Source organism: Olea europaea, chromosome 7 (assembly GCF_002742605.1).
Source record: "Olea europaea var. sylvestris chromosome 7, O_europaea_v1, whole genome shotgun sequence".
NCBI lineage: Eukaryota > Viridiplantae > Streptophyta > Magnoliopsida > Lamiales > Oleaceae > Olea > Olea europaea.
The window spans coordinates 24,567,291-24,639,379 of NC_036243.1; the positions used below are offsets into that span (position 1 = coordinate 24,567,291).

At 35.2% G+C, this 72,089-nt stretch overlaps 3 protein-coding genes, 1 non-coding gene and 1 pseudogene across 6 annotated transcripts; 3 read left to right on the plus strand and 2 right to left on the minus strand.

Annotated features, from left to right (window-relative positions):
- Window positions 1-13,176: 13,176 nt before the first annotated feature.
- Window positions 13,177-15,911, plus strand: LOC111397542 (caffeic acid 3-O-methyltransferase-like). 2 transcript variants are annotated; one of them, XM_023024529.1, is made up of 4 exons: window positions 13,177-13,689; window positions 14,347-14,606; window positions 14,975-15,039; window positions 15,444-15,911. In XM_023024529.1, exons 1-4 carry the CDS (start codon window positions 13,274-13,276, stop codon window positions 15,738-15,740), a joined length of 1,038 nt encoding a protein of 345 aa, XP_022880297.1. In that variant the 5' UTR covers window positions 13,177-13,273; the 3' UTR covers window positions 15,741-15,911. The 2 variants fall into 2 exon arrangements, with proteins under 2 accessions (XP_022880297.1, XP_022880295.1); XM_023024527.1 differs by having other exon boundaries at window positions 13,186-13,689; window positions 14,347-14,657.
- Window positions 15,912-45,754: 29,843 nt separating this feature from the next.
- LOC111397545 lies at window positions 45,755-46,764 on the plus strand (annotated as a pseudogene).
- A 294-nt stretch (window positions 46,765-47,058) lies between these two features.
- LOC111397544 (protein CURVATURE THYLAKOID 1B, chloroplastic-like) lies at window positions 47,059-48,683 on the minus strand. The gene is made up of 6 exons (XM_023024532.1): window positions 48,339-48,683; window positions 48,160-48,266; window positions 47,980-48,066; window positions 47,737-47,799; window positions 47,447-47,484; window positions 47,059-47,364 (listed from the first exon to the last, which is right to left on the minus strand). Exons 1-6 carry the CDS (start codon window positions 48,514-48,516, stop codon window positions 47,307-47,309), a joined length of 531 nt encoding a protein of 176 aa, XP_022880300.1. The 5' UTR covers window positions 48,517-48,683; the 3' UTR covers window positions 47,059-47,306.
- An 808-nt stretch (window positions 48,684-49,491) lies between these two features.
- Window positions 49,492-52,677, minus strand: LOC111397543 (pyruvate dehydrogenase E1 component subunit alpha-3, chloroplastic-like). Of its 2 annotated transcripts, none has more exons than XM_023024530.1 (3): window positions 52,249-52,677; window positions 51,154-51,931; window positions 49,492-50,071 (listed from the first exon to the last, which is right to left on the minus strand). In XM_023024530.1, exons 1-3 carry the CDS (start codon window positions 52,492-52,494, stop codon window positions 49,794-49,796), a joined length of 1,302 nt encoding a protein of 433 aa, XP_022880298.1. In that variant the 5' UTR covers window positions 52,495-52,677; the 3' UTR covers window positions 49,492-49,793. The 2 variants fall into 2 exon arrangements, with proteins under 2 accessions (XP_022880298.1, XP_022880299.1); XM_023024531.1 differs by having other exon boundaries at window positions 52,276-52,666.
- A 1,118-nt stretch (window positions 52,678-53,795) lies between these two features.
- On the plus strand, window positions 53,796-53,867 carry TRNAC-GCA. The gene has a single exon. It is a non-coding gene; the product is annotated as a tRNA-Cys (tRNA).
- The last annotated feature ends 18,222 nt before the right edge of the window (window positions 53,868-72,089 follow it).

Genomic DNA, 72,089 nt, shown 5'->3' on the forward strand with positions numbered 1-72,089 from the left:
AATCCCAAAGTAGTTTATAATGATCACACGATTTGAAATGTCTATTTACCTGTGAAGAACAACAATCTTAGATCAAAATTCCAGTAGCATCGTCATCTATTATACAAATTTACCTTAATGACAACAAATAACTTAAAGAAGCTCGTAAAATTATCACATTCTGAGGCATCAACACTACCTTGATGGCAAAATTCAGTCACTTCCCAGTACTATTTCCTAATACACCCTATGATATTGAAATGAATATTATCCATTAGCAAAACAATTGTTTGTTTCAGAAGGAAGAAGAAGGAATATTTGAAAATGACACCAAATAAATTAGTATGCATGAGAATATTATTACAAAAATCACAACTGTATTAGTATCTGAATACCGAAGGGAAGATTAAATCCAGAAGATCTTAGTTTTTTACTTCGCTCTATATTTATTGAGCTAAACATATGAATCCCATTGTAGTTCCAACATATTTTTATCTAACAACTCATTTAACAGTAGAACATGAATGGTGGAAATCCCATTGCTTCCTCAATTTATTAATTTATTTAACTTAAACAATACACAAGATATTTAAATGCATCAAAACGAAAATGTAAAATGACAATATCGAATTTATTGCAACTAAATCTCCATAAAGCTCCTGCTCGCATATATACTTCCATCCGCTAAATTATTTTTAACTGATATGATAAATAATAAACATTTTTAAAAAGTTAATTATTTAATTAAGATAATTATGATTTATATAAATAGCTACCTATGGTCGTCTGTGTACTTTCAGAATGTGTGATGACGAACAACTCGATACTCGATACCATAGTTTAAGGTTTTATAAGAAGGAAACGTTTCAAGGCTAGGGAAAGCGTTAGAGAAATGACAATTACAATAGCAGTGCAAACAGAACATTTATGAATGCATTTCATGAGAGGAGAATACATGTAAAACCAAATACGCAAAGAAATAACTCCAATCAATAGACATGAAGGATACTGTGTACGCCACGTGGAATTTAGGGTCCTTATTTGCAAAAAACCACTAACTCATGGGAAAAAGAAAAAATATGAGTCAACTTGAAGAAATTCACAACATCACAACATCGAACTACAAAGATAACCAAATTTAGGAAATAACGTGCAAATCATATATGATATACTTGTCCAAATGCCAACATCTTGATCGATTATTCGAGGCTTTGGAACTGATTGCATCTGGTGCTTTTATAGGAAGGTTTGAAGTATTTTGTAAGTGTCAAACTGTCGATCTGAATCAAAGTAGTTATTGGTAAGAAATGAATGAAAAATATACTTTGTGATGAAATCAATGCAGTTTAATTAACACTATGAAGGTAAACCTTAAATAGGACATTATCATTGCATGCGCTTCTCGAAAAATCAGACCAAGTTTGCCCTTCAAGCCATTGCCGCTGTTGGACTAAACGGTAACCTAGTTTGTTAAATTGTTAATACGAATAGCTCAAGTAATATCATTGATCATGAGATTAATATAGTACGTGAAAAAAATTTATCTTATGCTTTGTTCAGCAATAGATGTATACAAGGATTTTCTGATTCCTCTACAATATAGCAATAACTTCAACAAATTCATACTCAAAAATCCAAAACTCTCACCTGAGACATATATAGATGTAAATACACATATATACCAGGAAGCCAGAGTAAGGAAACTTTGACTGAACAACATACTACAGCGTTGATCCAGAAGGACGAGCCTATGCCAAGACTGATGCATCTTAAGACCGAATTTTGTCAACTAAATCTTCCATGCTTGCAAACTTCTCATGGCGGTGCTTTCTGTAAGTATTATGCCCTAAGTCCAATCAACTTTGGACATAAATACTTTTATATATAATTAATGCAATTAAATGACAGATCTATTATTTAATTAATAGACAATTAAATAAATAATAGAGTCCGTAGATTCAAATATTTGTAATTTGTTAATCACAAGGAATTGTGATTGTGAGATACAAATTATATCTGATTGAATCTTAAATCATCCGTGGTCGTAAGTAATAACGAGATACGGATATCGTTATTACGGATAGACCATCACGTGTGGCATTTCTTACTTGTGAAGTAAGTAGCTGATCTCACGAGTTAAAGTGTGGTGACACTTAAATGAATACGTGGATGTTTTGTTATAGAACAAAACATTGGAGACCCGCTAAGAGATTTCACATGGATAACTATCTGAGTGTTAGTGGTTAATCTTTAATGTTCGGTAATGAAATTGGTCCTACAACTTAAGGTCATCATAGTGCCTTGTATGAGGACAGTCATACTTTGACGATATTGAATGCTGCTCTGCTAAGGGTCGCTAATACAACAACGCTCGGGTGTGTCAAGAACCATATGAAGGTTGTGAATGATCAATAGAGAATTTATCACTCTTAGATAGTAAGAGATTGTGATATGCATTTCGTTCAATTAAGTCAATAACGAAATTTTTGGCCAAGGTATATATATAAGTCGAAAAGGAGTTTTCGACTTATATTGACTTAATAGTAGAATGAAAGATATGATCGATAATCGAGATTGACAGACTTCCATATCTCATAGTTGATCGAATCATATTGACGAAGGAATTATAGTTTCATGGTAAACGAACAGTTTTGGTTTTGTCATACCACGTGACATTTCCCGTCACATGTATTGCCCTGACACATTGCTAGATGTCAATCAGGGACGGCGAATGTGAATTGACGATAAATTAAAAGTTGTAGATAACACAGTTGAAGAAGTAATTGAAGTGTTTAGCAAACTAAGGCAGAAATGACATATTATTGAATATCAGGAATAGTTTGAAGAACTGAAATCGCAGGTGATGCTATTGCTGCCACATCTACCTGAATCCTAGTACATATCTATCTTCACTAATGGCCTGAAAGAGGAGATCAAATCTATGGTGAAAATCATTAAACCTACTACCCTAGCCAAGGCTTTTGAAATGGCTCTCTTGTAGGACAATACAATTATATCCATAAATAAAGGAGCCAAAACCTTTAAACCTTATACACAGACCAAATGGACCCTTCCTAATATCAAACCAGCTAAAACCACCCATAAAGATACACTCCATACTGAACCTACCACAAGAAACCCAACCAACCCCCTTGAAGTTCAAAGTATTACACCATCTGGTTTTCAAACCAAGGGAGAACTGGGGCTGTGCTACAAGTATGATGAGAAATATACACATGACCACGTATGCAAGAATAGGATGTTGAACTTCATACTTGTAGATGAGGAAGAACAAAGGAAAGAGGAAGCATTACTTGGAGGAGAGGGAGAACAAGAAGTAGAGGAAGAATTAAGGGAAGTGATGGAGATTTCAATCCATGCCTAAATGGGCAACCATAGAACTTGAGCCATTAGACTTCCCGGGAGCATTAAGAATAGAAAGGTCTCCATCCTTATTGATAGTAGGAGTACCCACTGTTTCATTGATGAACACTTAGCTAGGAGCCTCAATTGTACAATGTAGTCATTTAGCCCAATGACTGTGACAGTAACAGGTGGGGAAAAATTAATAAGTAATGCTATCTGCAATCCATTGACCTGGAAAATGCAGGATTTAGAATTTCAATATCAATTGAAGATCCTCAAATTGGGAGGTAGTGATATGGTTCTTAGAGTTGATTGGTTAAGTCAGTTCAACCCCTTGTTCTTTAATTTCTGTAAAGGAAGTATAACATTTACTCATGGTGGTACCAAATTGGAACTGAGTAATGAGGCTATTAAAAAGGAATGTCATATGATGACAGAAGAGGAGGAAAGAAACTGGTTCAGGAGTCAAACTTATGGAGTGATAGCACAAATTAACATTAGTGTTGACAAGGAGCCAGAAGTAGTACCAATTGAAATTCAGGCAATGGTGGATGAATTCCCAATGGTTTTCTTTGAGCCAAAAGGCTTACCTCTACCCAGGTTCAATGATCACCACATACCAACTAAGGAGGGAGCACAACCCTTCAAACTGAGGCCATATAGGTGCCCCTACATACAAAAAGCAAAGATTGAAAGGTTGGTTAAAAAGATGAAAGAGAGTGGAATAATTCAACCAAGTACTAGCCCTTATGCATCCCCATCTTACTGGTCAAAAAGAAGGATGCACTTGGAGGTTTTGTGTAGACTATAGACAACTCAACAACCTGACCATCAAAGATAAGTATCCTATGCCCTTAATTGATAAGATATTGGATGAATTAAAAGGAGCAAAGTGGTTTACCAAGATAGACTTGAGATCAGGGTACCACCAAATCCGGGTGGCTGAGGAAGATATCCATAAAAAAAGCTTTTAAAACACACGAAGGGTCTATGAATTCAGGTTAATGCCCTTTGGGCTTACAAATGCTCCTGCCACATTCCAATGCCTGAGGAATGAAGTTTTCAAAGAACAACTTAGGAAATATGTTTTGGTCTTCTTTGATGACATATTGATTTACAGCAAGGACTTAGGAACCCACTGTAAGCAAGTATGTGAGGTTTTGAAATTATTGAGGAAACACCAACTTTATGCTAAGATGAGTAAGTGATCATTTAGGCAATCTAAGATGGAGTACTTGGGGCATATTATCATAGCTGAAGGGGTGTCTGCAAATCCTTCCAAGATTACTGCTATGCAAGAATGGCCTACACCTGTAAATGTTAAACAATTGAGGGGGTTCTTAGGACTCACTGGTTATTATAGGAGGTTTGTGAGGGGATATGGGGCCATGGCCAGATCACTAACAGATCTGTTGAAGAAGGATAAACTTCTATGGGGATGAAGCAGCTAATATGGCCTTCCACGAATTAAAACTTGCCATGCGTATTACACCTGTATTGGCTCTCCTAGATTTTACTATTCCGTTTGTGATTGAAACCGATGCGTGCTATGGTGGATTGGGGGCTATTTTATTGCAGAATAAAAGACCAATCGCCTACTTGAGTAAAGGGATCAATAATAGAAATTTGGGACTATCCATATATGAGAAGGAACTACTAGAACTAGTGACAGCAGTAGTAAAGTGGAGGCACTACGTGGAAGGACATCATTTCATAATAAAAAGGGACCGCCAATATCTCAAGTACTTATTGGAACAAAGGATCACAACTCCATTGCAGCAAAAATGGCTAACTAAACTATTGGGACTTAGCTATAAAATTCAACATAAGAAAGGGATAGATAATAAAGTAGCAGATGCTCTGTCTAAGAAGGCAAGCCCTGAGGATACTGAATGATTGATCATAACTACCATGACCTCAGCTTGGATTCAGGACGTAACAGTTACCACGAAGATGAGGAAGCTGGGAGCAATATCACTGCATTGCTTCTTGATGAAAAGTCAGAATCTAACTATACTTATATGAATGGGTTGCTTAAGTACAAATCCAAAATCTACATTGGCTCTAGTGCAGCGGTGAGACAGAAATTAATTGGGGTCATTCACTCATCCCAGGAAGGGGAACACTCTGGGGTTCAAGCCAATATTCATAGGGCTAAGTCTCACTTCTTTTTGGCTTGGAATGGTGAGAGAAATCAAACTAGAGGTCTTCGAATGTGACACCTGCCAAAGGTGTAAAGGAGAGCATGTTGCATATCCTGGTTTGTTGCAACCATTACTTGAACCGCAGTACGCTTAGAGTCACATATCTATGGATTTTATTGAAGGATTACCCAGCTCTGGGGCTAAGAATGCCATCTTGGTTATGGTAGATAGATTCACGAAATATGGCCACTTCCAAACTATGTCACACCCTTTCTTAGTTACAACTATTGCCAAGTTATTCCTAGATAACATCTATAAACTCCATGGTATGCCACGAAGCATCATTTCAGATAGAAACAAGGTCTTCACAAGTTTATTTTGCCAGAAACTATTCAAACACTTGGGAACCAAATTGCAGTTGGGCTCCGCCTATCATCCTCAAACCAATGGCCAGACGGAAAGATTAAATCAGTGTTTGGAAATGTATCTTAGGTGTATGGTTCACAAGCATCCCAAGCAGTGGAGTTAGTGGATAAGTATGGCTGAGTGGTGATACAATACCACCCTTCACACATCCACTAAAATGACTTCGTTCGAGGCCCTCTATGGCATCAAACCTCCTCAGTTGGCATTAGGCCCATACCAACAGATCAATGTGGTAGCAGTGGATGAATTATTGCAAGAAAGGCATAAAATGGACCAAATCCTGAGAGCAAATTTGGCACAGGCCAAAGCTAGAATGAAGTTATATGTGGATAAACATAGAACCGAAAGAGAATTTTAGTTAGGAGATTGGTTGTACCTTAAACTAAACCAATTTGCTCAGCACTCGGTGATCAAGATAGTTAACATGAAATTAGCGACAAAATACTATGGACTCTATAAAGTGATTCAAAAACTGGGAAGTGTTGCATATAAATTGGAATTACCTGCTGGAGCTCATATTCACCTTATTTTCCATATATCCCTATTGAAGAAGAAAATTGGTGAGAAAGAAGTACCTATTCTTGAAATACCAGAGCGAGTGATACACCTCAATCATCTTAACCTTGAGGACAAGGTTGGTCTAAGGGAGAGGGATGTTATGAGAGAGAAAAAGACAATCATTGGAAGTGGCAACAAAAGAAGAAGAGAAGCAAACCCAAGTTACAGAAGTGAGAAGATCACTAATCGCCATAGTTGAATATTCAAATTTGAAGAAACCGTGTCGTTTTGTTTTATTTCCAAAATTGTAATGACTAAACATGTTTTATCCTTAGACTCACGCTTTCTTCATCTGATTTAGCATAACAGCTGTAATGGAGGGAAAAGGGGATTGATTGATGTGTAATCTGAAGCTATCTCCCCAAATCTCCTCTCTTTTCTCTTATTTCCCATCTCTGTCTCTTTCTCTTTCTCTTTAATCAAAGCTACCTTTATACTTTTATTTTACTGCAATTTTCACCCGAGTGTTGAGTTCATTTGTACTGTTTCTGTTTAATATACCGTTGACTGTATAACTCTTTAAGTAGAACTTAAGACTTAAGCCTTTGTTTAAGCCCCATTCTTTTGGAAAAATACATTTTTCAACACGTTTTTGACATCATTTCAACCACACATTCTTCAATAAAATAATATTATACGCAAATCCAAAATTTTTCCTTATTTTTTAACCACACATTTTCATCAATACACTTCAAAAATTCATTCTTCTAAAAAAAAGGGGCTCAAACAAGGGCTAAATATTATTTTAAATGCATTTTTTTAGCCCACCAAATGAAGGACCAACAAACGCAATCAAAGAATGGAAAAAATACATGACTACAACAATATAACTTTTGAAAATAAGAAATTTGTAAAAAAGTTTCAAAAAATCGACAATTTTGTAACTTAATAATTAATTAAATATGTCACAATTTTTTATCGATAATAAATTATTAAATTAATTGGTCATAATTTATCAAATATATAAGTCAGACTTATTTTTCAATCATAACTTATTTATCGATCACAAATGATCAAATTAACTTATCACAATTATCTAATTAATTAATCACAAATTACCCTTTATCTCTTCTACTTCACCCCACCTCTTCCGCCACTAACTTCACCACTCGAAACGTCATCTCACCTCAGATCATGTCACCATAACCACCACCACTATCACCCTCAATGAACCACCTCCAATGACCACAAACACCACCACCTACACCAACAAACAATGCCATCTCACCATCACTGCAACCATAGCATCATCATCCAGATACACAGATCACACCAAAACCATCACCACACACCAACAACCATCATAACTACTACCTAAATTGCACCAAAAACCCATCAACACCACCAGACGCACCAAAAACCCATCAACATCATCACGAAGAAACAACACTTGCTTTGTGCAATTTGCTACAGTATCGAGCATAGTAGCAGTAGCATGGTGCTGCATAGATAGTGATGTTTGTCGTTACTTATAACAGTGACGACGAGAAAGACGAAGTCGATGGCAATTAGGGTTCATTGGTTTGGGATTGTGGGAATAGTGGTAGTGGTGGTGGTAGCGGCCAACAATGAGGATGGCCACCGAACATTCATTAATGAAGATGGTGGCCAACGATTTAAGACTACATGAAAATTTTGGGGGGAAATGGTTTGAGGGCTAAGGGTTAGAGTAGGTAGGGTGGTAGGATGGGATGGGATGGGGTAGGAAAAACCTTGTACCTAATTGTTAAAGGGTAATTGACACAAAATATCCCTACTTTTCAAGTTAATTGTGGAAAACATCCTTACCTTTCATTTTTTGGTATTTTCGCCCTTACTTTTCACATTTCTTTGCGCTAAACGTCATTTTCACCAATTTTTAATGTAAAATGACCAATATACCCTCATATTTAAATATAAAAATATGAGAAAAGAAAAATAAAAAATAAATTTCAATCTTACTCCTAAATGTTTTAAAAAGTAAAAGTGAGTTCAAATAATTATTAAAATGTCTAATAGCACAAAACATTCCTACGTTTAGCCTATAGTGTGTAAAATGTCTCTACGTTTCAAATTGATGAAAAATAATGTTTTCTGCAATGAAACGTGAAAATAGGGATGAAAACAAAAAAAATTGATATGTAAGGACATTTTCCGCAGGAAGTGTCAAATATAGGGATTTTTTGGCTATTAGGCCTTATTAAAATATTAAAAAAAACCAAAAAAAAAAAAACTCTCTCTCTCTCTCTCTCTCTCTCTCTCTCTCTCCACTCTTCCTCTCTAAATGAGTTAGCCACCTTAAAAGTCAAAAAACTCCAACAAATCATCGTCCAAATTGCTAGACCACTATACCACCGAAGAGCCCTCACTTCTCTCTACACAAACCACCCAACTTCCAACCTTGAAACTTTCATGCCAATAGATTTTTAAGAAATTGCAAGCAAAAATATTCAACTTGCGAATGCAAATAATGGCGACATCACTTGTTCCAGAGAGACTTATGTCATTTCCAACACACCAATCAACTATACTTGCTAAGATACCTCTCTTTATGGTTTTAAAATATCAACAGATGGTTTAGCGGTATGGAGGTTAGACGATTTGGACGATAGTTGGTCGGAGTTTTTTCACTTCTATCGTGGCAGTCCCATTTGGAGAGAAGAGAAAAAATGTGGAAGGTAAGGGCGAAAATGCCAAAAAATAAAAGGTACGGATGTTTTCCACAATGAAATTGAAAGGTGGGGACGTTTTGTGCCTATTATCCTTGTTGAAATGAGAAGTTGAAAGTAAGGGTGGGTGTAATTTCCTTTTGAGAATTTTTGTCAGATTGTTGCCCAATGAGGTTCTTTAATTGCTGCTGTATTTTTTTATTGGGGGTAATTGGTATAAAACGTCCCTACCTTTTAAGGTTTTTGTGAAAAATGTCTCTACCTTTCATTTTTTGATATTTTCACCCAAACCTTTCACCTTTCATTGTACAAAAGTCCATTTTCATCTATTTTTGACGATTTTACCCTCCTACTCAAATAGAAAAGAAAAGAAAAAATAAAAAACTAATTGCAACCATAGTCCCAAATTTCAAAAAATTATAAATCGGTCAAAAATTGATTGCATCGTTTAAAAAATTAAAGACTCTTTCTTGTTCTCTATTAGTTAAAAAAATATTAATAAATCTTGATTTGGAAACAGTAGATATACATGTGAACTAACCTTCTTCCGTGACTTAGTTCTTGTTTGATCCCCATTATTTTCAAAATACATTTTTGCCTCTCTCTTTTTTTAATCACACATTCTTCAATAAAAATTAATACTATATGCAAATTCAAATTATGTTTTTTTATTCTTTAACCACACATTCTCCATCAATTTATTATTCTAAAATGCATTGGGGCTCAAACATGCACATAATATCAAAATCCAAGATTGTAAAAGGGACAAAGAAAAGCTAAACAATATCATTAGAGCATCTACGTTTAGATCTCAAGTAATTATTTATAAATAAGTAAGTAAATTTGAAAATAAAAAATAAAAATAAAAGCATGTTTGAGTCATATTTTTATTCAAGAATGCATTTTGGAATAATAGATTGATGAAGAATGTGTGTTGAAAAAATAAGAAAAAGTTTTTGAATTTGCGTATAATATTATATTATTGAAAAATGTGTGGTTGAAAAGAAAAGAGAGAAAAATATATTTTTAAAATAATGAGAATTAAACAAGAGCTAAGTAAGATTTTTTTTTTTAATTTACACAAAAAAAGTCCAAATATGGATATTTATAAGGGTGAATTTCACATGTGATCTGAATTTATGTAGTTGAAATTCAATTTCATTTTAAATTCTACCAGGATGTAGTAATTGAATTTCAATTTCATTTTAAAATTTACCATTCAATTACAGTTGGTCATTGACTGTTCTCAATTTTATAGAATTTACTTAGTTGACCGTCGTTCTATAATTGATCTCACATGATACTTATGTGTCACCCTAAAAATAAAAATGGTAAAATAAATGTTACAATATCTTTAAATTAAAATGCATCGTGTTCTCTGACTTCTTGCTTATGAGTCCAATAAGCTACCTAAAGTATTCAATATTTCAAGTCGTGAGCCAAAATATTCCTATTCTCTACTTTTGACTTTGTTAATTCCGCTGGACAAAGTCAAGTATAGTAGTTAATGTTGCTTGTTTGCTCCTTCGTATAGGCATCAGGTAGGCGCCTTTCTATACAATCAATTGAATATTAGAAAAGACTATGAATATTCATTATCGGGGGTAGATCTAGGATCAGGCTAAAAAAAAATTTTAAGCTATAGTAATATGTAACCTAAAATAATAATAATAATAATAATAATAATAATAATAATAATAATAAATTTACACAGCTTTTTCCACTTATTAAAAAAAAGGGAAAATTACCTCAAAAATTGAATTGGGCTAAAGCCAGCCGAATCCTCCCTTAAATCCGCCCATGTTCACTACTATTAATATTATGAAACTTTAGAATTGAAGTCTACTGCTTACTCATAATACTTTCTTGATGATGTTGCGTAGTGATAAAATTGACGTGACACCAATTATGCAAAAGATTCAATATGTTGTGAAAATAATTAATTTGAAGACTTGCACTCGACGTAGTGATGAATTTTCAACTACAACATCCACACATTTAGCATCATAATTGTGAAAAACTCAATGTCAAATCTCGCATCTTTTGACATTGTTTTTTAAATGGCATTTTCTTAAATCATTTTACCTTTATTTTAGTTCATGAGTACATAGCCTAAGGATTTTGTTTCCCGCATGATGATAAATATCCTATTTGGGAGTGATTTTTTCCCCCAAAAAATTGATTTTTTGACCGTTATTTCACTATTCCAGTCTTTATATTTGACTTCTTCTCTCATATGTGAACCCCACTTTTCTCCTAATAGTCAAAAAATCAATTCTCAAAATCACTCTCAAACAGACTCAAAATTTGTATGTTGACACAAAATGAAACATCTAGCAAAATTTAATTAAAAAAATCACGTGAAGATGTAAAATGTTTAAAAACAAATTCCAATTCTTTTTTCCTGATTAGAATGCATATATATTATTTGAAAGAAGTAATTTAATTAGATAAGGTGTCCCATTGGTTAAAAGTCTGAAATTTGTGCGAGAGATCAACGGTTTGATTTACATTTCACGTGATTCCCTTAATTAAAATAATATTTTTTTATATATTTTAATCATTTTTTGAATTTATTTATTGGGTCAAACTAGCCAATAAATAAAATTACTGTTGGGGTGTTATTGGATGATATTAACAACCCATAAAATTGCAATTTTTAACTAAATTATAGTGGAGACAATTATCACTTTCGTGACTATGCAAACGTGTCTGCTCCTTGAAAAAATATACATCAAAAAATTATCATTTTTGTATATTGTGATTCTTCGTACTCGAATTTTGTATTTTTTTCTATTTTTTTTGAAGTAAAAGAGTTCCGAAATCATTTGTTCACAAATGATTTAATTGTTATATTTAGGGAGTGATTGTCCAAAGAGATCGTTGTAGTTAACGACGACCAATTTCATTTCAGAACACCGCATTGTCACGACACTTGTCAATCGATAAGTTTTACTTTCGGTATTTTACTGTTTTGGAAATTACTGCAACTAATTATTTTCCAATAAATCAGTAGGTTACGTTTAATCTTTTCTTTTTTCTTTAAAGTTATATTGTTTTTTAAAGAAAATTACCACATTCTTGTAAAAGATCTTGAGAAATACAAATATAAATTGCAACAAGGTTTCTAAACTTTTCAAAAAAGTGTTTTGGGATCTCAAAATTTTCATTTTTCGTGTCTAAAGTCCCAAACTTTTGAATTAATATGCAGCATAAGGCCCCTTGAATAGTTTTACTTCAAAAAAAAAAAAAAAAAAAAAGAACTTAAAGTTATCAACTGATAAATAAATAGAATTGGACCTTCATTTGACAACAAATAAGAAAGACAAATTGATCTTCATATTTAATTAATTAAAAAAGAAAAAAAAATCTTATTTTCTCCCATAACTTCTTGGCACTTCATTGATGATTTCTTGACTCGAAATAACATGCATATTTTTCCTTCTTTTTCATTCCCTACTTTTTCATCCATACATTATGAAATGTGGATGAAAAAGTTGATAAAATTTGTGAATTTCATAAAATATATTGTTAAAATTGAAGTTGGACAAGTTAAAAATTTGTCAAACAACACATATGAAGTGAAAATAATTTTTTGAGAGAATGTATGATTAAAAAATAGAAAAAGGTTATAAGTTAATACACAAAATTACTTTATTAAATGGATGGATAATTGAAAATAAATTTGTGGAATTCATAATAATCTCAATCAAACAAACCAAATGGGTAAAAAGGTACAATTTTAGATTTAACCAAAGCTGACACTTTTCTTTAATAATGGAAAACAGGAGGAAAAAATATCAAGATTCATTATGGAAAACGATTATTTCAAGAATAATATTATTTGCAGTCATTCATTATGACAGTTACTTTACATGATTACACATGATATGTGCTTATTTGATGAATGAATCAATAAAAAATTACTACATTAATACATCAAATAAATATCTGTGGTATAAATGCAGAGTCCAAATATCTTTAATCTTATTTCAACATTTATACGTAGACTACAAATATCTCTAGTCCTATTTCGATTGTCTACCGCTGGAGCCTGCACCAGACACCACTCGTCACTGCATTAAAGGTACAATAATTTCCACTTTTTTATGCATTGTACTATAAATAGCAGAACAAGATCAATCCGGTTCCATGGACAAATTAGTTGATCAAATGGAGATTTTGGCAAAGAACCCTTTTGATGAAGAAGAATCAAAACGCTACGCGTATGCAATGCAGCTGGTTACTTCTTCGACGCTGCCCTTTGTGTTGAATGCAGCAATGGAACTCAATTTATTCGAAATTCTTGCTAAAGCTGGGCCTTCTTCACAAATGTCGCCTGGCGAGATTGCGTCCCATATGCCCACTACGAACGCAGATGCACCTGCTATGCTCGATCGGATGCTTCGGCTCCTCGTTAGCTACTCAGTGCTAACTTGCTCCGTCAGTGATGGCCAACGACAATATGGGTTGGCACCAGTGGCCAAATACTTTGTGCGGAATGAAGAGGGGATTTCACTTTGCCCTCTTATGTCCTTTCTTCAGGATAAGGTCTTCATTGAGAGCTGGTCAGTTCCATTATCTTTTATTGATAGAGGTTATCTTGTTATATGAATGAGCTCAGATTAATTGCATCTTCATTACAATCATAGATGGAATAAAAAATTCATGTTTGATCTGGAATTATGGAAGTGTTGAAATTAGTGAAAAGATAATCTACTTTTATTAAGGGATTCAATATATAACCGAAACAGAGGATCTTGAATTCTATTCAAAATTTGGGAGCACTAACCAGCGGATTAAGTTACAGCATATTGTTTTCTTTGAAAAAAGAAAATGCTTACCTCACAGGATAAGAGTCGTGGCTTTGCCCCTGTGACATTCCAGCAATAGTTATTACAAGTCTATTAGGACTTAAAGGGAAACTTAAAGATAGAATATTTCGCACTTTTATTTCGATGTGAGACACTTGTAGTGCTAGCAGGAAGTGCAATACTCATTGAACCCACATTTGATATTTCAAGTATCGTTCACGATGATCAAGTAATATTTCCAATAAAAATTGTCATAATGACTTCGAGATGAAAATATCAGGTATTGAGTCTTTTAAGCAACAAAACTGTGCATTAGGAACCATCGAATTTCCTAATTTAACTATGAGTGCTTGAATATATTGAGGTTCTTCAGATCACAAGATCAACTTATGTGATTTAGCTCCACAATAGGTTCAAATTAAAGGATGCGGTACTTGAAGGAGGCGTTCCATTCGACAAAGTTCATGGAGCTAATGCATTTGAATATCCTGGGAAGGACCCTAGGTTCAATGAAGTTTTCAACAAGGCAATGAAAAACCAGACAACTGTTGTTTTGAAACAAATTCTTGAGCACTACGAAGGTTTCGAGAACCTCAAAACTTTGGTCGATGTAGGTGGGGGTCTTGGCGTCACCCTCAACATGATCACGTCCAAATATCCCACCATCGCTGGTATTAATTTTGATTTGCCACATGTTATTAAAGAGGCACCATCCTATCCTGGTATGAATTTCTTATTTCAATCTCATTTAGTAATTGTGCAATTATAAGAAGTAACAACTCGGCATTTAATTTTGTGGGTTAAGTTTATATTTTGAATGATAATTTATATTAGCATGCCTTTAAATTTTTCGTTGATATTCTAATTTTTCAAATTATGTGCAAAGGTTAATAGGACTTAGTGCACAAAATTTTATTTATCGTATCTTAAACACAGAGAAATAGTTATAGGTAAATATTCGAGTTCGAAGAATGTGGAACTCTAATAACTAGTAATAGCTTATAAATTCTTGAAATTGAAGTTCAAATTTTGAATGCAGGTATCAAACATATTGGAGGAGACATGTTTGAGAGCATTCCTGAAGGAGATGCCATTTTCATGAAAGTAAGTTGAAAAATTCCATATATTGCTGACTAAATTGGTGTTTGTGGATGATATAATGATATAATGTTGTTTCTGTAAGTATAATGGCAGTACGTGCCCGTGTCCAAAAATTATCACGTCATGTTGGACCATGACACTCCAAGATCCAACAAGCCATGTGTCACGCCACATTTTTCTATTTTTAAATTTTCACCAGCACATTTTAGGATTTCAAGTATTCGTCTCTCCAAATACTTAGCTTACTGTTTAGGTCGAAGTAAAAGTTAGAATATTTGTGAAGAAAAAAACAATCCAAGCTATATGTAGATTTTTTTCCTCATAATTTTTATTGGCAATATGATGCTGCAAATTGTTTATTAGTCTTGAAGATATTTTTATCTAACTTAGGTAACCATTTTTGACAGTGGATACTTCATGATTGGAGTAATGAGCACTGTTTGAAATTGCTTAAAAACTGCTATAAGGCTATACCTGAAGATGGAAAGGTAATTGTTGTTGAGGAAACTCTCCCAGTCGAACCCGATACTAGTACCACCATGATTAGTACGAGCCAAACCGATCTCATTTTGATGACCCAATATCCGGGGGGCAAAGAGCGATCAGAAGTCGAGTTTCTTGCATTGGCAAAGGGAGCTGGCTTTAGAGGCATAAGGTCAAACTATTCTGTGTGCAACTTTTGGGTCATGGAATTCCATAAGTAAACTGCTGGAGTAGAATATAGCGCGTGTTTCCTGTTTTAAGTACTTCGCAGCTGTGGGTTTAAATAATATATTTCAAGTGTGTTGTAATTAAACATAACAAACTTTCAAGGTTGTTCCCAGTTTATTAAAAACTAAATAAATAAGTAAAATTTGAGTTGGGAATAGTAGATATACATGTGAACCAATCTTCTTCTGTGACTTAGTTCTTTTTTGATCCCCATTATTTTTAAAATATTTTTTCTCTCTTTTTTTAACCACGCTTACTTCAATAAAATAATATTAATAGAAAATTCAAAAATTTTCTTTATATTTTAATCACACATTCTCCATTAATTTATTATTCCAAATGCATTGGGGCTCAAACAAGCACATAATATCGAAATCTGAGGTTGTAAAAGGGACGGAAAAAAAGCTAAACAATATCATTAGAGCATTTACGTTTAAATCTCAAGTAATTATTTATAAAAGCATAAAGTTGAAAATAAAAAAACAAGAAATAAAAGCATGTTTGAGCCACATTTTTATTCAATAATGCATTTTGGAATAATAGATTGATGAAGAATGTGTGTTTAACAAATAGGAAATATTTTGAATTTGCATATAATAATATTTTATTAAATAATGTGTTGTTGAAAAAGAAAAGAGAAGAAAATGTATTTTTAAAATAATGGGAATCAAACAAGGGCTAAGTAAGAATTTTTTATTTTTTTTTAATTTACACAAAAAAAAGTCCAAATATGTATATTTACAAGGGTGAATTTCATATGTGATTTGAACTTATGTAGTTGAATTTCTATATCATTTTGAATTTTACCAGGATGTATTAATTAAATTTCAATTTCATTTTAAAATTTACCAATCAATTACACTCGGTCATTGACTGTTCTCAAGTTTATAGAAATTGCTTAGTTGACCGTCATACTATAATTGATCTCACTTCTCACATAATACTTATGTGTCACCCTAAAAACAAAAATGGTAAAATAAATGTCGCGATATCTTTAAATAAAAATGCAGCATGTTCTATAACTTGTTACTTATGAGTCCAATAAGCTACCTAAAGTATTCAATATTTCAAGTCGTGACCTAAAATATTCATATTCTCTACTTCTGACTCAGTTAATTCGGTGGACAAAATCAAGAATATTAGTTATTGTTGCTTGTTTGCTCCTTCGTGAAATATATATTGTTAAAATTGAAGATGGACAGGTTAAAATTTGATTTTGGCAAAATTTTATCAAACAACAGATTTGAAGTGAAAGTAATTTTATGAAAGAATATATAATCGAAAAGTAGGAAAAAATTTTGAGTTAATACACAAAATTACTTTATTAAATGGATGGATAATTGAAAATAAATTTGTGGAATTCAGATTGTCTTTAATCAAACAAAGTAAAAAAGATACAATTTTAGATTTAGCCAAAGCTGACACTTTTATTAAAGAATGGAAAACAGGGGAAAAAAAATATCAAGAGCCAATATGGAACACGATTATTTTAAGAATAATGTTATTTGTAGTTGCTCGTTACGATAGTCGCTTTATGTGATATGCACATTACATGTGATTATTAGATATATGAATCAATAAAAAACTACTATATTAATAAATCAAATAAATATCTGTCATATATATGCAGACTACAAATATCTTTAGTCTTATTTCAATCATCAACTAATGGTGCCTAGACCAGTCACACCACTCGTCACTCCATTAAAAGTACAATAATTTCCACATTTTTATATAGTACTAGTCACGGGCTTGGCTATTTAGAAGGTAATGTTAGCATGTTAAATGTATTGGAAATTGAGTTCTTTTAAATGGAATTGAGTTTCAATCTATCTTAAGAGGTATAAAAGGAATCCTCGGTAAGAAAAAATATTTTTCACAATATTCACCTTTTGTGATTCCAACAAGAATTACATTCTTCTCAAATTTTCTACAAGTAAGGCGTGTCCCATTGCATAAGCCTTCAAAATGATTAATATTTCTCAATAACATTACAGGACAATTTACCTTAAAGATTCAATTCATGCGGTGGAATACTATTTGGGGTTAAACTATTCAAAAAATCTTCATGCAAGTTCTGTTCTAATTTTTCAATTCTTTCATCGAAGCTAAAATATGTGAAAATTTTTGACATGGAATTTGTTCAAATAAAATTATGTTAATATGATCGACACTTTCATTTGTAGGCGTAAAAATAACTCAATTTGCCATCATATGTAAATTATCAACATATGCTTTCAATATTTGGGAAAACATGATTTATCAATTTTTTTAGAGACTGAATTTCGTCCTCAAATGGTAGAGTGATACTCTCTGGAAGCTTAATGTAGTTACAAATATGTTATTCTTCCGTTCCATCTCCAATTCTAAGTAAATAATCACAAAATCAATGGTATATGTGTAAACAAAGGCCATAGGTCAAAGAAGATTAAGCTAGCTTTCTTATATCTTCTTCTTCTTTTCTCTTGGTACAACTAGTAAAATTTGTCGAAAATCTCCTCCGAGAACAATCACTTTCCCACCAAAAGACAAATTGCAATCAGTAATATCTTTGAACATTTTATCCACAACTTCAACAGAAGAATGATTTACCATGGGTGCTTCACCCCAAATTATTAACTTACACATTCCAAGTAAAGTTCCTAAAACTGATTGCTTGCTAATGGAGCAACTTACTTCACCATATGTATCTAAATGAATTTTAAATCTAGAATGAGATGTTCAACCTCCCGATAGTGGAGATGCAGATACTTCAGAAGATGTAATTGCTAAAGCAATCAAATTTTGAGACCTCACAATAGCAAGAAGTGCTTTATATAAATTTTTTTTACCTGTTTCACCTGGACCATCAATAAAAAAAGCACCATTTGATTCTAATTTAATTTTTTCCATAATCGCATCATATGCAAACTATTGTTCTTTATTTTTATATTCTCTGCACAAGCATGGTCTACTTTGATATCCAAATTAGTCGTCTCCTCTATTCTTCTCAACCTTTCATCCTCATCTATATTTACACTAAATGGAACCATTCCATAATCATTTATGTTTTTACCCAATGATTCTAGAAGACCACCAATATTTTGCAGAGCATGTACTTTAGCAATTTCTGTAGGTATATTTAAATGTAGATAGTCATATATCATATAAGCATTAAATTTATCACGCGACAATTTTGGATTATTAGGGTCGCAAAGCGTAAGTAGTGTAGCAAATAGTCGTCTTAAAGAAGTTGACATTTCGTAAACAATAGCTTCAAATAAACATTTTACACAATGATTATCTCCGCTTAATAAACTAACACTTACCCCATTTGAAGCTCGTAAATCAATAAATGATGTTGGCCCTCGAATATGATTAAGAAGAATGCAGTGACAATTCATCCTATAACAATTTGCTTCTGTCTTGGAGTCCAAATGTTTGTATTAGTATTCCAAACAAAATGTGTAAGAAAATCTCGATAGAACAGTATTTGAGCAAATTCATTTGTTTGATTCATTCCATAAAATTCTATCAACATTGTTCCCTTTGTATATTCATTCTCAATGATAGTAGATAAATTATCACAACTATTGTATATCACTTGTTAGTGATTTTCAATATGAAACTGTAAACAATAAACAATAGGACAAATTTCTGACAAATTGAAAGAATAAATTCTTCACATAACTTTAGGTGGAGATATCCATCTAGCAGATTGATAAGCGAAAATTTCATCAATTTCTTTCTCTACTTCATTTGCGCCAATTTTGTGAAATTAATATGATTATGTCTTTTGTATACATATTGGTACAAATATTTTACAGTTTTAATAAAAGAGCATAATTCAACATTAATATGATAGCCAAAATTTGCACTTAAATAAAGATTATATGGTACAACACAGCGATTGTCTAACATTGGGCATCTAACTTTAACAGAGATGCCATTATTGCTACGCTTGTACAACGGATATGAGTTATCATCAAATGTGGTCATGTTACAATAATCTTTAGGGTATTTATTTTTGCAACTTTTATTTGTCTCCATGCATACATTTTTAGGATCAAGGTTTCTACAAGGACTATGCATATTATGTTTAACAATAATAGAATGAAGATGGGGGTATATATTATTTTCGGGAATTTCAAAACATACTATAGTATCGACCTGTTCAGCACAACTAATTTTATGACTAGATTTGAAAATAAATAATAGATGCGCATGAGGGAGCTCTCATTTTTGAAAGTCAATCATATATACATGTGCAAAAGCAGGACCTAAGATGTTTTTCTTGTATAAATCATTTTTTAACTTCTAATTTTGCTCAAAATATAAGTGCAATTAAATCTGGTCAAATCATTATGCTTTAGTTCTTGCTTAAACTCTAGCCAATTTGAATTACATGTCATAGTAAAAAAAATGTATGATTTTCCATAACGCTGCACAATAGATATCGAATCCATGTATCTTTTTAGCAAGTCTCTAGGCCCACATGTAAAGGATTGTGGTAGGACAATTTTTTTTTCCGATTTTGTATCATCTCGTTTCTTCATTTTCAAAACTATCTACAATATCTTGATATAGTTCAGCACGAATTTATTTTTGGTTATTATGAAAATAGTCTAACCTAACAGTTTCAATCTTAATATGCATATTCACAACAGATTGTTGAAAAAATCTACCAGTGTGAAGCAATAAAGACTTATCAGATGGCCTAATCTGGAATTTGTAAGAATAGTATTCTCTGCAAGAGACCTGAGACCGTTTCTTCGTTCCATTAAGCACTGCATGACGAAAAATGTCAAAATTATATATTCATTTATTAATTTACATTGTAGAAAGTGGAACTATAAAGAAAATATATACATAAACCTTCATCTTCTTTTTCAATAATTTCAGATACGAAAGTTACTGTGCTAGGAAAACCATCTAAGTCAGACAGATGTTGAGACTGAAAATATTTATTGTTGCATCTTTTAATGCTTTCATACCATCCAGATTCTCCATATAGAAGAAGTAAATAATATTGTAAAGGATCATAACAACCATAGTAGTAATGAACCTTATGTAAATCATCAGAATGGCTGTAAATAGTAATGTCTCGAGTACGAACATTTGCATTTTCATCATCTTCAACCCATACTACAGCAACTTGAGACGTTGTAGGAGTATTGAAAACTCTTTGATCAAGTCCCGGATCGCATCTTATTTGTAATCGATGATTGTGCAAATTCGTCATATTACTTAAAGACCTAAAGAATCTACTAAACGGATTTATTTTAAGGATTTTAATTAAACTAATCAAAGTAGATTGAACAAAATTCTACGAAGTTTTCATACAATTCTCAACTTCGTTATCTGTGTTATAAAAATATAATTGCATGTAAGAATGCATATTATTTTCTGGCATAAGTGGATTTACGAAATGATATACTTAACCTTGAATCCTTAATGTGTAGATACCTCTGTATGATTTAAATAGTTCTTTGTCATACTTTATCCCAAATAAAGTGAATGCAAAATGATTATTATAGCATCTGACATTTTTTTTGAATTTCATACATGTAGGTTCTTTAAAAATAAATAAATTGTACAGTTCAGTTGGCTGATCCGACACAGAGAGTTTAAATTTTTCATCAAAACAACAGAAACCTTTACTTTCTCTATAGAATTTTTTTGCACCACAACCTTTACAATGTGTGCATGTCAGTAATACATATGCAATACATGGTACATTTAATTGATTAGAAGTCTCCTGTAATTTAGTATCGCATGTGTTCAATGCTTTATCGTTGGAAGTAGAAGGCTTAGAATGATGGTATGTTGTGGGTTCTGTACATGGACAATATGAGAATTATTATTTGTAGATAACAAAGGTTAAATTACTCTTGTACTATGATTAGCGAATCTAGTTTCAGTTTTGATTTCGTTGTTGACGAATTTATGCATCATGTGACTAACTTGTACTTTTAGAAGTAGTTTGAGCGTTACACAAATGGGACTCTCGATGAGCACGTGGTTCCATTATGTCAATCAGTAAAGGAAGAAAATTATCAAGTAGTTGAGCCGAAAGTAAGCAACATCAACTATATGAAGAAAAAGAAAAAATATTATCATATATGTTATGTCATACATAGTTTAAATATGAACATTAGAGTAAAAGAATCCATACCCAAGATAATAAAAAATATGATTAAATGTCTACAATAGGTAAATTTTTTAGAACCAACATAATATGGAGTGCATTTTTTGCAAAATATATAGCAATATAGACAACAGAATTAGAAGAAAATTTGTTGGGAAAAAATCAATCAAATTACAAATATTTGAAAGGTTCTTAATTTTTGACCAAAAGTAAGAGGAAAACAGTGAAATAAAAAATAATATTGCACATTACCTACCAACAAGAAGAGCATAAACTGGATTTTAGATCTAATTTAATCCAAGCTGGTGTTGAGAAACTGAATAGAAGAAGGAAACATAATTTTTCTCAGAGAAGCTTTAGATAGCTGAAGTAGAGAATTCATAAAATATGAAATATGATTAAAAATATAGGAAGAGCATAAGAGGATTAAATTATGTTACATCATCATCACTATAGTTACAATTGCATTTAATTTTACTTTTAACCAGTTTAGTTATAGAATTCACATGCATAGTCCAGGTGAATAAATGAACTAATAAAAATATGTAAGCATATAAAATAGAGGAAACATGAAGCTAGTTTCTGACAGAGGAACAAAGTGTTAAAATCTTAAAAAGATTATAAATAGTAGAGGAGACAAGAACCAAGTTACTCGTAGCCACAATTTGGCTTGAAGGATTATTTCGAGCAAAATTCCATCATTTATTTGGGCAATTTGTAGGAGTTTGGTATGCCATCTAATTGGAGAATTTTAAGAAAGAATATCTCTATATTCATTCAGCTACAAAGATTTGAGAAGTTCTCATTGAACCGATGTATGCATAAATTGAAAACATCAAAATTTGCTTTACTATTGACAAGCCTTGTCAATTGACAAATAATGTGGCAAAATATTAAAAAAGAACACCGAGGGAATATGCATAACAATGTAGTGAACTTGATGCCACAAATATTATTAACCATAAAATTTTATATCTTTTAGTTTTTATTTTTAATAGTGTACTTTAACCATTAGTTCAAGCCAATTTTTACAATATAAGAAGTGAGCATGAGTGTTTCGCGCGGGTTAGTCGCTAACAATTAAAAGGGATCAGACGATTGTGTAAGGGACAAACCTCTTGAGACAAAGTCCCAAAAAGGGGTGTTCTTTTATTGGTGATGACTTTACAATTGGAAATTAAAAACAGAATGCCTCCAAGAGGCGCAAGCACACGAGTTACTGAAAGAAGTGTTTAAATCTAAGCTAAGGAATTTAAAATTACAAGTTCTCTGTTCGAGAGTTTTTGATTCGGTCCTTTGCTCTATATCTTTTCTTCCTTTTATACTCCCTGAATGATCTCTTTGTGATCAACCGCCTAAAAACTGCTTGATCATTCTACAACTGCCCACTTTCTTCGTAATGGCCAACTTATCATGGAACTGCCTTTTTTAACTGCTGCCATTACTCTTCATCGTTCAACCGTTTTCGATTGAATTCCTTGAATCGAGGAACGTGATAGGGCTGCTTTAATAACTGCTTTGATAACTGCACTTCTTGATAACCACAACACTTTATGTTTGCTAAGACCTTGGGCGACTCGAAGGTTTGGACGAGAATAGAGTAACAGCTCTGGGCGACTGCATGGCACTCCATTCGCTCAGATTTTGGGCAACTTGCAAACTTGGGCGGAGGTGTTACCACGTTCTTGGGCCTTCACCTTGAATTGTTTGATTGGGCTTCGTTCTTTAGGCTATCTGATTTGGGGACCCTCCAATTGGGCTTCATTCCTTGGGCCGTTCGATTTGGGCTGAATTTTTATGTGTCAACAATTACCCCCCAATATGGCAAAATTAATACCAATTATTAAGTTTTGCCATATTCACTTTGTGTTTCCAGCAACATTCGAAATTCCCAAGAATTTCAATCATTGTTTTCTTCCATAGCTTGAAAAGGTGCGACGTTTTGCAAACCCTTATAACCCCCAAACACGTCATTTCATTGCATCATTAAATCACGCCTCACTTTTTCGCGTCTCTTCCACGATTTACTGTTCATCTTTTGCTTCCCTACTATGTAACTCTGAAAAAACTCTGTTTCATCCCTAATGGCTACTTCACAATCTCAAACTGGCAACTCCTTTAGTTTTGATGAATTTCAGAAACTTCTGAGTCGTCCATACATAACTCCGAGTTTTCTCGCGCCCGCCAATGTCGAACTCAATGAGTTCTACCTAGGTCATTTCTTCAACAATGCAGAGGCAGTCGAACAGGTGGCGGTGGGCTAGCTGTTTTCTTGTACTCAAGGCCCTCCATTTCTAAACTCTCTGCCGCTGGGGCCACTTCGCGAAAGTGGTATTCGCACTTGGCCTAAATCTGATGTAGTTTTCCGTAGGTGGCATGCTCGTCTTGTGGGTCATGGTCCTACTAAGGAACTTTTTAATAATGCTAGGATTTCTGATTTGTTAGAAATCTCTATTCAACCCCCTACTTTTGATTCAGCACTTTTTTCGATCGCTTTGAGTTTTTGGTCTTCCAAGTATAATACATTTATTTTCCCTCTTGACCCCATGTCTATTACTTTAAGGGATGTTGGAGCCCTAGTGAATCTACCACCTTTGGGCGATACCATTTTTCCTGGTATCTTGGTTTCTGGTGGCGCCTCAAAGTTTGGTAAAAACTATACCGAGTCTTATTCAAGCCTACAAACCCTTCACAATCATTCGAGCGCTGAGCCTTCCCATACTGAGCGAGTGGCCTTTCTTCTAGTTTGGCTTTGTAAATATGTTTTGTGTGTGCCAAGCATAAAGCCCTCCCTGAGTTATTTACCCATAGCGCACGAATTAGCGTGTGGTAGGCCTTTGAATTTATGCTCTTTCTTTTTGGCTGCCCTTTATAGAGGCATGGCTTCTCTTCAAACTCAATTGAAGAATGGTGCATCTCCTACTGGCAGTGGACCTCTTTGGTTCAGTCAACTGTGGTTGAGATCCTATTTTTCATTGCTTGGTGCTCCATCAATTTCTCGTTCCTCTGCTAGCTGCTATGGGCTAGCCATTGAGCCCTTGGCTCCTGTAAATATGTCTAGAAGGGACATTTTTTCATTCTTTTATTCTTTGGATTCAATCCCTTCCTTCTTTCCTTTTCTTCCTTTTTTGACTCCAAACTATGTGCATCCCCCCTCCACTATAGACAGCGCGAGCACCTCTCTGCTCATTTGGATCCAGTTTTTAACTAGGAGGGAGTTATTTCATGATATTTTAACTGGGACCAATGCCAAGGCAGGGGTAGAAATTTATGCTCCCCAATTTTTTGCTCGTCAACTTGGTTTCGGCCAAACTTGGCATGTTCCTCCTTGCTATTCGAGGAACTTGATTGACCACTTTCATATTATTAATAAGGTGGAGGCAGAGGCTATAAATGTTCGCAATCTTCTTTTAACAAGCTATTTTTCATTAGCCCCCTTCAATTCTAGCCACGCCATCCATCCTCTTTTTGAATAGCTCTGACCGTTAGTGAAGCGCAGATTGTTTATGACTGATGCCAATCGTGCCTTTCATTCATTGGACCAGCCGAGCATTTCTTTCCCTCCTCCTGTTTTAGTCACTCCTTTGTCTATCCGGAGTCCTTCTCCTCCTCGTCGCGCTAAACAGTCTACTCGTCCATCTTCTTCTCTCCCTGCCAAACCTACTGCAGCCAAGAGTGCCCCAAGCCACAAACGGCCAACCTCAGCATCTCCCATTCTGGAGGATGATATTGATGATACCCCTCTTATCATCAGGAGGAAGGTAATTAAATTGATTTACTCACAAGCATACTTTTCCATACTTGAAACTTTTCTGTGTGCTGATGATTTATTTGGACTTCTCATAAAAGTTTAGCCTCTCCTTTAAAGGCTTTGACATCGGCAGCTCCTGCTCCATCATCTTCTGCTGAGGCTGCTTCATCCAAACCAGTTGATGAGGGGACTACGCTTAAAGAGACATCTTCAGTCCCAGAATCCTCATCACAACCCATGGATGAGCCACTTTCTTCCTAGGGCGTCAACCCCCCAAACATCGAAGCAGAAGGTAATTCAGTTTTTTGATGCTTTACCTTTGCTTGTGCTATTGGTTTCTGATTTGTTACTTTTGAGTTCTGCAGATACTCCCATGAGTCTGCCCGTTGTGGCAACATCTTCTCGCTCAGACAAGGGAAAGTCCTCACGAATGGAGGAGTCACAGGTGGCAGACTTGGCTGAGGATATGCCATCTTCCACGATTATTGATGAGGTAATCTTTGCTTCATTTTTATTTCCATCTTGTTCGTTGTAGTGAGAATCTTCAATATTGGCAATTTTCTTTACAGGATGCTGACAAGATTGTGCGTTCCATCCAAGACTTGTTCTCTTCCTGGGGGCAAGTCAAGACATCTCGCCCTGCTCCATCTGGTCGTCCTACTGCTTCTTCAGAGGAAGATTTGAAGTTCCTCAAGCAGTCGATATTTGAGTATGTGTCCTTCATAGATATGGACATTGGTAAGGCTAGTGCTGCCAGACACAAGGATAAGCTTGAGCATTTGAATGCGAAGTTGGAGTAAGCACTGACACTTTCGTCGCTCAATCTTTCTGCCGATTTTAAAGCGACGTTGAAAGTTATCCACTCCGAGGTCCGCTCTTTGCTGGCCAAGAATGCCGAACTGAAATCACGCATTTGTTCTATAAGGTTTAAAATTAGGCTCAGCTGGTAACCTATGTTCCACCAAGTCTCTATCTAAATCACGCATTTGTTCATATTCCCAAGCAAAACAATCTTTATACTCCTTTAGCAAAGCGATTAATTTATTACTAACCTCTTGATCGAGCATCTGACTGATGAATGTTGGACAATCTTCTCCTTCATTGCCAATATTCACTTTGATCAAAGGGTCTTGTGCTTGAGCGTATCCTGGTTTGATGATCCGCATCATCTCGTCGTTCAGTTCCCTTGTAAGTACTTCTTCTTCTAAATAGTCTACCTTGTTGACTTCTCGACTAATGCTTTGTTCTAACTCGAATATTGCTAATTTGTCCTTCAGCGCTTTCAGGGCTGTCTCTTCTTTCGCCTTGTCATTGCATTCCTTATTGAAAGCCATTAGTCTGGCTTTGAAGGCCTGAATATCGGCCATTTGCTTTTGTAACTTAGAATCCATTCAAGACTCCTTGATTATTCTTTTGCCAATTACTGGCTCTTCTAGGGCCACTATATTTGGCCTCATCTGTCTGAACATTTCAGTGAGTGCGTCCACTAAAAATTGCTCTTCGCTTTACGCAACAACTTGAGTTTCTTCCCCATCTTGTACTACCCTGACAGGTCCATAGTTTCCTTCGTATATGAACTTTTCCACCGAGTTTGCTTCTGCGACAAAAGGCCTATGATCGGCCTGTACCACCTCTGCTTCGCCTTTGTTATTTCAAAAGATCAGGCATTGATGGAGCGATGAGGGTATACAGCGACTTCCGTATATCCAGTCTCTTCCTAGTAACACATTGTAACTAGTAGGACCATCTATTACAAAGAAAACTGTGGTCTTAGTAGTCGTCCCTATAGTTATGTCCAATGGCATAACTCCCTTAGCTGAAGTTGCTCCTCCATTGAAACTCATAAGGATGACTTCTGTAGGAATCATGTCACCCTCTGTCTTTGCAAACTTCCTCATCATCCTAGATGGAATGGTGTTTATAGCTGCTCCATTGTCGACAAGCACTTTTGCCACAGGGATGCCGTTAACTAGAGCTTTAACGTACAATGGCCTCAAGTGTTTAGTCAATTTCATGGCTAGCCATTTAAAAATAACCTTTTTGGCAGCCTCTATTTCTACTTCCTGTTTGTTTTCTGTCAAATTATCCCCCTGTGATAAGTCGACGTGCAGCATATCGCGCTGATCCTCTATCTCCTGAATTTCCTTCTTACTTTTTTCTAATGCTTTCTCATCAATTATCCAACCTGTGGGAGAGGGCATTATTCTTGGAGGTGATTCATACTTTTCAGAACGAGGCACTCTCTTCTTCCTTTTGGGTGTCCCGTATAGTACATAGAAATTGAAAGGACATCCAGATGGTTCTCCCAACAAGTCTACTTCACGAACTCCCTCCCGATGTAGTTGCTTCAACAGAGTATTGCGCGATACTCCTCTCCTTCTTCCTTCTGCTTCTAGGTCGATTTCTTCTTCAATGTGTGTCATCCCGTCATCTTCTTCATCGTTGTAGGCCTCTCTAGAAGTCTGGCCTTCTTCACATTCTAGCACGCAAGCTTCTCCTTCGTTATCCTCCCTTTCTTCTTCTTTTTCTTTATTCTTGAATTCATTGGCCAGTAAGTAATTATTGGCCACGACAGAAGGTAACGTACCGAACTGGATAGTAAGGGGCTGATCTGGATCTTCTCCATCCCTTCTGTCCCGCTCAAACTTTGATCTCCCAGAAGAAGTTTCTAGCAGCTCTTTCATTAATTCATCTGTACCGGTTTCTTCACCATCCTTGAGAACATTTTGATTGGCTATCTTGAGTAATTTAGACACTTTAGGATGTGGCACTCCCTGTTGCTGCCTCATCATTCGTCCATAGTTTCGTTGGAAACGCCTTTGTTGGGTTCTAGTCATCTCATCGAAGGGTACTGCTCTTCCTGCATTATACTGGAACGAATGCCATAAATTTGGCCGACGAGGTTGCGGCCTGAATGTTCTCCTATTATCTGCTGGCCTGAACTGCCTCTCAAAAGGCGGTCTTCTATAGAATGATGTACCTCGCCCTCTACCAAGCTGAGTGTTTGGGAAGAAAGTAGGGCGATGGGGATGCTGCCATATCCCTGGTTTCTCCGTATTTCCATTCATTTCTCTTTTACATCTTGCACACAGGACGTCTTCGTCCTTTTTTGGTTCTTTTCCATTGATTTGTTCAAAGACACTGGGATGTAGTCTAGGATCCTCTTCTCCATCATCTATGACCAACTTGAATTTTTGCAACTTGTTTTTGAAACCAGATGTTACCATGTTCACTCCAAGTGGCTGTGGAAAAGGATTTTCATCCACTGCCATCTTCTTCTTATCGTCGAACGTAATTCGTCCTAATTCAATGGCATCCTGCAATATACGATGAAAAATCAAGCAATTGTTAGTCAAATGTGACCATGCATTATGCCACTTACAATATTTTTTACCCTTAATTTGTTCAGGATTTGGCAATTTATGCTTATCGCTCAACTTTATCTGCTTATCCCTATATAATTTATCAAATATAAGGTCATCTTTGGTTACATCGAACGAGAACGTTCTAGCCTTTATGTTTCCATCTTTCATGGGCTCATCTTTGTCCGATGGTCTAGGCTTGGCCATTATGGGACAAGTATATGTATCTCCTTTGACCAATTCGGCCAAACATATTTCGGCCTGATCGTATGACTCGTCGCTGATGGTATGAACGTCAAAATTTGGGTCTTTGTAATAAGTCCCTTTACTAGAATTTTTCATTTGTTCTTTCTCTCTTATCAGTCGTTCATACCTAATCATATCGCACTCAACTGGAAAAGGTTAGGAAATTCCTTGTCCTGAAATTTCTTTTTTAAATCAAAGCTCAAGTAGCCCTGAGCGATTTTGACAAATTCTTTTTCGGGCAGAGGTACAAAACACTTGCTTCTTGCTGTCTTGAACCTTTGGAGAAAACTTTCTGCCCATTCGTTTGGCATTTGACGTAGATTCGCCAAATCAGCCAAAGTGACTTCAGATTCAGTTTTATAAAACTGAGCGTGAAATAGCTGTTCCAATTGTTGCCATATTTGAACAGAGTTCCCTGGCAAGTTGATGAACCAGGAGAAAGCTACTCCTGTTAATGAACTAGGGAAAAGCCTCATTTTATGGTAATCGGTTACATCACCACTTTGCAATGTGAATCGCCCTATGTGTTCTAGGGTAGACACCTCTCCTAAACCGGTAAACAGTGAGAATTCTGACACTTTATACCCTCTAGGCCATGGATATGCTTGGTCTACCCAATTAGGATATGGCTTTGTGTAAGTCGGTCTAATGACGGGACGCACCCTAAAAGCCATCTGATCCTGTACGATTTCCATAATCTGATTCCTCAACATGACGTTGGGGTCATATGAAATTCCTACAGGCTGGTTAACCGGTTGATTTGCATGATGCCTGATGTTTGGTCCTTGATTGGCAACAAAGTTACCATGATTAGGGCCATTACCATTAGCCTGAACATCTATTCCCTTATTAACATGTGGGGTATTCTGTCCATTGTTTAGGACATTATCTCTTATATTTGGATTATCCCCCAAGTTAGGCATACCACTACCATTGTTCTGATTTGGCACTGCAGTACCCCCTTAGTTTGAAGTAGAGGGACCAGAAAGTGGTTCTACCCCTTGGTTCGGATTTAGGACTAAGGGATTATGTCCCACAATTGTCCTAGTTTGAAAGTGATTTGCAAGAGGTATAACCGGTTGACATATTTGGCCTACTAACTTATTCATTGTTTCGTTCAAAGTGTTTAGTTGTTTGGCCATGTTGTCATAATGTGCATTCCCATTTTGGGTGAATCTTCCCATATTATGAATACTTCGAAGATTTACCTATTCAACGACATCTTGTGTAAGTTCTCCAAGTAGTGCACGCATGGTTCGAGGCCTTAACTCTATCATTGGTTTGTAACGATTGTTAATGCTCTGATTCTGTCCATCTATTCGTGAAGAGGCATGCTGCTCCTCATATCGCTCAATCATAGACTGGATTCCTCCCTGACTTGTTGCTTCCTTATCGGATCTCTGAGGCATATTGTTTCACCTTTTGTGTTTTCAACACCAAACACCACTGTCCCACCGGGATTGTGCCAAATTGTTTCGCGCGGGTTAGTCGCTAACAATGAAAAGGGATCAGACGATTGTGTAAGGGACAAACCTCTTGAGACAAAGTCCTAAAAAGGGGTGTTCTTTTATTGGCGATGACTTTACAATTGAAAATTAAAAACAGAATGCCTCCAAGGGGCGTAAGCACACGAGTTACTGAAAGAAGTGTTTAAATCTAAGCTAAGGAATTTAAAATTTCACGTTCTCTGTTCGAGAGTTTTTTATTCGGTCCTTTGCTCTATGTCTTTTCTTCCTTTTATACTCCTTGGATGATCTCTTTGTGATCAACCGCCTAAAAACTGCTTGATCGTTCTACAACTGCCCACTTTCCTCGTAACGGCCAACTTGTCATGGAACTACCTTTTTTAACTGCTGCCATTACTCTTCGTCTTTCAACCGTTTTCGATTGAATTCCTTGAATCGTGGAACGTGATAGGGCTGCTTTAATAACTGTTTTGATAATTGCACTTCTTGATAACCACAACACTTTATGTTTGCTAAGACCTTGGGTGACTCGAAGGTTTGGGCGAGAATAGAGTAACAGCTCTGGGCGACTACATGGCACTCCATTCGCTCAGATTCTGGGCGACTTGCAAACTTGGGTGATGGTGTTACCATGTTCTTGGGCCTCCCTATTTAGGCCTTCATCTTGAATTGTTTGATTGGGCTTCATTTTTTGGGCTATCTGATTTGGGGATCCTCCAATTGGGCTTCATTCCTTGGGCCGTTCGATTTGGGCTGAATTTTTATGTGTCAACAATGAGAAATAGGAGGTATTTTATTATCAGAAGCTCAATCATGTTGTATGAGTTCAAATCATATAAGTGAAGCTCTTCTTTAACATTCTAACTACGTTTTCTTTTCAAGAAACCTAAAAGGAAAATTACGAACTCGACAATTTCAAGACTAAAGGTATAATAGCTTTCATAATTAGTAATACAAATGTAATAACCACAAACAGTTTCAAAATGCAATGTGAGTTTGCCTTCTCTTTACAATAACAGATCAAATCTTTTAGGTCGACTAAATAAATTATTTCTCTAAAAAAAGAAACAAAATAAAGTTTGATGACTGATGTCAAAATTCACCATAAATTTTTATATAGAGATATAAAAAATTTCTTAAGGAGCATTGGTTACCTAGCAAATCAATTAATTGTTCGATCTTTTAATTCATGGACTTACCGAAACTTTAATGTTTTCGAGATTTCAACCAAAATGACATTAAGAAGAAACTCACATTCTATAGATAAAGTTAGGTTAGGTAAAATCTAATATGTTCCAAACCAGAGTTCAATCTAAAAATATTTGAGAAAATTAGCAACTGATTTGTAGTGAATGGAAGTCGAATTGCCTAAAGTTGAAATAAATATAGAAAATCAAAGAAAAACAAAATATTAACTCATAAACATGACAAGAAGTACCTACGAAAATTCCAACAATTTAGTGCTAAATTCAAATCTGATTAGAATCAATACATGAACCTCAAACATAGATTCAATGTAAATCACAAACCAATCAAAATTTCCTCTTTAGAAAACTTGCTAACATATAAGCCTCGCGAAATCCACCATAAAAAAGAAGCAAAAAATAAAATCAATTTATCAAAAAAGAAATAAAAAAATCTAGCACTGTGAACTCAATAATCCATTTGAAATTCGAAAAAAAATAACAATAACAAAGATCATACAATTTTAATCACATAATACATAAGTTAAATTGGAAAATTATATACCTCTCTATTTAAAATATAAGCCTCGCGAAAATTCACCATAAAAGAGAAGCAAAAGATAAATCAATTTATCAGGAAAGAATTAAAAAAATCTAGCACTGTGAACTCAATATTCCATTTGAGATTCAAAATAATAATAATAATAATAACAACAACAACAACAACAACAACAACAAAGATTGATAATTTTAATCATAGAAAGCATAAATTAAACTAGAAAATTATATACAGCTCTCTGTTAATATTAACACACAATCTGTCAATTTCACGAACTCAAAATTAGAAATGCGCACATAAAAAGATGAAGAAATCATAGTTAGATGTAAAAAAAACCTGTTGGAAATCACAACAAGACGAATTGAAAAAAGTTAGAAAACAACCCACTATACTTGTCGACTAGAAATTACAACAAGATGAAGAAAACCAATGCAATCATAGAATGAAGAAATTGTGGTGTAGTCGTCTCTTTCTCCTTTTTTTTTTAACTATCGCAAGAAAGAAAATGGGAAAAGCAAAGAAATTGAAGAAAGTAAAAGAAAATGAGAAAGCAAAAAAGAACGTATTTTTTCCACCACAACCGTTACTGACCACATTAAAGCAACCCACTTCCCAACACACAGTGGGCCCACACATGTTGAAAAATTGAAAGTAATTACGTGTATGATATGAAAGCTTTTTAACATGATTTAATTGAAAAATTGGGGACGCAATATGCCCTTTCTCTAATAATTAATTTGCCACATAGGTAAATTTTCGAGTTTGAAGAATTTGGAACTCTACTAACTAGTAATAGCTTATAAATGCTTGAAATTAAAGTTAAAAATTTTGGAGGAGACATGTTTGAGAGCATTCCTGAAGGAGATGCCATTTTCATGAAAGTAAGTTGAAAAATTCCATATATTGTTGACTAAATTGGTGTTTGTGGATTATATAATGATATAATGTTGTTTCTGTAAGTATAATGACAGTACGTGCCCATGTCCGAAAATTATCGTGTCATGTCGGACCATGACACTCCAAGATCCAGCAAGCCATGTGTCGCGGCACCTTTTTCTATTTTTTAAATTTTCGTCGGCGCATCTTAGGATTTCAAGTATTCATCTCTCTAAATACTTATCTTACTGTTTAGGTCAAAATAAAAGCTAGAATATTTGTGAAGAAGAAAACAATCCAAACTATATGTAGATTTTTTTCTCATAATTTTTATTGACAATATGCTACGCAGATTGTTTATTAGTCTTGAAGATATTTTTGTCTAAATTAGGTAACCATTCTTGATAGTGGATAATTCATGACTGGAGGGATGACCACTGTTTGAAATTGCTTAAGAACTGTTGTAAGGCTATACCTGAAGATGGAAAGGTAATTGTTGTTGAGGGAATTCTCCCAGTTGAACCTGAGACTAGTACCACCGTGATTAGTACGAGCCAATCCCATCTAATTTTGATGACCCAATATCCAGGGGGCAAAGAGCAATCGGAAGTCAAGTTTCTTGCATTGGCAAAGGGAGCTGGCTTTAGAGGCATAAGGTCAAACTGTTCTGTGTGCAACTTTTGGGTCATGGAATTCCATAAGTAAACTGCTGGAGTAGAATATAATGCGTGTTTCCTGTTTAGGATCTTCAATTTTCATCTTGTTATACTGGTTTAAGTACTTCGCAGCTGTGGGCTTAAATAATATATTTCAAGTGTGTTGTAATTAAACATAACAAACTTTCAAGGTTGTTATCTTGTGTGGTAAGCCATTGTTGATTTTATCCCTGAGAAACAAGAATCACAAAATAACAAATTGATGGTTCAAATTCATACCTACAAAAAATATGGTGGATATGAATACTAGCAGCTATATCTTCTCCTCTTTGCTCCTCACAAAATGTTAGCCGTCAATAGGACAAGCCAATAAAATAATATGGAGAGGAAATGAGACATAGCCTTTGTATAGAAATTTATTTAATCATCCCATTAACAACTCCAACCCTAATTAGTCATTTGACGTAGTGAAAAAGGCAAATACTAAGATTAGGAGGTCTAGGATCGACTAAACAATTATTTAGAGTTTGGATAATATATGTCTGATCAAGCCCTTGTGGTAGCTCTATAAAGTATTGGGACTCAATTATAATAAATAATTGTTTTGGGCATAATTATAATTAAAATTCTAAAACTATACATGTAATTAAATGTAAACTAATTGGATGTGCACTTTATTTAGAACTCATATTTGGATTTTAATTAAGACTCATATTTAAATGTGAAAGTATTATTGTACAATAATTGAAACTATTTTATCTCTATAAATGGAGATTGGATAGAACCTACAAATCATACAACAATCATAATGCATAATTTCATACTGTTCATATTTGAAAAGAGAAAATAATTATTTTCTTACTTTATTCAGTTGTCCAGTCCATAAATAAGAATATTGATTTAATTAAAAGAAGGTGCCTACCTATTGATATAGTTTTAATTTTGGAGAATACCATAGAAGAATTAAAGGTTTGAATTATCAAGTTTTTACAATTAAAAGTTGAAAGTTCATGATCCAAAAGATTGAAAGTTCGTGATTCAAAATTAATTCAAAAATTAAACATTAAATTTAAGTAAAAGTTCAAAATTTTTATTTTTGATATAACATACACGTGAACATCTAGACTATTTTATTGTTGAATTGAAGATATATTTTTTTTAATTTTTAGGTAATTTTGCTTCCGCATTCCAATTACATAAGAGTGAATTTGATATACGATAATTGACTTGAAAAAAGAAAAAAGAAAAAAAAAAGAAAGAAAGAAAAATGAAGAAGCTCATCTCAATTAGGTTATTGGACTTCATTTTAGTCTCAAATTTATTACTCAATTGCATTTTGTCACCTATCATTCCTCAAAATAACATAAATTGCTTATTTGGTAGTCATACCACAATTTATGTGCATCATCTACGGATGGCAATTTACGCCGCCCTGCCCTGAATGGGGCAAAAAAACCCGCCCAGAGCGGGTTGGCAGGGCAGGGCAGGGCAGGGCGGGGCGGGGCGGGGCATTCGAACCCGCCCCTTGAAGAAAAAGTTAAAAAAAAAAAATTAAAAATAATTTTATTTCTAGGCAATTTATCCATTAAAAATTCATTTTAAATTTGTAATTTATTCTCTAATAATAACATAATTCGAAACTTTCAAAATGTAAAAAAAAAAAATAAAAAAATTAAACAGGACAAAAAGTTGCCCCGCCAAATGGGGCGGCCGCCCCGCCTCAAACCCACCCTGTTGCTATCACTAGCATCATCCCTACCTGATGCCACAGAAACGAAAATGGTAAAACAAATGTTATGGTAACGCCTTCAAATTAACGTGTTAGAATGTGTTTCCAACACTTTTTTAAGAAAAAATGAAATGACATGCATCATGATAGTCAATTAAACAATGATAAGGAATTGGCTTTAGTTTGCTCTTTCGGCCAACAACCATAGTGCTCCCTGTGACAACTTTTTCATTTGTCACTGTCTTGAGTTATATTAAAAAAGTGGATAAAGTCGTGTTAATTTAAATGGTGAAAAAGTATGAAAATCATCGAGGAACAATGAGAAAATGTTAAAAAACAATATTCTATACACATTATTAACTTTAACTTTCTTAGAAGTCAATTAAAGAAAATTAAAGAATTGTGAAAAATTATATAATGTGTTTAAAAAATTTAAAGAATCGATCTTTCCTGTCTCTGTTTACTAAAAACTAAATAAATAAATAAAATTTGAGTTGGGAACAGTAGATATACATGTGAACCAATCTTCTTCCGTGACTAAGTTCTTTCTTGATCCCCATTATCTTTAAAATACTTTTTTTCTCTCTCTTTTTAACCACACTTTCTTCAATAAAATAATATTAATAGAAAATTCAAAACTTTTCTTTATTTTTTAATCACACATTCTTCATTAATTTATTATTCCAAATGCGTTTGAGCTCAAACAGGCACATAATATTGAAATTCGAGATTGTAAAATGGACCAAAAAAAACTAAACAATATCATTAGAGCATCTACGTTTAAATCTCAAGTAATTATTTATAAATAAGTAAAGTTGAAAATAAAAAACAAGAAATGAAAGCATGTTTGAGCCACATTTTTATTCAATAATGCACTTTGGAATAGTAGATTGATGAAAAATGTGTGTTTAAAAAATAAGGAAATGTTTTGAATTTGTATATAATATTATTTTATTAAATAATGTGTGGTTGAAAAAGAAAGAGAAGAAAATTTATTTTTAAAATAATGGGAATCAAACAAGGGCTAAGTAAGATTATTATTATTATTATTATTTTAATTTACACAAAAAAAAATGTCCAAATATGTATATTTACAAGGGTGAATTTCATATGTGATTTGAATTTATGTAGTTGAATTTCTATATCATTTTAAATTTTACCAGGATGTATTAATTAAATTTCAATTTCATTTTAAAATTTACCAATCAATTACACTCGGTAATTGATTGTTCTCGGGTTTATAGAAATTGCTTAGTTGACCGTCATACTATAATTGATCTCACTTTTCACATAATACTTATGTGTCACCCTAAAACCAAAAATGGTAAAATAAATGTCGCGATATCTTTAAATAAAAATGCATCATGTTCTATAGCTTGTTGCTAATGAGTCCAATAAGCTACCTAAAGTATTCAATATTTCAAGTCGTGAGCTAAAATATTCATATTCTCTACTTCTAACTTAGTTAATTCGGTGGACAAAATCAAGTATAGTAGTTATTGTTGCTTGTTTGCTCCTTCACGAAATATATTGTTAAAATTGAAGATAGACAAGTTAAAATTTGATTTTGGCAAAATTTTATCAAACAACAGATTTGAAGTGAAAGTAATTTTTTGAGAGAATATATGATTGAAAAGTAGGAAAAATTATGAGTTAATACACAAAATTACTTCATTAAATGGATGGATAATTGAAAATAAATTTGTGGAATTCATATTATCTTTAATCAAACAAACCAAATGGGTAAAAAGATACAATTTAAGATTTAGCCAAAGCTGACACTTTTATTAAAGAATGGAAAACAGGAGAAAAAAAAAATCAAGATCCAATATGGAACTCGATTATTTCAAGAATAATGTTATTTGTAGTCGCTCGTTACGATAGTCGCTCTATGTGATATGCACATTACATGTGATTATTTGATATATGAATCAATAAAAAATTATTATATTAATAAATCAAATAAATATCTGTCATATATATTCAGATTACAAATGTCTTTAGTCTTATTTCAATCATCCCTAGACCAGTCACACCACTCGTCACTCCATTAAAGGTACAATAATTTTCACATTTTTATACAGTACTAGTCTTTGCCCGTGCAATGCACGAGCTTGGCTATTTAAAAGGTAATGTTAGCGTTTTAAATGTATTGGATTATCGTGAAATACATTTTGTTTTATATAGTTGTAAAAAGAAAAAAGAAATAAGTAACTCTAGCATAAAAATCCTCACAATGAATTAAGGAAGACAAATATCTCTAGCAAGACTACATCTCCTATCCACTACATCACATGAGAATACCTGAAGGTCTTATCAAACTAAATTAGAGAAATTATTTCACACATGGTTGGAAATCAAACTTTGTCAACAACATGTTCAAAACTTTCTCCCCAATTTAGGATTGGCTCTTTGATAAAATTGATGCAAATTGTTGAAAAGAAATGTCCAAGTCTAGAAGTCATCAGAGACAATGTCTCCAAAATCCTGTATTTTGAAAGGACTTAAAAATGAATTGAAAATTGAAAATTTCAATATTGATCAAACGACAAAAAAACTTGTAAATTTACAATTACTTCAGAAATTATAACATTTCTAACAACAAATAGAAACTCAACGAAAATGTGGATAATTGTCCAAACGGAGAGGAATACTTGGTCCACCTATATTTGCAATAACCGGGGCCATCTATGATGAAAATAAATTGGAAATGAATTGGTCAAATATGTTAAGTGAAATCTCTAATGGATTAAAAGATTTTGAAAATCTTTTCATTGGAAGAAAAAAGAGACGAGAAAAGACTATAAAGAAGCACGAAAAAAGAGGTAAAAGAAGGGCAAAATGTGTTTATGCCAGTTTGTAGGGATAATAAAATAAAAGAAATGGAATTAGTAATAAAACTTGAAGAAATATTTATAATATTCTTTTGTTTGGTTTGGGTTGAAATTCGCATCATATTCTCTTGATGTTACTTAATATGGTAAATTGTACCTTGTAACTATTCATTTCAATGTTCGACCAACTATCTTCAACTCTCTTTCTCCAGGTAATGAATTGACCATTGATCGTTGAAGAATTGCGTGAAAAACTAAAAATCATGAAAGAAAAGACATTTAGAATTTTGAGTCATAGTATTATGATGAATGAAATTAGAATAATTTGATAGAATTTAAGGCACGAGAAAGTAATATTATTATTATTTAAAAGGTTGGATAAAAAAATGTGAAACACATTTGAATAGGATTTGCTTTCTGTAAATGAACACAAATCAGAATATGTGTCACCCGACATGCAAACATTTAATCCACAGAGATGCCATTGAATTGCTTGTGAAATATTTTTTGTTAAATTCAAAAACAAATTGCAAAAATGAATAATTAGAATTTGGAAAATGAATAAGCTAATTATGAATAGAAAAGTAAATTTGAAAAAAAAAATAATAATAATAAAAGAACAAGAATATTTAAGGATAAAAGTATAAACAATTATTTTGTTACTATATGTACTATACAAAATGCTAATAACTACAAGATTCGAAAAAGAATTGCTTCTATAAGGAGTAAACTCATAAGAATTATTATATGTTTGAGAACTACACTTTTTGAACAAGATATGAAGTGAAGAGATCCCCCAACTACTTGTATAAAAAAATATGTGAACATTAGAACTATGTACTGTGGAAAAGTGAGATGAAATAATACACAAAACATTAGATTAAGAGAAAGCTATTTGTAAAACAATAATTCACTGACATCATGGGCTTCTCTGATAACACTTTCATCTTTTTTCTAATTGTTTGTAAGTTATTGCATGCAAATTTGATAGCTTCATCTATGACTTAAAATCATGAATTTTTTAATAATGGACAATGAAGCCAAGTTATAGCTCTATGGATGTATGAAAGAAATGATTTCCTTGTAGACAACATTCTTAGTACATGTACTGTGTAAGTTTTCAATAGTTGATGTTTCACCAAGACTTTTATATTCGTACTTGTTCTAGCTCTTAATAATGTTACATAAAGTTGATCATGACAAAAAATGGGTTCTGAAAGATACAAACCAACAAAATCAAGTGTTTGGCCTTGTTATTTGTTTATTATCATTGCAAAGCATGGTCAAATTGGAAATTGAGTTCTTTTAAATGGAATTGAGTTTCGATTTGTCTTAAGAAGTATAAAAGAAATCCTAGGTAAGAAAGCATATTTTTCACAATATTCACCAATTGTGATTCCAACAAGAATTACATTCTTCTCAAATTTTCGACAAGCAAGGCGCGTCTCATTCCATAAGCCTTCAAAAGGATTAATATTTCTCAATAACATTACATGACAATTCACCTTAAGATTCAATTCATGAGGTGGAATACCATTCAAGGTTAAACTATTCAAAAAATCTTCGTGCAAGCTCTGTTCCGATTTTTCAATTTTTTCATCGAAGCTAAAATATATGAAAATTTAATATGAAATTTGTTCGAGTAAAATTCTGTTAATATGATCGACACATTCATTTGCAGGAATAAAAATAACTTGATTTGCCATCACGTGTAAATTATCAGCATATGCTTCAATATTTGGGAAAACATGATTTATCAATTTTTTTAGAAAATGAATTTCGTCCTCAAATGGTAGAGTGATTTTGGAAGCTTAATGTAGTTACAAGTATGTTATTCTTCCGTTCCATCTCCAATTCTAAGTAAATAATCACAAAATGTAGGATCCAGCTTAGCCCATGTTCTCAATCAATGGTGTATGTATAAACAAAGGCCATAGGTCAGAGAAAATTAAGCTAGCTTTCATTATATATTTTTTTTCTCTTGGTACTACTGGTAAGATTTGTCGAAAATCTCCTCCGAGAACAACCATTTTCCCACCAAAAGGCAAATTGCAATTGGTAATATCTTTGAACATTTTATCCACAACTTCAACAGAAGAATGATTTACCATGGGTGTTTCATCCCAAATTATTAACTTACACATTATAAGTAAAGTTCCTAAAGCTAATTGCTTGCTAATGAAGCAACTTACTTCACCATATGTATCTAAATGAATTTTAAATCTAGAATGAGTTGTTCGACCTCCAGGTAATAGAGATGCAGATACTCCAGAAGATGTAATTGCTAAAGCAATCAAATTTTGAGACCTCACAGCAGCAAGAAGTGCTTTATATAAAAAAAGTTTTACCTGTTCCACATGGACCATCAATAAAAAAAGCACCATTTGATTCTGATTTAATTTATTCCATAATAGCATCATATGCAAACTGTTGTTCTTTATTTAAACTCCCTGCACAAGCATAGTATCCTTTGATATCCAAATTGGAGGTCTCCTCTATAACCATTATTCTCAACCTTTCATCATCATCTATATTTACACTAAATGGAACTATTCCATAATCATTTATATTTTTACCCAATGATTCAAGAAGACCACCAATATTTTGCAGAACATGTACTTTATCAATTTCTGTAGGTTTATTTTCATGTAGATAGTCATCTATCATATAAGCATTAAATTTATCACACGGCAATTTTGGATTATTAGGGTTGCAAAGCGTAAGTAGTGTAACAAATAGTCGTCTTAAAGAAGTTGTCATTTCGTAAACAATAACTTCAAATAAATATTTTACCCAATGATTATCTACGCTTAATAAACCATGTAGAAGTGTAGCCTCTCTATAAGTTATAACAGTTACCCCATTTGAAGTTCGTAAATCAATAAATGAAATTAGCCCTCGAATATGATTAAGAAGAATGCAGTGACAATTTGTCCTATAACAATTTGCTTCTTTCTTGGAGTCCAGATTTTTGTATTAGTATTCTAAACAAAATGTGTAAGAAAATCTCGATACAATAGTGTTTGAACAAATTCATTTGTTTGATTCATTCGAAAAAAAATTGTCAACATTGTTCTCTTTGTATTTTCGTTCTCAACAATGGTAGATAAATTATCATAACTATTGTATGTCACTTGTTAGTGATTTTCAATATGAAACTGTAAAGAATAAACCGTAGGACAAATTTCTGACAAATTGAAAGAAAAATTTCTTGACATAACTTTAGGTGGAGATATCCATCTGGCACATTGATAAGCAGAAATTTCATCAATTTCTTTCTCTGCTTCATTTGTGCCAATTGTGAAATTAATACGATCATGTTCTTTGTAATACATATTTGTACAAATATTTTACAGCCTTAATAGAAGAACATAATTCAACATTAATGTGACAGTCAAAATTCGCACTTAAATAAGGATTATATGGTACAACCCAGTGATTGTCTAACATTTGACATCTAACTTTAATAGAAATGACATTATTGCTACGCTTGTACAACGGATATGAGTTATCACCCAAATGTAGTCATGTTACAATAATCTTTAGGGTATTTATTTTTGCAACATTTATTTGCCTCCATACATACATTTTTAGGATTAAGGTTTCTACAAGAACCATGCATATTATATTTAACAATAATAGAATGAAGATGGGGGTATATATTTTCGTCGGGAATTTCAGAGCATACTATAATATCAACCTGTTCAACACAATAAATTTTATGGCTAGATTTGAAAATCAATAATAGATGCACATGAGAGAGCCCTCGTTTTTTAAATTCAATCATATATATATATATATATATATATATGCAACAACAGGGTCTAAGATGTTTTTCTTGTATAAATCATTTTTTAACTTCTAATTTTGCTCAAAATATACGTGTAATTAGATCTGGTCAATTTTGAACTTCATCATTATGCTTTAGTTCTTGCTTAATCTCTAGCCAATTTGAATTATATGTCATAGTAAAAAAGATGTATGGTTTTCCATAATGCTGCACAATAAACATCTCTTCTATCTATCTTTTTAGCAAGTCTTTAGGCCACATGTAAAGGATTGTGGTAGGACAATTTTTTTTTCCAATTTTGTATCCTCTCGTTTCTTCATTTTCAAACCTATCTACAATATCTTGATATAGTTCAGCACGAATTTATTTTTGGTTATTACGAAAATAGTCTAACCTAACAATTTCAATCTTAATATACATATCCACAATAGACTGTCGAAAAAATCTACCAATGTGAAGCAATAAAGACTTATCAGATGGCCTAAACTGGAATTTGTATTAATAGTATCCTCTGCAAGAGACCTGAGACTATTTCTTCGTTCCATTAAGCACTGCATGACGAAAAATGTCAAAATTATATATTCATTTATTAATTTACATTGTAGAAAGTGGAACTATAAAGAAAATATATACATAAACCTTCATCATCTTTTTCAATAATTTTAGATACGAAAGTTACTATGCTAGGAAAACCATCTAAGTCAGATAGATGTTGAGACTGAAGATATTTGTTGTTGCATCTCTTAATGCTTTCATGCCAACCAAATTAGCCATATGGAAAAAGCAAATGATATTGTAAAGAATCATAACAACCATATTAGTAATGAACCTTATGTGAATCACCAGAATGGCTGTAAATAGTAATGTCTCGAGTATGAACATTTGCACTTTCATTATCTTCAACCCATACTACAGCAACTTGAGACGTTGTAGGAGTATTGAAAACTCTTTGATCAAGTCCCGGATCGCATCTTATTTGTAATCGATGATCGTGCAAATTCGTCATATTACTTAAAGACCTAAAGAATCTAGTAAACGGATTTATTTTAAGGATTTCAATTAAACTAATCAAAGTAGATTAAACAAAATTCTACGAAATTTTGATATGATTCTCAACTTTGTTATCTGTGTCATAAAAATATAACTGCATATAAAAAGGCGTATTATTTTCTGGCATAAGTGAATTTACGTAATGATATACTTGACCTTGAATCCTTAATGTGTAGATACATCTGTATGATTTAAATAGTTCTTTGTCATACTTTACCCCAGATGAAGTGAATGCAAAATGATTATTATATCCCTTGACAATTTTTTTGAATTCCATACATGTAGGTTCTTTAGAAGTAAATAAATTGTACAGTTCAGTTGGCGGATCAGACACAGAAAGTTTAACTTTTCCATCAAAACAATAGAAACCTTTACTTTCTCTATAGAAATTTTTGGCACCACAATCTTTACAATGTGTGCATGTCAGTAATACATATGCAATACATGGTACATTTAATTGGGTATAACTCTTCTGGAAATTAGTAGCGCATGTGTTCAATGCTACATTTTTGGAAGTGGAAGGCTAAGAATGATGGTATGTTGTAGGTTCTGTACATAGACAATATGAGAATTATTACTTGTAGATAACATAGGTTGAATTACTCTTTTACGATGATTAATGAATTCAATTTCAGCTTGATGTCGTCGATCTCTTCATCTTTGATTTCGTTGTTGACGAATTAATGCATCATGTGACTGACTTGTACTTTTAGAAGTAGTTTGAGCGTCACACAAATGGGACTCTTGATGAGCACGTGGTTCCATTATGTCAATCAATAAAGGAAGAAAATTATCAAGTAGTTGAGTGGAAAGTAAGCAACAACAACTACAAGAAGAAAAAGAAAAAGAAAAAATATTACCATAAAAGGAAAATTACGAACTCGACAATTTCGAGACTAAAGGTATAATAGCCTTCATAATTAGTAATACAAATGTAATAACCACAAACAGTTTCAAAATGCAATGTGAGTTTGCCTTCTCTTTACACTAACAAATCAAATCTTACCCAATAAATTTTTGGTCGACTAAATAAATTATTTCTCTAAAAAAAGAAACAAAATAAAGTTCAATGACCGATGTCAAAATTCACCATAAATTTATATATAGAGATATAAAAAATTTCCTAAGGAGCATTGGTGACCTAGCAAATCAATTAATTGGTCAACCTTTTAATTCATGGACTTACCAAAAGTTTAATGTTTTCGAGATTTAAACCAAAATAATATTAAGAAGAAACTTATTTATGTCCACATTCTACAGATAAAGTTAGGTTAGGTAAAATCTAATATGTTCCAAACCAGAGTTTAGTCTAAAAATATTTGCGAAAATTAGCAACTATTTTGTAGTGAATAGAAGCCGGATTGCCTAAACTTGAACTAAAGATAGAAAAACAAAATATTAACTTATCAACACGACAAGAAGCACCTACAGAAATTCCAGTAATTTAGTGCTAAATTCAAATCTACTTAGAATCAATACATGAACCTCAAACATAGATTCAATGTAAATCACAAACCAATCAAAATTTCCTCTTTAGAAAACTTGCTAACATATAAGCCTCGTGAAATTCACCATAAAAAAGAAGCAAAAAAATAAAATCAATTTATCAAGAAAGAACTAAAAAAATCTAGCATTGTGAAATCAATAATCCATTTGAAATTCAAAAAAAATAACAATAACAAAGATCATACAATTTTAATAACATAATGCATAAGTTAAATTGAAAAATTATATACCTCTGTTTAACGTATAAGCCTCGCGAAAATACACCATAAAAGAGAAGCAAAAGATAAAGTCAATTTATTAAGAAAGAACTAAAAAATCTAGCACTGTGAACTCAATAATCCATTTGAAATTTAAAAAAAAAAAAATAAATAACAAAGATAGACAATTTTAATCAAAGAAAGCATAAATTAAATTAGAAAATTATATACCTCTCTCAGTTAATATTAACACACAACCTATCAATTTCACGAACTTAAAATTAGAAATGCACACATAAAAAGATGAAGAAATCACAGTTAAATGCAAAAAAACCCGTTGGAAATCACAAGAAGATGAAGAAAACTGATGCAATCGTAGAATGAAGAAATTGTGGTGTAGTCGTCTCTTTCTTCATTTTTACTATCTCAAGAAAGAAAATGGGAAAAGCAAAGAAATTGAAGAAAGTAAAAGAAAATGAGAAAGCAAAAAAGAACGTAATTTTTCCACCACACACGTTACTGACCACATTAAAGCAACCCACTTCCTTACACACAGTGGGCCCACACATGTTGAAAAATTGAAAGTAATTACCTGTGTGATATGAAAGCTTTCTAACATGATTTAATTGAAAAATTGGGGACACAATATGCCCTTTCTGTAATAATTAATTTGCCACATAGGTAAATTTTCGAGTTCGAAGAATGTGGAACTCTACTAACTAGTAATAGCTTATAAATGCTTGAAATTGAAGTTAAAATTTTGAATGCAGGTGTCAAACAAATTGGAGGAGACATGTTTGAGAGCATTCCTGAAGGAGATGCCATTTTCATGAAAGTAAGTTGAAAAATTCCATATATTGCTGACTAAATTGGTGTTTGAGGATGATATAATGATATAATGTTGTTTCTGTAAGTATAATAGCATTACATGCCCGTGTCCGAAAATTGTCGTGTCATGTCGGACCATGACTCTCCAAAATCCAACAAGCCATGTGTCGCGCCACATTTTTCTATTTTTAAAATTTTTGCCGGTGCATCTTAGGATTTCAAGTATTCATCTCTCCAAATACTTATCTTACTGTTTAGGTCAAAATAAAAGCTAGAATATTTGTGAAGAAGAAAACAATCCAAACTATATGTAGATTTTTTTTCTCATAATTTTTATTGACAATATGATGCGCAGATTGTTTATTAGTCTTGAAGATATTTTTATCTAAATTAGGTAACCATTCTTGACAGTGGATACTTCATGATTGGAATGATGACCACTGTTTGAAGTTGCTTATGAACTGTTATAAAGCTATACCTGAAGATGGAAAGGTGATTGTTGTTGAGAAAATTCTCTCAGTCGAACCTGACACTAGTAACACCGTGATTAGTAAGAGCCAATCCGATCTAATTTTGATGACTCAATATCCGGGGGGGCAAAGAGCGATCAGAAGTCGAGTTTCTTGCATTGGCAAAGGGAGCTGGCTTTAGAGGCATAAGGTCAAACTGTTCCGTGTGCAACTTTTGGGTCATGGAATTCCATAAGTAAACTGCTGGAGTAGAATGTGGCGTGTGTTTCCTGTTCAAGAACTTCAATTTTCATCTTGTTATACCGGTTTAAGTACTTTGCAGCTGTGGATTTAAATAATATATTTCAAGTTTGTTGTAATGAAACATAACAAACTTTCAAGGTTGTTATGTTGTGTGGTAAGCAATTTTTTTACCATATTTTTACAAGACTTTTGGAAAGCCAAAATTTGATAAATTTCCAGCACTAATTACACATCCGAGATCGCTGCTTTTGAATTTTTTTATATAATTTTCTAAAAGTGCTTATTTTGGTTAGAGGATCATTTAAAGAAAGCTAACTCAATGTGGCTTGTTCATGAAACTCATACAAAAGTAGAAGCAGAAGGTAAAACTATCCCAAACATGCCCTTTATACTCTCTGAAGAGTAGTAGAGTACGTACATCTCAACACAAAAACAAATGCAAAATAATTTCCTCTTGTTTGGCACGTTGTAATCACTTAAACTGCTTCTCGTTCACAAAGATGGGTGAAATAAAAATGGGTACAGCTACAGAACAGTAGTGTAAAAGGAAACATAAGATTATTTAATATATGTTCATTGTTTATAGATTAAGTTAACAAAAAGAAGAGCGATTACTGTTGATGTGCAATGCTGCCATTTATATTGTTTCTTGCTCGAACTGCAGCATTTTCACACAAATTTCCTTTCAGCTGGTTCCTATAATTTCCTTATATGTGTCTTTGATTTTCTTTACCAAGACTTCCCTGAAATTCGCGAGAGCAACCTCTACCTTTTAGCGTCAAACTATATTGAATTACACGAGATTTCGTATAACAGAAGGATTACCTGTCTGGTTTGAAAACCAGGTTCTTGTATGCAAACCACTGTTACAAGTAAAAAGAATACAGAAGATCCATAAGTTGAACTCTTCAGTTAAGAAAAATTCTAATTACTTGTACATGTTCAGATATTTTTTTGGGTTTGTTTCATATTTTATCTGTCTTCGGCCAAGTAAAACAGATGAATATTTTACAAGACTCGGATTGATTAACAAATATTTGGTATTACCAGTAAGTCAGGTACAAAATTCTTTTGCAAATGTCTGAGTTAAAAGTGTCACAATAAAGTAAACTTACAGCAGTATATCCAATTCCCACTAACTCAAGAACACCAGGTACCAGTGGGAGCCTGTCAATTGCCTGTCACAAGGGCAAACCCAAGTTTAACAAGTTTTAAGGCTTTCCTTTGCAAAATAAAGACATTCTTTCAATCTTTGCACTGACATCCTCATATGAACGTTTAGGTGTGCAAACATAGCCACTGATTTTGCACCTAAATGTTGATACGAGGATGAAACTGGGCAATGTTATGGTTCTTACTGAGATCATTCCAGAACAGGCGAACACGGCAACTCCTCCGGCCACTGCCAGAGAAGTCACTGCATACTTGTCTTCGACTTTGTCCCACTTCATAAATTAAGAATTTACACCATCGGTCACTACACTTGAGCAGTAAAGAAAAAAGGTTAATAATGAGACTACGAATACACAAATTCTTACAGATTCTTGAATTGTTTTAACAATCTCTGGAAGCTCAACGGTTGCGACAACTTCAGCTGGTGCCTCCCCAGTTGCCATTGCCATAACATTCCGTGCAATCTTTCGACCTGACAAGTTCACGAGGATCATAACTTTGATGTATATATAACAAATCTGACTATTCTTTGAAGATATCTTACAGTAGGCAGTGGTCCTGGCAGCACGACTATGTGACTGCACGGGTGGTGGTGGAAGGGTCGGCAATGCGACCCATTGCGAGGATGCGGCCGCAGATTGGCGAGTAGGTGCCTTGGTGTCAATGAGGGTGGAAGAAGAAGAAGAAGATAGAGAGAGTGGGGTGGATGTTGATGAGGCCATAGGTCCTGAACCACCCCCTTGAAATTCAGTTGAGTTTTGCTCTCACACAGAAGAAGAAATGTTAGGGGAATAAGAAGGGAAGGTTTTCTCTGTTATTTCTGATCCCTTTTGGTTGTTACTATTGGAAATTATTGTTGATATTTTCTAAATGGAATTGAATTCTGGACCTCCCAAGATTGAGGCTGGATAACCACTCATTCATATAATCTGGATAGTGTGTGTGGTGACATGGCACTTGGATAGCCATTTTGTGGTGTTTCATTGGATATACTGCTCCAGGTCCAAAAATAATACTAACTGTACAGAAATATAAATAAACAGGCACAACAATGAATCTAAGTTATAACTGGGGTTGATTTCCCAGGAAAGGTTTCAACAAAGGAATGGTAAATAAGCACGTTAACGCTAACTATGGCACAAACCGAACAAATTCCTTCAAAAATTTAGTAACACAGCAACCAACTTCATCCAAGAATGGTATGCCAACAACCGTGAATTGAAACACTCGCCGAACTCTGGGGAAATTGTTTCTTTGCTACAATTTCTACATATGTAAAATAGAACCAACTACCATCTCAAGTTTCAGTAGCTGAGCTGTCACCTGGTTTGTTTCAAGTATATGTATTCATCATCGTCAACAATTATGTTTCAACATCACCAATTACAATTAAGTACTGGAGTGAACAAACAATGACAAAGAGAACGTCTCTTCTCAGACGATGAATTGACGAAACTATAATCCTGTCATCCACATCTCTGTAGATCAGTGCCTCTATGGGTCCCCGCAACAGATGTTTGTCTTAGGATGATAGCGTCTAAATTTGAAACAAAGTACTGCAGCTATGAAATGCACTTAAATTCCAAAGCTTAAGCCTTAAGAGTATCCTTAGCAGTATGACATAGACAAGTTTGCATTCAAAGACCTTTCACTTATATCTGAAGCATAATGTCAAATCTAGACTAAAGAATTCGAAATTATGGTATTCAAAATTGTATGATAAAACCGTCATGAAGAGAACATGATATTAGTGTCTGGGTTTGCCTTTCCAAACATTATCCAATTCACAAAAATGTTAAAAGCCTTAAAACAATATAGATATCAAAATTGAAATTTGGAATGCCTTGACAGTAAGACATCAGATAAGAAATAACACAGTGTGTGTATATATATAAGTAAGCTTGTCCTTGCCATCAGTAACCACTACCAAATGCAATAATGAATTTACTTTACACCTGAAAGCCATCTTGTGCACAAAGTTTCCTAGCCAAAGAAGAGGTTAGACTTGAGCAGTGCCTTCGGTAAATTTAGGATCCTCACATCTGTACTTGCCATCAGGTCCAATTCCAAATCCCCTAGGATCTGCAAATACGTTTTCCAGAAGCTGACTACGAGCTGGAACAGGGCTTTCATCAGCAAACTCAACGGCATCTTCAACCACCTCCTCAATCTTCTTCTCTATGGCAATCAATTCTGATTCACTTGCCAAACTGTTTTCCAACAGGTACTTCTTTAATGCAGTAATTGGATCTCGGGTAGCATAGTGAGCCTTCTCAGCTGCCAAAATATGACCATATATAACTTCTGGATTAACTCAATTTGCTTGAAAAATGCACGTGGAGTAAATGCTTGGCAATAAAAGTAGCGTCCAAGTCAATGTCACGTAGTAACATACTTCAGATATAAACACAAGCATAGGAAACCATAATTGCCAAACTTCCAACATCTATTACATGTCCAATGGCTTCAATTTGGTGATAAATGTATTGTAACTTGCTGCGATATGAGGAGGAAGAAAAACAGGATTCAAGACATCCAATGCAACTACCAATCATTGAGGAGCATGATGACGATTGATGACATTACTTGAATATTCGGAAATTATAGGTTCAAACCATTAGGTTGCATTAGCTTCCCAGAGTATTTTAAAAGACATAACAACTCACCATCAACACAAATGATGGAATGACAGCAGGATCTCAAATGAGTGTTTTTGAAGATGCCGAATATAGGAAACAGAAAAAAAAATGCTTCTCAAACCATTAGCGAGACAAATAACTGGAACAAGATAATGAATTGTGAAAAAGTTACATGGAACAAGCTCATTACGTGCAATTCAACATTCGACTAAATCATGAATTACATTGTTATGAATCCCATTGTTACTCCAAATATAATGCTCACGCAGCATAGTTTGGCAAAAGAGCTAGATTTGAATAAGATCAAGTTTCTACACAGTACAGTAAGCTTAGATGTATTATTTAAGTCATCTTCTTCCAGAGTCTAGCAGAAAATGATTTCTTTCATGCTAAAATATCATCCACACAAATAAACATGAACACTTTCTGAAACAAGATATTGGAAGTGGCTAGAATAACAATTTTACTCTGGTCAATATTATGATCATAGAGTGGTCATTTTATGCAAGATGGTCAATCTTCCAACTAACCCTGGATAAGAAGGCTATGGATCAATACAATTGTTATATTCAGTGAGCAAATTGGGAAAAAAGTAAAAATAAAACACCATTCTAAACTAGATTTTGCCAAATTATAGAGATGGTCAGGTAATAATGTACTTCAGATTTGAATAAAATATATAGAAGAACGAAAAGAATAAAAGTAATATTGAATACTTACCAGGGTCACGGAGCTCATCTGGATCAGCCAAAGAATGTCCTCTGAACCTGTAGGTCTCACATTCGACCAAAGTTGGACCTTCACCTCTTCTAGCTCTGGTAATAGCTTCCTTTGCGACCTCCCTTACCTTCAACACATCCATACCATCAACATGAACCCCAGGCATTCCAAATGCTGGACCCTTTTTCCAAATTTGGGGATCAGAAGTGGCTCTCAAATGGGACATTCCAATTGCCCACAAATTGTTCTCGACAATGAACACGATGGGCAGCTTCCACAGTGCAGCCATGTTCAAGCACTCGTAGAACTGACCATTGTTACAAGTTCCATCTCCGAAAAATGCCAACGTCACATCATCACAATCCTCCTTCATAACCTCCCTCCTGTACTTGCTAGTGAAGGCAGCTCCTGTAGCCACAGGAATTCCTTCACCAATGAAAGCAAAGCCCCCAAGTACATTGTGCTCTTTGGAGAACATGTGCATTGAGCCACCCTGCCCTCTACAGCAACCGGTGGTCTTGCCAAAGAGCTCGCTCATTACGGCTCGAGCTGGGACCCCTTTGCTCAATGCATGGACATGGTCCCTATAAGTGCTAACCACACAATCTCTGTTCCCCAAGAGCTTGATGAAGCCAGTTGATACAGCTTCTTGGCCATTGTACAAATGAACAAATCCGAACATTTTGCCTCTGTAATACATCTGGGCACACATGTCCTCAAATGATCTTCCTAGAACCATATCCTCATACAATAGCAAACCCTCCTCCTTTGTAACCAACTGCACGCAAACAACCTCATTACTAAAAATCAATAAAATTCAAAACCCATTTTAGTTTTTTCCTTAACAAAATACACTCAACCATTAATTGTAACCAGCTGCAGATAGACACGGACAATTGCAAAACACTACACTATTGAATATTTAACACCCGTTATTTTTTCCCCCTCTAAACTACAAGAGCACAAACGCATGCTATCATCATAAATAGCAAACCACAAGCAGTCTACTGCCCAAGTGTAAATAATATGTTATGATGCAATTATTCATACCCTATTCAATTTCATAAAATTATAAAAAGATGGGAATTTGAATACCAGATTGGAGATGGGATTAGATTCCACCTTCTTCTTCTTGATGACATCAGAGGAGACAGCAACAACAGTGGCTGATCGGCGACTGAAAGGCGAAATAGTTTTGCTAATGGAAAATAGTTTCTTGTTGGATCCAAGAAAAGCGGAGGGTCTTAGTAATTTAGTACAAGTATCAGACTTATCAGGAGATCTGGTGGAGTTGATGGACATAGGAGGTTGGACGATTTTAGCAGTTGCAGAACAAGCCATTTTGGTTCAAGAAACTTATGGGTTGTTTTTGTTTGCAAAGAATGAGAAGAGAATTTAGGTTCCAGTGTGAATTTGTTAGAAGAAGAAAAAGATGAAGCAAATAAAGAGCTTTGATAGAGAGAAGAAATAGGGGCGGAGAAAACGAGTGTGTTTTGAAATAACCGTCAAAATCGTTGATTACATGGATTGATTGTCATATCATATGTGTGTATTTATTAGTATATCACTCTCTGAGTATTTTTTTTTTTTAATCACTATCTAATTAAAATGTATATTAAATATTTATTATTTAATTGAGATTCAAATATATAGGAGAAGTTTTCCCGAAGAATTCACTCCAAGAACTTTGGGGCAAATCACTTCGATCAATGGACCCATCTTTTGAGCAGTGCTATACGTCTAGGCCACATGTGTCCTGAAAAGATTAGGGCCCAATAGAACCGCCACCTATAAGGGAGAGTCAAATGACGCCCTTGTCCATACTCCGTCCAGGATCCATGTGATCCCGAACAACAAGTCTTTTCCATTTTTTTGCACTATGTAAAATTGAAATTATTATCCTTAGGCATTTTTGTGTCTTACGGTTTTTTGAAAGCCAAAATTGAAAAGGTAATTTGGGCTTAGGACATCTTAACGACGCGTTATAAAATATTTCATTTGAAATTTTCCATTTCTTTTTTTTGAGTTCCTTAAAAATGGGTCTAAAAGCAAGAGGGTTGTTTTCTGGAAGAACCAAAAGGAAGTTCAGTTTCCATTTCCAAAATTGTTAAAAAACAAAAATCATCTTCTTCTTTTTTTTTTTCCCATTATTAGATCTTTATGAGAGAATCAAAGTTTAAATCAGTGCCAAAATTTGACAAAAAGCAAATAAAATTTTTATCTGACTACCATCTGTCAACCAATTTTGTGAAAATTTTGTCGTGGAGCTTTTCCATTATTTGTGTTTCATGAATAGTTTTCTTTGCTCCATACGTTTTGTCAAATTTATAAAAATGGTGCCTATGAATATTTTTTCCTTGGAATATGTGAGGTGATGATGTAGAAAAAATGCTTTTAAGCTTAACCAAAAATGGTGTGATTGGGCTTATCCCTTTTTCTTTTAATACTTCAAAGGATAACAACTTTAATATAATTGTGATTTGTTCAACACAGTTTTTATCGTGTACTAAAGTAGAAATAAAAGGTCCGTTTCCTTTGAAAATTTGCCAGCAAGTAGTGTGTGCTGTGTGGATAATGAGTGATCTGTCGGCAACAGATGATTTTGTTCATTATAAAATATATTTTCATTTCTTAACAGTGAAGGGTCCATAGCTCAGTGGTAGAGCATTTGACTGCAGATCAAGAGGTCACCGGTTCGAACCCGGTTGGGCCCTTTTTCCTTTATCTTTCATCCATTAGATTTTTGTTGGGAATTTACAGAAAGTAGTCCCTAACCTTTTCTGTCAGTGTGAATATGGTCCCTAACGTTTGTTTCTCAGCAAAAAGGTCCCTAACATATATGTTTAGGAACACAATAGATCTTTCTGTGCGAAGACCAATACACCCTTAATTTTAATCAAGGGAAATAGCAATTGGGTCCCTAATATTTGCAAAAGGTGCAAATGGTTCAACAGGTTTTTTTTTCTCTGTCGTAAAAAATTTAAAAGACACTAATGAATTCTTTTTCCTTTTTTTTTTTAATTAAAACTTTATTAACGAAATTCAATACATACATAAATTGTTTTCTACATGAAAGTTGGTCTACGTTGGTTACATATGGCAATGTATATTAATTAGAGAATTTTCTTTTCAATTAAATACTCCACTGAACAAAGATCCTAATATCCTAGCTATCCCTTAAACTTGTGTCACGAACTTCATCCTCAAATATTTTTATTTAATTGAGTTATTTGTTCATTAAATGCAAAAATTAGAGCTCCAATTATAGTTTTCATATATTAATTTGTCGTTTTATTATTGTTCAATAAAAAAAATAAAGAACACACGAGTGGTTTTTTTTTTTTTTAATATCATGTACGTTGAAAATACAAAAATATTGGATGTCATATAGATATTTTATTATTTATTATAATTTTCATTCAAGGTTTTCACATCCCAGAACAATTACGTACTTAAAGCACGATAATTAAGTTTTTTTCCCTTCTAAATAATTAAATTGACTCAACCAAATGAATATTTAGTACGCTTATTTATGTATTATATTATTAAATAAAGGTATTGGACCTGTTTGTACTTTTTTCAAAGGTTAGAGGACCTAATTGCAATTTTCCCTAACTGAAATTAAGGGCATCTAGGTCTTTCACAAAACAAAATGACCAATTGAGGACCAAACACACAGTCTAAAACGTTTCACTTTCAAAGGTAAAGGATATAAACAACCCCAAATTAATTATTAAACACAAAAAGGGTAAAATCTTCATCAGAAAATTTCACTGAATTCATATGATTTCTATACCAAGCCTTAACATCGAATTATCAAATACATTCCAACACTATACTCTCAAATAGATACAAGGCAACTTATGTACATGGCATTAAACTAACTAATGGCATTTAGGATAATGCCGAACCGCCAGGAATAAAATGACAAAAAGGCTGGCCTTCTCTCCCAGCTGCTGTGGGTCCCGCTGTGAATAAAAAATGCCGACTCCTGTAGTCGTGTCTCTTCTATTAAATTGCATGTCAACCATTATGTTGCTAAAGCACAGTGATGCAGATAGTTCAAGTGCAGATGCCGGAACAGAAGACGTGGGAAGAGAAAACCTGAATTCTGTAAACTTGCATGGCCGACAATGTGGGGGACAACCAACAATGGGATTGGATTCATTTGAATTTGCTTTTTCGGTGATTATCATTTGTTTTTTTTAGATATTATCTATTTGTTTTGTGTTGGGCTGTGATGCCATTTGATAAAGTCCAACAATTAGGCAATGATGAAAAGGCCCAAAATATGGATTCAATACTTGGTCCATTAATTATATACCTAGAAGGCCCACTTAACCGAGCCCAATACCCAGCCCACACATCTTAGTCGCTCTTGAACCGTTGAATTGACCCGCTGATCAACGGTTGATGATATTACCTATAAATAATATCCTTGGCTCCTGTTTGGCACTTGTATCGTCATTTTTGTTCTCTGTTTTTTTCTCTGCCTTCTGGAACCTTCGTGTTCTTCGTCTCTGTGACTCTTCCTTCTTCTCTTTGTGAGATTTCTGGTTGATTATCTTTGTGATAATTGTGTTCTTGTGTGATTCTCCTTTGTGTGAGTAATCGTTTGAAGGTAGGCAGTCCTTGTTTTGGTTTCTAGTGAAGCGACCTTGATGTGTTGGGTTGTGAGGGCTTGTGTTTGAGTCTCGGTGCCTTTGTGATGGTGAAAGGGGCGTGGTCTGAGCCTACAATTGAAAGATCTAAACCTTGATGTTGTGGTTTAGGATTGATGTTGTAATCTGCAGTTTCATGTTATCTTGAATGGTTTTTGGATCCTGTTTTTAATAGTGGTATCAGAGCTATTTGCGTTCGTTCTTGAGTCTTCGATTGAAGGTTGAACACTAGAGAATTAATTTCCAGGTGTTCGACCGTAGATCGCGAAACCCTAGTTTTGATTTTGTGTCGACCTAGTGGTCTGTGGTTTTGATTTGAATCTGGACTGTGGAATGCGAGGGATTTTTTGTGAATCCTCGATGTGATCTGTAAAAGAACCATAAGATCGAGATCCTGTGGGTTCGTTTTCTGCTGGAACCCTAATTGTTTGGAGCTGCCAGGCCTTGAAACTGGAGGAACCTGAATCTGTAAGGGCACGTTTTGTGCCTTGGTGACCTGCAGTGAATTCATCCTTGCTGCAATAATTTGTTCCTGATTTCAGCTAGTGGTTAAATTGTTTAACCACCCTCGGTTTGCACTTCTTGAACCCTATATGACTGCACACTCACTAAACACTGCTTTTATGTTTATATGCCTCTATGTTGATATGTTCAATTACTGTATATTGTAACCTGTTACATTAGTTTGTGATATCCTGTTATATTTGCCTGTGATCAATTAAGTTTTGGTGATTCAAATTGAGCCTTGACCTGAGAACTTGATTGTCACGAAATCTTGGTGAATTTGATCAACCCTAGGTCCTGCAGATATTGATTCTTTAATCCTGAGATATAGTTTTTTTGCTTGCATTGTTGTATTTTTCTGATTCTTGTGGTGTTTACATTAGAATATCTAATGATCCTGCTATTGATTAAAACTATTTGTGAATAAAATAATCGTGGCTCATTTATTTGATTGCATATTACTTTATGTGATCTAAAACATAAATTTTTTGCGAAGGTCAAATTCAACAATTTTTCAAAAGTTGATCTTCTGTTCTGTTATAATTTGTGAAAAATACTGTGTGTTAGTTTTTCACAATAAAACATGACAAAATTTTTTGAACTTGGTGTTTTTGTGGAAAAGGGGATTTTCCTATTTGGCAACAAAAAATGCGAGGTGTTTTAGTTCAGCAAAAAGTTTCTAAAGCAATAACAGATGAATTTCCTGATACCATGACAGATGATCAAAAGGAAGAATCTGATGAACTTGCTTATACCTCCATTATTTTGCATTTATCTGATCAAGCTTTAAGAAAAGTAGGCAAACATGATACTGCTAAGGCGTTATGGGATGAATTAGAGAAACTTTACCTACCTAAGTCTTTGCCTAATAAGTTGTTTCTATTAGAGAAATTTTTTAGTTTTAGGATAGATCCAACTAGAGACTTAGAAGACAGCTTAGACATTTTTAATAAGTTAGTTCAAGACATTATTAATACAGGTGAGAAAGTTTCTGATGAGTATAAGACTGTAGTACTACTTAATGCTATACCTGAAGCCTACAAAGAGGTTAAAGATGCCATTAAGTATGGTAGAGATACTCTTACACCTGATATTGTCATAGACTCTTTAAGGAGTAAGGAACTTGAACTTAGGTCTGAGAGAGGTAATAGTGGCCATGAGAACTTGTTTGCTAGAGGAAGGACTTTAAGTAGGTCTAGTGGTACTCAGGAAAGCCATAATAATCAGGGAAATAACAGTAGGAGAAAGTTTAAAAGTAGATGCAGGTCTAAGTCAAGGACTAGGACTAAAAAGTGTTATGGGTGTGGGAAATCTGGACATTTTATTAAAGACTGTTATAAAAAGAAAAATGAACAGAAACAAAAGGGTGTTGATGAAGGTAATGTGATAGAATCTGAAGGTTCTGCCACAGTTGATGTATATGCTGTGACTGAAAATTTACCTAACTCTGCAAATGTTGTTGATAAGAATCAGAACCAAGAATGGATCTTGGATTCTGGTTGTACCTTCCATATGACCTATAAAAGGGCATATTTAGACAATTTTAAGAAAATTGATGGAGGAGAAGTAGTTATGGGCAATAATGTAGCCTGCAGAGTTGAGGGAGTTGAGAATGTAACTTTGAAATTCGATAATGGATACATTTACACTCTTGAAAGGGTGAGATATGTTCCTGAATTGAATAGGAATCTGATTTCCATGGGAAATCTAGATGATATGGGATTGCAAGGAAAAATAGGAGATGGCTTCTTGAAAGTGATAAAAGGATCACTTGTTATTTTTAAAGGTGTTAAAAGAAATGGAATTTATGTGATCAAAGCTAGTACAGTGTTTGATCACATAGGTGAGTCTTCTAGTGTTGAAGTTGATGCTACCTTAAAGTGGCACAAGAGATTGGCTCATGTAGGTGAAAAGGGCCTTCACATCCTTTATAAGAAAGGTGTGTTTGGGAAGGACTCTATATCTAAGGTGTCTTTTTGTGAAAACTGTACCTTAGGAAAACAGCATAGGCTGCATTTTAACACAGGAAAACATAGAACCACCTCTATCCTTGAGTATATACATGCTAATTTATGGGGGCCTTCATCCACTGTTACTCAAGGAGGAAATAGCTATTTCTTGTCCTTGATTGATGACTATTCTAGGAAGGTTTGGGTTTATTTGTTGAAACACAAATATGAAACATTTGATAAATTCAGAACTTGAAAGATTCTGGTGGAAAATGAGATTGGGAAGAAAATTAAGATCCTTAGGACTGATAATGGCCTTGAGTTTTGCAATGCTGAATTTGATCAGTTGTGCAAAGAATCTGGTATTAAAAGGCATAAAACTGTACCTTATACATCTCAGTAGAATGGAGTGGCTGAGAGGATGAATAGAACCTTACTAGATAAGGTTAGGTACATGTTGATAGGCTCAGGTGTCCCTAAGGTGTTATGGGGTGAAGCTGTAATGACAGCTTCATATATTGTTAATAGGACCCCCTCAAGTGCTCTAGGAGATAAAACCCCTGAAGAGCTATGGACAGGACATGTTCCCGATTATTCACATTTAAGAATCTTTGGTTGTGCCGCCTATTCCCATCAAAGTATAGGGAAACTTGAACCTAGAGCCCAGAAATGTGTTTTCTTGGGATATCCCGATGGGGTTAAAGGTTATAGGCTATGGAGTAAAGAAGTAAAAGGTTTTAGAATCATCACCAGCAGAGATGTTACCTTTGATGAGTCAAAAATGCCCTGCTTAGAAAATAAAGAACCAAAAGGGCTACCTGGTGATGAAAGAGGTGATGATACCAAGCTGCAGGTGGAGCTTGGTTTACCAACTGAACCTGTTAGTGATGAACAGGTAGATGAAGAAGCTGAAACAGCTTTTGATCCTCAAGAAAATGAAGAGGAAAATGTTCAAGAAAATCTGGAAAGTGCCTGATGAATTGGGAGATTACCAATTAACTAGAGATAGGACTAGGAGAGAAGTAAGAGAGCTTGTTAGGTATGGAGATTACCTTTCACTTGCTGTCTTGTCCTATCATGACTTAGTGTTTAAAGAACCAAAATCTTATGAAGAGGCAATGAGCTGCAAGTAGTCTGAGAACTGGCATGCTGCTATGATAGATGAGATGGACTCCTTAATGAAAAATGAGACTTGGACTTTAGTTCCAAAACCTGCAGGTAAGACCCTTGTTGATTGCAAGTGGATCTTTAGTGTTAAGGAGGGAAATACTGAAAAGGTGCCCATAAGATTTAAGGCTAGACTTGTAGCGAAAGGATTTACACAAAAAGAGGGCATAGATTATAATGATATATTTTCACCTGTGATAAAATACACAACAATTAGAGTTATGCTTGCCCTTGTTGCTCATTATGATCTTGAACTTGAACAAATGGATGTGAAAACTGCTTTCTTGCATGGTGAGTTTGATGAAGTGATTTATATGAGACAGCCACCTGGTTTTATTGATGAAACTAAATCTGATCATGTGTGTCTATTAAAAAGATCATTATATGGTTTAAAGCAATCTCCACGACAATGGTACAAAAGGTTTGATAATTTTGTATCTACTATTGGTTTCATAAGAAGTGAATATGACCATTGTCTTTACTTTAAAAGAAATGATGAAAATGCTATTGTTGCATTTATACTTCTTTATGTGGATGATATGTTGCTGATTGGTCAGAATATGCATGTTATTAATCAGATAAAACGGTCTTTAAGTGCTGAATTTGAAATGAAAGACCTAAGACATGCAAAGAGAATCTTAGGTATGGAAATCACTAGGAAAAGGCACAGTAGGGTACTGTACTTGAAGCAAACTACATATATTGAAAAGATGTTGACTAAGTTTGCCTTGCATAACTCTAAATCTGTTCCACTTCCATTGGCCAACCATTTTAAACTTAGTAAAGAGCAATGTCCTGTAAATGAATCTGACATTAGGCAAATGGAAAATGTACCTTATGCTAATGCCATAGGTTCTGTCATGTACACTATGGTATGTACTAGGCCTGATGTAGCTCATTCCATTAGCTCACTTAGTAGATTTATGGCCAATCCAGGACCAGACCATTGGGTTGCTCTAAAATGGCTATTGAGGTACTTGAAAGGATCTTCACATGTTGGTTTAATCTTTAGTGCTTGTAATGAAGGTGTTGTACTTAAGGGTTTTATAGATTTAGATTTTGCCGGAGATAGAGATAATAGGAAATCTACTACTTCTTATATGTTTACTTTGTGTAATACATGTATTATTTGGAAATCTCAACTTCAACCTATTGTTGCTTTATCTACTACTGAAACTGAGTATATTGCTGCAACTGAAGCAATAAAAGAAGCATTATGGCTCAAGGGATTATTATCTGAAATAAATGAATTGAGTAACCTTGTTATCTTGTATTCTGATAGTCAAAGTGCAATTCACCTATGTAAAAACCCTGTTTTTCATGAAAGAACAAAACATATTGATGTTAAGTTGCATTTCATTAGAGATGTTGTTTCTAAAGAACTTATATTACTTGAGAAAATTGCAACTCAGTATAATCCAGCTGATGTAGGTACTAAGGTAATACCTTTAAACAAGTTTAAGTCTTGTTTACAAATTTTGAACATTGATGCTGGTTAAGTGTTTTGTTCTGTACAGGTGCTAAGGTTGATGCTTGTTGAGAATGCTTGGAAGTTGTCTTCTTGAGAAGGACATTTAAATTGTGTTTTACATTTATTAGGCTTCTTGTATGATCACTGGCATCAAGGTGGAGATCTGTTGGGTTGTGATGCCATTTGATCCAGTCCAACAATTAGGCAATGATGAAAAGGCCCAAAATATGGATTCAATACTTGGTCCATTAATTATATACCTAGAAGGCCCACTTAATCGAGCCCAATACCCAGCCCACACATCTTAGTCGCTCTTGGACCGTTGGATTGACCCGCTGATCAACGGTTGATGATATTACCTATAAATAATATCCTTGGCTCCTGTTTGGCACTTGGATCGTCATTTCTGTTCTTTGTTTTTCTCTCTGCCTTCTGGAACCTTCGTGTTCTTCGTCTCTGTGACTCTTCCTTCTTCTCTTTGTGAGATTTCTGGTTGATTATCTTTGTGATAATTGTGTTCTTGTGTGATTCTCCTTTGTGTGAGTAATCGTTTGAAGGTAGGCAGTCCTTGTTTTGGTTTCCAGTGAAGCGACCTTGATGTGTTGGGTTGTGAGGGCTTGTGTTTGAGTCTCGGTGCCTCTGTGATGGTGAAAGGGGCGTGGTCTGAGCCTACAATTGAAAGATCTAAACCTTGATGTTGTGGTTTATGATTGATGTTGTAATCTGCAGTTTCATGTTATCTTGAATGGTTTTTGGATCCTGTTTTTAATATTTTATGTTGTCATTATCTTCATGCATTCAGTTAGCTGGTAACAACATAGCCAAGAATAAATAGCTGGTAGGACTTTCTTTACGTAGAGTTTTAGTTTGGCAGAACCGTGTATTCCTTGGAGTGATTCCAAATCCTATTTCTTGGAGTGATTCCAAGTCCCTATTTTCATTATTAATTCCTTCCATTTAGATAAAAAAATCTTTGTTTTACTTTCCATTTTCCTGTGCTTCATTAAAATCCGTGATTTAAATTAGTGCTTCATTTTCTGTTGCACCATTTTGGTATCAGAGCAAGCATATGCCTGTCACCCGTAGTGGAATTTAAATTAGTGCTTCATTTTCTGTTGCACCATTTTGGTATCAGAGCAAGCATATGCCTGTCACCCGTAGTGGAAGCTCCTATACCATGTCACCACCTCGCAATTCAAACACCACCCAAACACAAGCCAACCCACCACCACCACAACCAACCCCAAATCACCCCCAAACCACGCAAACCATAACCAAGACTCCCAGGAACATATTCTTCAGCGCTCCACATATATTATCAACCTCTTGGAGAACATTACCCAACGTCTTGTGATGTTGGAAGGTCTTGTCCACCATGATACCTATCAACCACCCCATTGTAATGCACGATCTCCAGAACGTGATGTGCCTCTGGAGGCGAGTGAGGCGAACGGGAATCACTTTGATGAATCTCTGGATCATGGATTAGGTTGCCGTCGTCGTGACCATCGAGAACACCATGTTCCAAGGCGTGGGGTTCATCGCCATGAACTTGATGATCCTAGGCGTGTGAAGTTGGAGATCCCGAATTTTTATGGTAAATTTGACCCTGAGGCTTTTGAGGATTGGTTGCTAGCCATTGAAGATTATTTTGATTGGTTTGACATTCCTGAAGATTTTAAGGTTCGTTATGTCCGAATCAAATTGAAGGGGCATGCAAGAGCTTGGTGGAATAGTGTGGAAGAGCAACTAAGGCGCACTCATCGTGCTCCAATTCAACAATGGAAAGAGATGAAGGAGAGGTTGCGAGACAAGTACTTGCCTTTAGAGTATGAGCAGATTATGTACGAGGATATGTGGCATTTTCGGCAAGGTACCTTGACAGTGGTGGAGTATACTGAACGATTCCATGAGCTTAGTGTTCGAAGTCGTATTGTTGAGCATGAACAACAGACGTTATCTCGTTATCGTTCGGGGTTGCGTAGTGAATTACAGAAAGAAATGTTGACAGCCCGTTTAATTAATGTTGAGGAAGCATATCAAATGGCTCTACGCTTAGAACACCGCAATGGTCAATCCAATGGGTGACATGTCATGGCAACAAAATCCACTTCTACTCGTCAGTTTGTTGGCAGTGGTTGATCACCAGCAGAAACCAGTCATGTTTATTCCAACAGTGGTGATATGAAGGGCAAGGCTACTTGGGAAGGCAGTGGACCACAATGTTATAAATGTAAGGAGTTTGGACATTATGCAGTAGTATGCCCCACGCGCGACAAGAAATTAACCTATGTTTACGAGAAAGATTTATTAGCAACTGAATCTAGGTAATTGTCAAGGATGCTATGGATGATGAAGGGGAAGAACATTTAGATGCGACGACATTACCTAGTTGTGTTATACACCGGATGTTAACTGGTAATAAGCAGGAAAAGAGTAGGGAGACCGATTGGCGCCGCACTAATATTTTCCACACTCGATGATGGCAAAGCATTGAATGTTATTATAGACAATGGCAGTGGGATGAATGTTGTTTCTGACAAAGCGGTGGAGCGCTTGGGGTTGAAAGTAGTAAAGCATCCAATGCCATACCAAATTAGTTGGATCAATGAGAGTTCTTCTGTGAGAAGAAGGAGAAGAAGAGAAGCTGGGAAGAAAGGGAGGAGAAGGGGCTGTTTTTGCCGGGCGCCACTCTCATGGCGCCTAGGCGCCCCGAAGGCTGTTTCCAAACAGCAACATGGCGCCTAGGCGTCCCGATAGTGTATTTATACCCGATTTTGCCTCTTTTCTTACAACACAACCCTTGAGCCCGTTTTTTAGAGAGAGAGAAGAGAGAAAACTTGGTGAGAATTTTACAAGTTGAAGGTTGTTCATCTTGGGTACAAATTCTAAGTTATTTTCTTTCTTGGGGATTAACTTGAGGCTTGTTCAAGTAATCCAAACACATTGATTTTCATATATTCCATTGGAAATCATTTCTTCCTCATTTTCTTGTTCTTCAAGCGTTTTGGAAATTTTCACTTTGTCAACTTTGTTTGATCATTGGGCTATCTTTGAGAGGTGTTTTCCCAACAATTTGGTATCAGAGCTTCTTCCAAAATCAAGGTGGTTAAGCTTCGATTTTGTGGTGAGTTGCTTGAACTTTGTTGTGCACAAGGTGTTTGTGAAAATTCCCAAGTGAACTTTGGTGATTTATTTTCGATAAACAAGTGAATAAATCATGTCTACTAGAGGAATGGTGAAGATTGGGAAGTATGAGATAGAGAAATTTAATGGGAAGAATGATTTTTCATATTGGAGAATGCAAATGAAAAATTTGTTGATTTCTCAAAAGTTGCACAAAGCATTGACGGGAAAGGAGAAGAAGCACGTTGATTTGTCGGACGAGGATTGGGAAGAGCTAGATCTTGAGGCACAAGCATCTATCATTCTTTGCCTTGAAAGAGATGTTGCTTTCTTGGTTGATAGTGAGGTAACGGCGGCGGAGGTGTGGACAAAGTTGGAGGTGAACTTCATGACAAAGACCCTAACAAATCGGATCTACTTGAAGTCCAAATTGTATAGCAAGATGGATGAAGGTACACCAATCCGGGAGTACGTAAACAAGTTTGATAGGATCATATCGGACTTAAAGGACATTGATGTGGATGTAGATGATGAGGATCAAGCACTTCTACTACTTCTTTCATTGCCAAAGTCTTACGAGAACCTAGTACAAACATTGATGCTTGTGGGTGATAAACTTGTGATGGAGGACACTAGAACGTCACTTCTAGCGGATGATCTTCGAAAGATTGCAACTAGTGGCATGTCTACCATTGGTAACAAGGAGCAAGCTCAAGGATTGTTTGTAAGGGGTAGAAGCAATGTGCGACCAAAGGGCAAGGGAGAAAAATCTAGATCGAGTTCTGGACCTCTTGCGGAAAGGTCTTGTTTCAAATGTGGCGAGCTTGGGCATTTCAAGGCAAATTGTCCAAACAAAAAGGGTTGGAAGAAGAACAACAACAGTGGGAAGGTGCAAGTCAAGCAAGAGGTAAGTTATGCCTCGGAAGGAGGGGAAAGCGATGAGTACTACACCATCTCTTGTGACGAAGAGACCTCCGATAAGTGGATTCTTAACTCCGGATGCTCTTACCATATGTGTCCAAATAGGAAGTGGTTTAGTACCTATAGAAGCACTGATGGTGGAACCGTGTTGATGGGTAATAACCATTCATGTAAAACGGTGGGGCTTGGTTCAATTAGAATCAAGATGCATGATGGAGTGGTTAGAACATTGATGGATGTTAGACATGTTCCTGATTTGTGAAAGAACCTTATCTCTGTTGGTGCCTTAGACTCCGGTGGTTGCAAGATTGTAACATGGAATGGAGTAAAGAAGGTTGTTCGTGGTTCCTTGATTGTGATGAAGGGTATTCGTGAAGGCAATCTCTATGCTCTTCAGGGTACTACAGTTATTGAAGATGTAGCAGTTGGAACAAGTGGAAGTGGTAGAGACCCATGTGAGTGCACTCGGCTATGGCATAGGAGGCTTGGGCATATGTCCGAAGATTTGCTAGTCAAGAAAGGCTTGATAAAGAACTTGAAGAAGTCTTGCATGGACTTTTGCGAGCATTGCGTGTACGGTAAAGCACACCGAGTTCAGTTCCAGCCAAGCAAACATAGAAGCAGAGGCAGTCTTGACTATGTGCACACGGATGTATGGGGCCCGGCTTCTGTCACTTCCAAAGGTGGTTCCAGGTATTTTGTTACATTTGTTGATGATTATTCTAGATATGCTTGGATTTATTTTTTGAAGCATAAGAATGAGGTATTCGACACCTTCAAGAAGTGGAAAGCAATGGTTGAAAACAGAACAGGAAAGAAATTGAAGACACTGAGATCTGATAACGGTACTGAGTATACAGATGGTGCTTTCAAGGAGTTCTGTGGTAAGGAAGGCATTGTGAGACACTGGACAGTAAGAAATACACCGCAACAGAATGGGGTCGCGAAAAGACTGAATCGCACATTTCGAGAGAAATCGATGTGTATGCGATCCTATGCTGGTTTGGGCAGAGAATGGTAGGCAGAGTCGGTTGCAAATGCTTGCTATATTGTGAACCGATCTCCACATTCAAGGTTAGATGGAGATGTACCTTATAGGATACTGACAAGAGAACATGCAGATTATGAGAAACTCAGAACGTTCGGATGCACAGCCTACTATCATGTCAACGAGGGAAAGCTTGATGCGAGGGCCAAGAAGGCTATATTCTTGGGATATGCGGCAGGTGTTAAAGGCTATCGCCTTTGGTGTTTAGAGGATTCTAAGTTCATAATCAGCAGAGATGTTACTTTTGATGAGAACTCCATGGTAGCTTCGTTGAAAGCTACAGTGCTCGGTGGTGATAATGTTGAGACTACAATGTCTCAAGTTGTTGACATAGAACCTAGAGATCAACCTGATTCTAGGCATGTTCAAGAGGAGCATCATACAGACACTCAAGATGAGAGTGATGATGCACTTGAACAAGAGGCGGTTCAGCAAGAGAATGTACAGGCACAGCAACAGCAGCAGCTTGCGGATAACTTGGCTTCCTCTAGGCCACGCCGTACTTACAAGAAAGTTCTAAAGTTGGGGTCAGACGAGCCTTTGAGGCACTATGGGCAGACAAATTTGGTTGAGTATGCACTCTCGATGGAGGATGATGAGCCTACCACTTTCAAGGAAGCTATTTTAAACAACAATAGCGAGAGTTGGTTGGCGGCAATGGAAGAAGAGATGGAATCACTTCACAAGAACCAAACATGGGAAGTTGTCCCATTGCCCATAGGTAAGAAAGCTATTGGTTGCAAATGGTTGTACAAAAAGAAAGAGGATCCTACCAAGCTCGGTGGTACAAGATTCAAAGCAAGGTTAGTGGCTAAGGGGTTTGCACAAAGAGAGGGAGTCGACTACAATGGGATCTTCTCTCCTGTGGTCAAGCACACTTCCATTCGGGTGCTATTGAGTATTGTTGCTCATCATGATCTTGAGCTGGAATAACTCGATGTCAAAACCGCCTTCTTGAATGGGGACTTGGATGAGGAGATCTATATGCATCAACCTGATGGTTACAAGGTTGAGGATAAGGAACGTCAGGTATGTCGCTTGAGAAAATCACTATATGGATTGAAGCAATCTCCTCGGCAGTGGTACAAGCGATTTGACTCCTTCATGCTAAAGCATGGTTTCTCCAGAAGTGAGTATGACTGTTGTGTTTATATTCGGAAACTTCGGGGAGGTAACTATATCTATCTTCTTCTATATGTGGATGACATGCTTATCGCTTCAAAAAGCAAGGTGGAGATAGATAAGTTGAAATCCCAACTTGGTAAAGAGTTTGAGATGAAGGATATGGAGCCTGCTAGGAAAATACTGGGTATGGAGATCAGAAGAGAGAGGACGAACCGGCGAATGTTCTTGAGTCAGAAAGGCTACATTGAGGGGGTTATTGCTAGGTTCGGGTTGCAAGGTGCAAAGTCAGTGGTGACTCCATTGGCTCCACATTTTAAGCTCTTTGGTAAACAGTCTCCTACTACAGCGGAAGAAAAGGTACGCATGGATCATGTGCCTTATGCTAGTGCAGTTGGCAGTTTGATGTATGCCATGGTGTGTACACGCCCAGATATTTCACAGGCGGTGAGTGTGGTCAGTAGATTCATGGCGAATCCGGGGAAGGCACATTGGGAAGCTGTGAAGTGGATCCTGAGGTACTTAAAAAGTACCGCGGATACGGGTCTATGTTTTGGTGGAGATGCATGTCATATAAGTGGGTTTGTGGACTCGAATTATGCAAGTGATCTAGATAGACGACGATCTACTACTGGATATGTGTTTTGCATACATGGTGTCCCAGTTAGTTGGCGATTGATGTTACAGACCACAGTTGCTCTTTCTACTATAGAGGCCGAGTATATGGCCATGGCAGAGGGAGTGAAGGAAGCATTGTGGTTATGGAGTCTTCTAGATGATTTGGGGATTGAGCAGGATTGTGTGGACTTGTGGTGTGCTAACCAGAGTGCGATTCACTTGGCTAAGAATCAGATTCATCATGCTCGAACCAAGCATATTGACGTCAGGTATCATTTTGTGCGTGATGTTATAGAGGAAGGTGATATCTCACTCTCGAAGGTGCACACAAATGAGAACCCAGCTGACATGTTAACTAAAGTGGTGACGGGTAGCAAGTTTCAACATTGCTTGGACTTGCTTCACATTAGTCCGTGTTGATATGCCCGAGAGGGCATAGCCCTTCGGGGCGAGGTTGAAATGAGGTGGAGTTTATATGAAGGTGGAGGTGAACTACGGAGGCTTGATCCCGAGTTATGGGTACGTAGGCAATCATGGTTTGAATGATGCAGCCGAGTTGGTGCTTGTTTCTTCTTCTTGTGTTCGTCCAAAATTTGAGGTCTATCAAATGATGTACGAGGTGGAGAATTGTAAGAAGAAAGAGAAGAAGAAAAGCTGGGAAGAAAGGGAGGAGAAGGGGCTGTTTCTGCCGGGCGCCCAGGCGCCAGGAGTGGGCGCCCAGTTTCTGCCTCCCCGGCAGAAACATGGCGCCTGGGCGCCACTCTCATGGCGCCTCGGCGCCCCGAAGGCTGTTTCCAAATAGTAACATGGCGCCTAGGCGCCCCGATAGTGTATTTATACCCGGTTTTTGCCTCATTTCTTACAACACAACCCTTGAGCCCGTTTTTTAGAGAGAAAGAAGAGAGAAAACTTGGTGAGAATTTTACAAGTTGAAGGTTGTTCATCTTGGGTACAAATTCTAAGTTATTTTCTTTCTTGGGGATTAACTTGAGGCTTGTTCAAGTAATCCAAATGCATTGATCTTCATATATATTTCATTGGAAATCATTTCTTCCTCATTTTCTTGTTCTTCAAGCGTTTTGGAAATTTTCACTTTGTCAACTTTGTTTGATCATTGGGCTATCTTTGGGAGGTGTTTTCCCAACATCTTCTATTCTTGTTACTGCTCGGTGTTTAATTAAATTCTGGTTGGGGAGAACATATTTCGACAAGGTCTGGTGTGATGTTATCCCGATAATAGTGTGCCACATGCTCTTGGGGAGGCCATGGATGTTTGATAGGCGGGCTACGTATGATTGTTACAGGAATTCGTATTCATTTCCGTTCAAAGGAAAGAAGGTGGTGTTAAACTCTTTGAAAATAGGAGATTCTGCAACTACTCAAAATCACAAGCCCCGTGAAGAATTTTCCCTCCTTGCTGTTCGACCATTTCCTAGGATGGTTATGGAGCAAAAGTTTGTCTTTATGCCTGAAGAACTCCATCCTCTTAATGCTGACCTGTTTGAAACAAATGTGGCCCATCACTTGCCGGAGTCAAGTGCTTTAGGGAGGGCGGAATTTGATGCAAATAGTCCAAGTGCAGACGCCGGAACAGAAGACGTGTGGGAAGAGAAAACCTGAATTCTGTAAACTTGCATGGCCGACAATCTGGGGGACAACCAACAATGGGATTGGATTCATTTGAATTTGCTTTTTCAGTCATTATCATTTGTTTTTTAGTTATTATCTATTTGTTTTATGTTGTCATTATCTTTATGCATTCAGTTAGCTGGTAACAAGATAGCCAAGAATAAATAGCTGGTAGGACTTTCTTTACGTAGAGTTTTAGTTTGGCAGAACCGTGTGTTCCTTGGAGTGATTCCAAGCCTCATTTCTTGGAGTGATTCCAAGTCCCTATTTTCATTATTAATTCCTTCCATTTATATAAAAAAATCTTTGTTTTAGTTTCCATTTCTTGTGCTTCATTAAAATCTGTGATTTAAATCTGTGCTTCATTTTCTGTTGCACCACACGGTCCTGACATTTGGTATATAAGGAGAACATTTAAAGGAGGGGAAAAAATAAAAATTGTGGTCTGTGTTTTAATGTACATGGCATAAAACTGCTGCTTTCTCCTTCTAAATCATCACTTATTTTCTTTATTATCTTTTCATGGTAAACTGCGGGTGGTGCAAGCCTCAATGGAGGCATGTTCTCCATCTGTGTCAACTTGTGGTTTTTCTGAAAATTATTCAAGTCTCAAGAACTCGAACTGTTGCGACCGTGTTTAAAAATGGCGACTAATTAGAGAATGCCGAAGAAACAACATTAAGAAAGTAATCATTTAATGACAAACCCTTGACACTGGCTGAGAACCATATGAGTTCTCAAAAGAATCGTAATCGTGTGGATGCGAAGCTAGTGTCCCACCCATGTGGTTGCTGGCTCCTTGATGATGACTTGCTAACTAGTCCATTCTGTGCAAACAATGATATGCTGCTTGATTTCTGAGCTTTCTTCCTAGGCATGCAGATGGGACATCCAGTAGACGAGCCCCTAACTGATGCCCCATCCTCGAGAAGTTCACAGTGAAGATGTATTGCATGACCACAACTGAAAATTTGAATTCCAGAATCATCCGGGCTTTTGGCGAGTAGGCCATTACATACGCAACAAACCGTGCTCCAGGGGAAATAACCATGAAAAGCTCCCTTTATGAGTAAACTCAGCGTATAGTATATTTCATCTTCGATAAAACTTTTGGCAGTGTCCTGATACATCAGAAAGAACAGTTACATAAATAATATTCATGTGTGGGATAAGTCAAAGCTACAATTTAGACCCAAATAAAAGGCCAAAAAACAATGAAATACAAACTATACTATTAACTTATCCTGATGTTTTTCTAGTCACGTTGATGCTAAAAGAAATAATAATTTATACACAGAAATACATAGAAGTACATGCAAAAATCTGACCATATTTTTCTTCTCCTTTCAACTTGAACTACTTTCACTCAAAATAAAGAAGGGAAAATTTTTATCCTTGTATCTTTTAACCATTATATTTTCTCAACAAAACACTGCTCAAGGGGTAAACTGTTAGGGCTAAAAGTATAATTGGCAATTCTGTGGAAAAAAGGACTAAATTGTAAATTTGTAAAAGTCAGGGACTCAATTGTACAATGTTATAAAAGTCAGGGACTTAGGGTGCAATTTAGCAAGTTGTGTGGTAGGGACTAGGGTTGGTTCAAATCAAGGTCACGACGTCGGAAGTTCGCTAGTTATTCGCCCTACCACCGCTCGAGCGAAGTCAAGCAGAATACTCGTCGCTTGCTCGCTCGAGCGAACTCGCTGTTCGCTCGAGCGAAATGGTATCGCTCACTTTTCACTCAACGCCACTCAAGTGATAGTGTTATATGAAAAATCACATTTTCGATTTCTGGAAAGTTTTAGACGGGCTAGGACTCTTAATTACCCCCAACTATAAATACAAAGGCCGTGAATGTGAAAATGAGAGATTGCCTCATTGTGCTTACAACTTCAATATATCTTTCCATATTCTTTGAAGAGATCCAAGGTAGAACTGAGCAAGAAATTCATCCATATACACCTTGTGATCCAGCAATCAACCATGTGGGAGAAACATCAAAGTTTGTGAAGACAAAATGCCAGGACTTCTTTATCTGTTGAGGAAGGGACTCTCTCACTGAGGGGATCGAGAGAGATGGATGACAAGCGCAGGAATTGGACAAGAATAGGAGCTTCTTGGAATTCCACTTGGTGATATAATCAGCTAAAGACCAGGAGGCTATATTGGACAGTAGATTGGGCTGCAGGAGATAGATCGAGAAGTGAGCTGGAGACTAGCAGTATCTACGGCAGTAGATCGTGAGATTGGAACAGCAGGTCTGATTGGGTATGAAGTTTGGTAACTTTACTGGCTGAATTGGAATAGTGAAAACTACTGGCTTGGTCCTGGAGTTTTACCTATGTTGGGGTTTCTTCGTCATCACATCGTGAGTTGTGTTTTGTGTTGATTTATTTACTTTACGCATTACAAACCGAAAATTCAACATAGGTTTAATTGGACTTGAATGTGTAATCACCTAGACAACAATTAATTAGTGACTTGTAGCTATTAATTGTGTTAATTTCACACGTAAGGTCAAATGGTAAATTGGAATGTAAACTTGGTAAATGCTAAAATTTGAATTGGACATTGTATAACATTCTCATGAACTTTCAAGTGGTTGTAGAACACTCCTAGGTAATTTTCAAGTGGTATCAGAGCCTAAGTGCGAATCCTGACCTTACATTAGTCTAGATGAGTACGTCGTTGAATGTGCCACCCCGCTTTGATGTGAATAG

Bases quoted from the DNA above. Each gene is read 5' to 3' on its own strand.
- LOC111397542 (XM_023024527.1), top strand. From the start codon at position 13,274: ATGGACAAATTAGTTGATCAAATGGAGATTTTGGCAAAGAACCCTTTT. The intron at 14,658-14,974 runs GTATGAATTTCT...TTTTGAATGCAG, and splicing joins AGAGGCACCATCCTATCCTG to GTATCAAACATATTGGAGGA. The intron at 15,040-15,443 runs GTAAGTTGAAAA...CATTTTTGACAG, and splicing joins GAGATGCCATTTTCATGAAA to TGGATACTTCATGATTGGAG.
- LOC111397544 (XM_023024532.1), bottom strand. From the start codon at position 48,516: ATGGCCTCATCAACATCCACCCCACTCTCTCTATCTTCTTCTTCTTCT. The intron at 47,485-47,736 runs GTAAGTTTACTT...TACTTGTAACAG, and splicing joins TGGGAATTGGATATACTGCT to TGGTTTGCATACAAGAACCT. The intron at 47,365-47,446 runs GTAATCCTTCTG...CGCGAATTTCAG, and splicing joins CTGGTTTTCAAACCAGACAG to GGAAGTCTTGGTAAAGAAAA.
- LOC111397543 (XM_023024530.1), bottom strand. From the start codon at position 52,494: ATGGCTTGTTCTGCAACTGCTAAAATCGTCCAACCTCCTATGTCCATC. The intron at 51,932-52,248 runs GTATTCAAATTC...GTTTGCGTGCAG, and splicing joins CTAATCCCATCTCCAATCTG to TTGGTTACAAAGGAGGAGGG. The intron at 50,072-51,153 runs GTAAGTATTCAA...ATATTTTGGCAG, and splicing joins AGATGAGCTCCGTGACCCTG to CTGAGAAGGCTCACTATGCT.